The following is a 72,089-nucleotide window of genomic DNA, read 5'->3' as shown; positions in this document are numbered from 1 at the left end:
ACGAGGGACACGAAGAAGCCCAACACGAACGATACGGGGATGACGTTCCGGAACCTCGCACAGTGCATGACGACCATCTCGAAGCTCCTGGGAGGAATCAAAACCAAGTCTTATTTCCAGCTGACATAAGAGTGAACTTAAGTCTTATTGCCATCTTACACAAGAATGAACCTGGGTCTTATTTCTATTTTGCATAAGAGTGTAATAGTCTTATTTCCAGCTGACATGAGAGTGAATTTGTCTTATTTCCAGGTGATATGAAAGTGAAACAGTCATATTTCCAGCTGCCATGAGAGTGAATTCGTCTTATTTCCAGCTGACATGAGAGTGAATTTGTCTTAAAGTGAAACAGTCTTATTTCCAGCTGACATGAGAGTGAATTAGTCTTAATTCCACCTGACATTAGAGTGAAATAGGCTTAATTCCATTTTACATAAGAATGAACTTGTCTTACTTCCATCTTATGTGAAAGAGATCTACTTGTATAACCGTCAACTACAGACATTGAGGAACACAGTGAACGCAAAAACTGACAAAGCTATTCGAATTTACCTTTCAGAATCACAATAGTTCCCCAGAGGAGGGAATTAACTTACGTCCTCTGCGTTTCGTTGAGAGCGAAGCGATAGGTTAGCGACAGAATCAGGAAGAGGATGGTATACACCAACATGTCCTGCCACACCATCTTGTAGACGCTCCCACGCCATCTGTTGAGAGCAATTGTTTGTGGTCAGTATTGAGGTCTTCTCTGTTGATTGCTGGTAATAACCAGGATTATTATCCTCTTATCATTGTCATCATTATTCAGAAGATGAACCCTATTCATATGGACATCCTCAGTATGTATGATCTTTTGACGCGCAAACGTGAAAGTACTTGCATGCTTGAATGCAGAAGTAATATATATATATATATATATATATATATACTATATATAGATATATATATGGGGATACAATCCACAATGAAGTAAAATCCTCTTGTAGTTTAAAATATATATAACTTGTACAGGATTAAAGCTTTCGACCATCAACTGTGGTCTTGTTCACATTTTAGTGAACAAGACCACAGTTGATGGTCGAAAGCTTTAATCCTGTACAAGTTATATATATTTTAAACTACAAGAGGATTTTACTTCATTGTGGATTGTATCCCCATTTACTTAGAGGTACGACATAGTACCTGGCTTCTGCATATATATATATAATAATATATTAATAATATATATACATATATATACACACACACACATATATATATATATATAATATATATATATATATATATATATATAAGTGTGCTGAGGTTTTGGCAATATGAAAAATGGCCAAAAAATTGTGATACGTGATAGACAATAAACTACGTATGTGTAGACAAACAGGCACATGCTCAAATTTACAGACATATATGAGTGTGTAAGTATTTATGTGTGTGTGGGCATCAAACTTACCTAGCCAACAGCCTCCAGAATGAGCCAAAGTTGCCCTGGCTGGCCATTATATCTGCGTAGACCACCGTCATCTTGCCTTATTTTCCTCTGACCACAATTTACTGGAAAAGTAAAAAAAAAAATGAACAAGTTCAAAACCATATTTTGGCGAGTAGTACACAATGGATTTATTTGTATTTAATCCTTCTATATCCTTATTTTTCTAGCTTAGAATAGAATACAGTATAGAACTGAGCCCAAGGGCGAAGCGATGGGATCCTACGGGGTCATTCAGCTCTGAGGAAAGTGGCACTCAGGCAAAAAATATGAAATGAATGAGGCATTCTTCTGTCACAAAGTTTAATCTCGACATTAGGGAACATGGACCTGTAAATGTATCGAGTAATGGAAGTCTGGTTACTGTAGAAGACGCTGGCACAGTTCCAGAGATGAACATCTTCCAGTACTACGAGGAACTGCTGGCACTGTGCCAGAGTATCATAGATGCTAAGGGCCAGTACCGTCATGCAAGTTTCCCTTGTACGGGGATTTTATGTATTTTTCCCCACAAGATTTTCACTCACATCTCTCCCAGAATCTCATCAATTGTCGGCAATAACGAGATACACTCTTGGTCGAAATGTCGTGGTGAGAATTCGACTTCGTAATATTATCACATTTAATATATTTGTGTAAGTTTTAGATTTCTGCTATCAAATATCTTTACTGTCAACATTCTCTCTCTATCTCTGTCTTTCACTGCATGACTGTGGTTTTCATGATCTACTTTATACTGACATAAAGAGAGAGATAGATAGAGAGAGAGAGAGAGAGAGAGAGAGAGAGAGAGAGAGAGAGAGAGAGAGAGAGAGAGAGAGGTGTCAGGTATATCGACTCCAATTCTGCAATGCAGTGTTTAACAACGTTAAGCCTTCATCATTATCGGCCTGTTGGATCTTTGGAGTTACTTCTCCCTCTCTCTCTCTCTCTCTACACACACACACACACACATATGGAAAGGTCAGTGCTATAGAACCGGTTCGAGCTGGTTCTAAATAACACCCTGGTTCTAGGGACAAAAAAGAAATAATTCACGATGGTTGCACATTACGAAATCTATCAATACTGGAACTCTTTAACGTCCTATGTGGGTTATCAACCTCCCAAGTCTCCGCTTCTGATTTTACTTTTAGTATTAAATATTTTGCACCATTATATATGATATATATATATATATATATATATATTATATATATATATATATATATATATGTATATATATTAATAAAAAATTCTCCTAAATATCTTCCAGGCTGCATATATGAAATTCCTTGCAAAAAGTGTGATAAAGTCTATTACGGACAAACCGGTAAATCTCTTTCACAACGTCTCAAACAGCACCAATGTTCTGTGAGAACTGGGCAAATATCGAATGCATCATTCGTACATATGAGAGATTTAGATCATCCTATTAACTGAAGTCAAGCAAGAGCCTTAATCCCATGTAATGAAAGGAATATCATTGAATCTTGTTTCATCAAGTCAAATAATGGCAATGTTCTGAATCTAAGTCTTGGTTTATTTAAACTTGATGCCCTCATAATGAAAAAGTTGCAGATGAATATAAGCAACAAAATTAATACATTCAGTTTTTACATGTTTTGGACTATACGGATACTTTGTAGTTTCTGTTAGGGTTAAATCTATGTTCGGGTTTGTGACCGCGTGATATCCGATAATCCTGGATTATCTCTTTAACTTTTACCCTTTTGACAATTAACCATCTGGTATTTTTGATCTTGTTGTTTACCTGATAACTTTCTCTCCAATTGTATTTCATTCGTTCCTTGACAATGTCTTAGTAAAGACGAAAGCGCTTGGATTTCTGACTATAATTTTCCTTTGGTATTTGCTTATTTAATGAAGTCATGCGCATCTGTAATTTTTTAATCATTATATATATATATATATATATATTATATATATATATATATATAATATATATCTATCTATATATATATATATATATATATATTATATATATATATATATATATATATTGTGGTATGTGGGGACCAATTACCCACCTTTGGTTGGTGTAGTCAGCACCATGGCTGAGTGGAACAGAACTTGGGTCACTTTCGCTAAACTTCCCTATTGCCTACAAGTCCACTTTACTGTACCTGGATTTGATTTTCCACAGGACTTAAAGGACTACAAAAAGGAGTTTTAATTTATTTACCATTGGTCTTTTCCTTCTCGAAACGATACTGCACTATATTGATCAGGCTACTGAGCTGTACGCATGGTATCCTAGATACTAGATATAAACATATAATCAGTGGCTACGGAGTTGATAGGCAATCTCTGCTATTGTATCATCAGGTGACAGGCCTATATAGGGAACCGCGAATGACCCCATACCTCCCATGCAAACCACGAGCCAGGGTCGATCTTGAAGGTCACCTCAAGGTGAAATACAGGGAAAAATCACTGAGAAAGGAATATAAGTTCACTAAAGATATTAACGAGTGGTCTGTGTTGTGAAGTAGCTGGGGAAATTGTGATAAGTATCATTATCAAAGCATAGTTAGGGATTATTACAGTTTAGAAGTATGTCCTAAAAAGCGACTGCAAATGTCAGCTAGTCATATGCGCCAAGAAACATTGAAGGACATACATCCTGTCTCGCTGTTTCTACAACTGCAACAAAGCTTTGAAGTATGAACACCCTCCTAATACATACATGCATAGAAATATTCTTGCATTCCTTAATTTTCCAGTGGCACTTTGACCCACAATGCAATTGGATGCTATTTCCAATTGACTTAACCTAATTTTTCTTTCTGCGTGTTCCACTGCATCATAGAGACAGAAATACGCCTTATATAGCTGGCTGTCACGAAACTCATTGCCTTATTGATTAGACAGTGGCCCACTAACTCCCCTCTGAGTGGGCTTCGGTTTTTGGTGGGGCGGGGACGGGGGAGTGGTTCCAGTTTGACTGGGAGAGGGAGTTACGATTCCAGGTATACCTTCTTTGTACCCCCACGCAGAGAGACTTGTTGGTGTGTATGTGTGTTGGGTTTTCTCTCATTTTCAATTGTACACTTTGTCTCTTTATGTTGTAATGACAAATACGCACCATTACAGATAACTAACTGAAAAATATTATATAAAAATATATATAAATTTATCAAATATACCACATCAACAATACTACAGGTAGCCTACAGGTGTACAATCGATAGACCGATACCTGTATAATATATCTAAATCTTGCACTAGTCTCAAGTAAGCTGGAGGGTGGTTCACCCCTTGTTATGGTGAATTCTGTGTTGCCGTGACTACTTAGCGGCACTTAGCGGTTATTGATAACGCGTGTAATTCAACCGTAATTGGTTTTTATAAGTCGGGTATGGAAGGAATTATTATTATTATTATTATTATTATTATTAATTTTATTATTATATTATTATTAGATTATTATGATTATTATTATTATTATTATTATTATTATTATTATTATTATTATTATTATTATTATTATTATTATTATTATTATCTAAAGGGACTATTATAATCGATGTGAAGACTATGACCAATGAGCCACAGTTATCAAATGATGAAAGGTTTTTAGACCAAATTTGATGGTTTTTAGACCAAACTTTAAGGATTTTAGACTAAGTTTTAAGGTTTTTGGACCAAACCTTAAAGTTTTTAGACCATAATTTGAGGTTTTTAGACTAAAACTTAAGGTTTTTAGACCAAATCTTGTGCTTTTAGACTAAAACTGCAGGTTTTTAGACCAAACCTTAAGGGTTTTAGACCAAACCTTAAGGTTTTTTAGACTAAACCTTATAGTTTAAGACTAAAACTTTATTTTTTATACTAAAACTTAAGGTTTTTGGACTAAAAATTACGGTTTGCACCATTAGCCGTAAGATTCTTAGACTTAAACCGACGTTTTTACGATAAAACTTGAGATTTTAGACTAAAACTCGAGTTTTCTAGACTAAACCTCATGGTTTATATGTTAAAACGTACGGTTTTTAGACTAAAATGTTCGGTTTTCAGCATAAACCATAAGTTTCTTAGATTTAAACCGATTTTTAAAAAATGAATCAACTCTGACCAAAAAAATAAATAAAAAAAACAGCCTAAATAAACAGCAAAGGATTATATTAAAAACCTGAATACGTAGACATCAGTCCATTTAAAAAAGATACTGACAATGTAGACTCAATTCGTCTAAATCCGGTGCGAGTGAGCAATCTCTAATACGTACCGAGTGTCCTGCTAACTCATTCTTCTTATCAGTTTTAATTTCCTGTCCAGAGTTTCTAACCCAAGTTAAAGTTATAATAATAATGAAGAGAGAGAGAGAGAGAGAGAGAGAGAGAGATAGAGAGAGAGAGAGAGATTCTCCCGTCTTGGTCTAGGCTGATATTATTCGCCTATCTAGTCTTATGGCCGTGAGCTATTGCAGGCTTGTAGTATATAATCATCTCTCTCTCTCTCTCTATCAAGGTCACTTTGAAAGGGGAATGATCTTGCTCATTTTTTTTATCGAAATGGAGTGGATTGGAGGCGGTTGGGGGTGGCAATGTGTATATATGTGTATGGATGTGGACAGTTATGTATAGCAACACTGGAACACCCCCAACTCTTAGTTCCATCTTTCCTCTCTCCATAATTCTGGAAAATAAATATCAGATTCTCCTCCTCAGTTTTCTGGACTATTCCCACATCTACACCTTCCTTCCCTATAGGCATCTGCAGGCCTGAGGCTTCAGGTCTGGGCTATTCACGGGAGCTTTTATGACTTTTTCTCGTGACCTATAGGCCTAAGGATCGCTGCATGGAGTTTCTGTGTCTACAGAGGCTAGATTGAGGAGTCAGTATTGAGCAAATATTAGTGAAAATATTGATTAAAAAAGTAGGTATAAATTCCTAAGGATACATTAATTGATTTTGGTTGTACCCTCCAGGGGGGCGGGTTTTTTCATAGCATTCCTGTACAGAACATGACTAGCAGTTTTTTTTTGTTTTTTTTTTTTTTTTTTTACGGAGATCTTGTAGCCTTGAGAATGAACATAACAGAGTAGAGTCTATACAGCAGGATGTAATAATATTGATAATATTAATGAAGAAATTGAGAGTTTTAGTCTATTTCTTTACAGATTCTAAAGTAATCTTGAATATACCGTGCAGGACGCCATCAATGACAGGTTGCATCAAATTTGACAACAATGGAGTACTATGTGTTTGTGTTTTCCCAAACCTTAATCAAACACTGTATACATCACCAGGAACCTGTTATTTCTATGCTGCCAAACTTATCGACCAATCTTGCGAAGCATTTTATCGAAGTTTCTCGCATACTACGTAGGCCGTGTAATGCTACTTTTAAAGTGACGTGTTCCATTACCATCAAAATTTTTTTTTTTCCTAATGCTACTATCTCCAACAGTTGCTGCCGTTTATGTGTTTTGGTAGGACCGTTTGTTAAGATATTCGACAATTTCGGACGCTATAGGAACCATCCTAGTCATGCTGAAGCACGGACAAGTTGTGTATATATATATATATATATATATATATATATATATATATATATTATATATATATATATATATATACCTTCATTCACCAGTGATAGGAAAATGTTAGTCTTAGGCCTATAGGATCAGTCCACTAGAGGTAGTCTAGAAATTCGGAACAATACGCTTAGAGTAATCCAGGTTTTGGGATTAGCAGAGAGAGAGAGAGAGAGACGATGAGAAAGAGGAGAGAGAGAGAGAGAGAGAGCAGTCAAAACCAGTTGAATGTCTAGTCCAAACCGATCTCACGAAATATATAAACATTTATATACATATTAACGATTTTGTTCGTTCGCGTGTGACGTCATCTTGATCGCTCCGTCGAGTAAGCTTTGTTGCGTATATAACGAGCACCCACGAATGCGTGGAAAAACAGCGATTATATACTATATATATATATATATTATGGAATATATATATATATATAGATATATATATATATATTATATATATATATATATATATCTGTCCTGAACAAAATACTAAGTCTTGACAATCCACTGCGTCTAGTGTGACATGACAGGACGTCTAGGAAATATTATAAGTATTATCAACGGAAATCGTTGGTTTCATAGGGTTCAGATTCGCTAGAGAGTAATGTTAGAAGGGATATCGTGTGTCTGTGTGTGTGTGTGTGTGTGTGTGTGTGCGTGAGAGAGAGAGAGAGAGAGAGAGAGAGAAGAGAGAGAGAGAAACTGTTTTGTTTCTAGGAATCTGCCAAACCGATCGATGAGCCAGACTGTGTGCAACTTTTGCACGCCAGAAATGAACTCCGTCCGATAACTCGCTAATAACTCCGCTAACGACAAACATTAACGATGATCAAGACGATCAACTTGACGATCATGTGATCCTGATATTGATCACGGCGTCATTAACGATAATTCTGATCGAAATATTAAAAAATAAAGTGTTAGGTCTAATGATTAGGATGACGTGACACGTAAACAAAACAGACGTGACGTGAAATACCTAGAAAATGGATTCAATTTGGAGAGAGAGAGAGAGAGAGAGAGAGAGAGAGAGAGAGAGAGAGAGACCCGCATTCAGTTATAAGGTCCTTTAAGCTCAAATCAGTTCAATTTTCTCACATCTGGGGCATTTTGCACAGGGAATATAGCATTTCTTTATTTTATAAGACCATTCAACGTCAAAATTTGATATTTAAAATTCTCCCGATAATATTAAAAAATCTAAATCTTAATCCTTAAAGCAGAAATGATCAAAATATATAATCTTATTTATGAATTTTTTGCACATTTAAAAAATAAAATTTTTTTAATTCATTTCTCATCAAAAGCGACAAGGTAATTAGAATATTAAACATTATTTGTTATATTTATAACAATATTCAGTCTTTTATAAAATATAACCAAATACCTACTGTAGAAATAATTAGAATGTGATATATTAATATTTGTCATATTTATAACAATGTGGAATCTATTATAAAATGTAACAAAATTTCTTCCGTAGAAATATTAAAAATATAAAATAAATCATCTGTTATATTTATAACAAAATTTAAGTTATAAAATAACAAAGTGTTACGTAGAAATAATTAAAATGTAACAAATATTATTTATATTTATATTTATAAAAATGTTAAATCTCTTATAAAATATAAAAAAATGTCTACCGTAGCAATAATCAAAATAAAAATAAATTAATATCTGTTATATTTATAACTAAATTTCAAGTTATAAAATATAACTAAGCGTCTACCGTAGAAACAATAAAATATAAAACATTATTTGTATATTTATAACAATGTTAAATCTTTTATAAAATATGATAAAATATCTTCCATAGAAATAACTAAAATATAAAATATATTAATATCTGTTATATTTATAAGAAAACTTAAGTTATAAATTATAACAACGTGTCTTCAGTATAAATAATTAAAATATAAAACATTACTTTTTATATTTATATTTATAACAATGTTAAATTTTTTATAAAATATAAAATATCTTTCGTTGAAATAATTAAAATATAAAATAAATTATTATTTATTATATTTATAACAATCTTAAATCTTTTTGCATAAAATATTATATAAAATGTCTTTCGTAGAAATAATCAAAATATGAAATAAATTAATATTTGTTATATTTATAACAATATTAAACTTTTTGCAAAATATAACAAAATGCCTTCCGTAGAAATAATCAAAATATATAATCCATTAATATTTTGTTTATAGGGGGGTCATAATAACATAAGGACCTATTTTATAACTAATACAAAGGCCTCATCTTTGTTTAAATATATAATTGAGTTAAAATTTTAAAATTTAATAAGTTTATATTTACTGAAATATTTAAGTTGTTATATATAATAATAAATTAATAAAATAATTTAATAATAATAATCAAATAAATAATCCATAATAATAATAATATAAGGTGAAAAATAATAATAATAATAATAACTCTGGAAAACACTCAGGTATAGGGAGGGGTACCCAGCAAAGAGGTGAAGTTAATATTAAAGTTTCCGCTATAGCGTCCTCAGAGATGACTTCAAAACTTCGCCAACTTTTTAATCAATAATAATGGATTGTTTTTAAATGAATAAACTTCCTTTTAACATAAAAAAAACACAAACATGTCAGAAGGATCGAGATGCGGAGAGAGAAGTAACGTACATCATTATTCTCTCACTCTCAGAACGACACTGACGGAACTTGGGTGAAGAGTAGACGTGAAGTTGTAATGTAAACTCGTATAGGCGGCCCCCCAACCCCCAACCACTTCCCACCGCGAGAGTACGTGTTATTATACCAATATACATTAACCTATATCATAAGTTATAGACTTGAATTACATAGATATTTATGCACGATGAACAATTAAACTTCATTTAAACTGATTAAAACTGAATTTGTAGATACTCGTTTTCTCTAAATATCCTTTTCTCTATTCAAAGAAAACTGTTTTATGGTAAACTTAAGTAATCTGTCTTACGCTTTGATAGTGTAACATACGTCCTTATTTATCGTCAAAATTGAATTCTTGGCGACTTAGAATTAAATTCAGCGATAGAATTATTTTCTTGAAAGGTTAATTGATTATTAAATAATGTATCTTTTAGATTTATCTTTCAATAAAGCAAATAATTGCTTATTAGATACGGTAGCATCTCGTTTGATATCTATCAAGACTGAGAAAAGTAATGTGTGATACATAGGCCTATGTGTCACGCCTTTCCAAATGGCTAAAATAGAAGATACGACTGTTCGTGATAACCAGAACCTTACTGATGAATTATTCACTCAAAATGGAATTCCAAATTGCTTTGTGACCCACATATATAATAGATTTAATATATTTTTGAATGACATCAAGTTCCCACGAGTCGTCACTACAAAAAAAGAACAGCAACTGATAGTAGATAACAGCTTGATGGCTCTCTGGAGGACATATATAAGCAAGGGATAAGATACAAGAACTCTTTTTTTAGATAGTTTATCTTTAGTATCTTTAGTTTTATCTTCATTTCGGGGACACTGGCATAACAGATGCTAGAGTCTCTGTTCTGCAAAGTGGTGGTTCATCTTGTTCCTCAGTCTACGATCAGCTGGTTTATTTCGATGGTGAACCTGTCACTTTAAACTGGTCTCCAGAATTGCATGAAAATCTTCCAGACTTCATCATGGCAAGCTATAAAGGTGAGAGAGTTAGATTATAGAGCTCTTATCCTGGTATAGGCACCTTTCCCAAACTTTAATCCTTAGTTGCTATCGCCATAAGGACCCTATAGTCAAAATTCTGCCATAATCCACACACACATAACTGTTTGGCGTGATCCTGCTTCCATATTCATGGCCCCGAATTCCTTGTGCATGTTCCAGAGAAGAAGCTGTTCACTCCCGGACCCCTATGTTGCTCCAGATCTGTCAAGGAGGCCATGTTGCACGACGTGGGTTCCAGAGATGTTAATTTTGTGAACTGCGTCAGATACATCAGGAAAACTCTCCTGGAAGTGGCGCAGGTCAGAGAGGTGCCTCTCGTTTCTGCTTTACAGGCAAAAGAGTCTCCTCTTTTCAACTGTTATTTTAATACTTTTAATACTCAGACTCTAGATTTCAAACTTTCTTTTTGGTTGATATGTTCGAATATCTCCAATGCTTCAAGTTTGGTGACGAAACAACTGGAATTTGGTGACACTAGCCACAGAAATCAGCTCAGACCTGACATCCTGTCATGGATTCCAACAAGCCTTTGGTCCTTATTACCCTAAAAACGTTGCCATCCTATTACTTATCTCCTCATATGAAAAGAAAACGACTGTCCTTTAACAATAAATGATAAATTACGTGACAGATTCAGTGGATAGGTCTAAACTTTGTCGTGGAATCCTTCTTCCCTTACAGGTAAGCGCTGAGGAGTTCACAGCAGTTCCTCTGCAGGGGTCAGGAACCTATTCGGTAGAGGCTGTTATCAACACCACGTCCCCTCGTCAGGGAGCTAAGGTATGCATGGAATGGTTCCCAGTCGAAACTTACAGCTTAGAAAGTTGATAGCAAAATGTTTGTGGACATATTGAGAAATGTGCTTGATTAGTTGGTTAGTTTGGGTTGGGTTAAGCTGGAAAAATTATGCTTAACTTGCAAGTTTTAGGAATGAAATTAAAGAAGAGGGCCTCTCTAGTGCTAGGAAATGTTGCAGTGACAGGGAAAATGATAGTGAAAGTTTATGATTTTCTGAATTCACCATGAGATAGTGACTAGCATAGCACTTGTAGGAAGTACTAGTGTGACTGGGAATAAACAATCTTCTAAACTTGTGACTGGAATGTCTACAATCAGTGACTGAACTTTGACTTTTCTGTGAAAAACGCCTCTGTGTATAATGGCTGCACAAAGCCAGCCATGTTGTTATAGCTTGTCTGAAAGCCTAAAAAATTCAACTTTTTTCCAGGTACTGATCTTATCGAACGGCGCCTATGGACGTAGGATGAACAGCATCTGCTCCTGGGCTGGAATAGAGGCCATTTTCCAGGAATTTCCAGAGGACAAGAAGATAGATCTCTCAGCTGTAATTATACTTCTTCTCTGTTATACCTTTACTCTCTTGATGTGGCGTTTCCTTTGAATACTTTCTTCCCGAGTGTTAGAAGTTGTTTCTTATGTTTTCTTTGGCAAATAAGCCAAAATGCAACGAAGACCTCACTGCAGAAATCACACACATGCACTCGGCGTCTATATTAGCATAACAATTGCTCTGCAATGGCTACAATGCTGTTCAGACTTTCCAGAAGGTCGGTATTATTGATCTTGAAGACACAAGAGGGCCTTATGCTGTGGGTATGACCTTGTACAACATCTCCGTAACGTCATCTAGTGGAGGCAATACGAAAGACTCCTACCTGATCATCCCTGTTCAGACAAAAAATCTTGACTGGTGAACTGTTGAAAAAAGAAGACTGAACAAGGACTCTGTTCTCTCATACCACTATCACTCGCTAGCACAAAGGTCCCACAATCTCCTGACAGTGTGATTCTCCTGCAGGTGGAGTCTCTGGTGAAGGGCAGCGTCCAATACACCACAATCTGCGTCGTCCACAGTGAGACTTCTTCAGGAGTGGTGAACCCAATCAGGGAGATTGGACAACTCGTCAGACAGTTCCAACCAAGTGGGTATACAACAAGTGCTATTGTGGCTCTGTAATATCTTGGGGGTTTTATCTGAGATTATCTAAAATAACACCAGCATGTGTTGTAGGAATGATCGTATGTTAAGCCCAAAAGTACCATGCATATATAGAACATTATAATCTTGAATATTTACACAGATATAGCCATGGGGTCAACTCAAATAAACCCTACAGAAAACTCGATTCCAGCAAGATAATTGAGCAAGGTTTATAGCATCTTATAACTATATATTTAAAGAAATAACTCTCTATATATTTTTCCAGATGCAGCCTACGTCGTGGATGCCATGAGCAGTTTTGGAGCCGTGCCTATAGACATGAAAACCTGCCATATTGACTATCTCGTGTCTTCTGCCAATAAGTGTCTAGAAGGAGTGCCAGGATTCGCTTATGCTATCTGTAGGACACAGCACCTCCTCTCTTGTAAAGGTTAGGATGGTATTCAACTCACTCTCTCTCTCTCTCTCTCTCTCTCTCTCTCTCTCTCTCTCTCTCTCTCTCTCTCTCTCTCTCTCTCTCTCTCTCTCTCTCTCGCAATTTTACCTCCACTTGTCCCAGTCGACAATTACTTCATAAACTCATAAAGGACAAATGTATGGATTCTTCGTGAATTTATATGACTGGATGTGTGAATTATTCATACATGGAAATTGAATGTACACTTGGCTTGGAGTCATTACATGAACGCAAAGTTGATTTCTCCCACAAGTTGATCATCTTTGGACAGCCAGATAATGAATATAACTGCCTTGTTCCACCAAGTTCGGACAGCAAGTTCTTGCAATATCCTTCCAACACACACACACAAACATGTACAACTTTGCTTTCTCCCAAGCATGGGAGTTGTGATTTGGTCATTACAATTGAGTTGCCTACTTGAATTTTCATACCTCTTAACCAACTGTTGCCAGAAGTGGCATCATTCCTTTGGTCTCTTTACTCTTAGCTGTCCAGTTTTTTTATCAAGATAGCTATTTCTCATATAAACCCAAATCCTGTCAGGCCAAACCCTTGTGGGTATAGGAATGTACCTAGCACAGTGACCACACTTACACCTGTCTTTGTTTCGTGCAGGAAACTGCAGAGTTTACAGCCTGGATCTAGTGGACCAGTACCTGAATCTGGAAGCGACAGGTCAGTTCAGGTTCACGCCACCGACCCACACCATGCTGGCGTTCCAGCGAGCTCTGGAGGAGTACCAGAAGAGCGGTGGCCTGGAAGGGCGTGCTGGAAGGTATGGAAGAGGATTATCTTATTGTTTAGTGGCTTGATGTCAAAGTTTGCAAGAGGTATACGAACGCAATACCAAGTTCTCAACCGCAACCCTTCTTCCTTCAGGTACCGGACCAATCGTAGGATCTTGAAGGAGGGGATGAAGGACCTGGGCTTCAAAGAGCTGCTGGACGACTCCCACGAAGGATACATCATCACGTCCTACTTCTTCCCAAAACATCCCAAGTTCTGCTTCTCGACTTTTTACTCAAAACTTTCAGAGTTAGGTGAGTTAGAAAGGGGCTCTTGAATGGAGTATGGAGAGGCTGATGTTTGCAGATGAATCTGTTGGGTGGTGATGGTGAGGAAAAGCTCCTGAGTGGTAAAAAAAAGTTTAGAATGAACGTCTTAATACTTAGCAATATGTGGAGTAGGTTAGGTAGCGAACAGCAGAAACGGTGACCTCTGGATGGTAACAGGATCTCACTGAAAGTTTTGGAGGAGTTGAAGTGTACCTCTGATGCAACATTAGAATGTGCAGAGGGGATTGTTGAGCCACTTTTAGGTGTAAAAGTTATACATACCTATTTTATGACTAGCCATACATCTGCCATACATTCTTTTCTTTGTGTTTTCCTTGAACAGATCAGGTCATTTACCCAGGCAAGGTGACCAAGGCGGACTGCTTCAGAATAGGCAACATAGGGTACCTGTTTCCAGAGGACATGGAGCATCTGCTCAAGTGTGTACGGCAAGTCCTGGGGGACATGGGACTCCAGGTGCCTTTGGACGCCTGAGGCCTTTGGCTTGCGCGCAGGGTCCTCGAAGACGCTAGCCTTCCGGAGCCCTAAGACACTGGAGACCCAGGACAGTAGACGCGACAAGAACGACAGAGTAAAGCCATCACTTGTTGGACTGCGCGAGACTTGCAGAGACTGGTCAAGCCTCATGGAGATGGATAGGCAGACTGACAGCTAGAACAGACAACTGAACAACCTCCACTGTACAGAACTAGACCCTTTCATTTTACTACATCCTATTCCTCTACTTAACACAGGTACTTTTATACCTGAAACTTCAGCTGTAATACTTGCTGTACTAATCAGACAGTGGAAAAAAACAAGTAAAGAATTGAATGCAATTGAGACGGTCATTTCATTTAACATTCATGTAGATGCTTTTTGTGAATTTATATGATAGGACCTTTCCCTCTGGGGCAGATTTTAGAGGCATTCAGTTCTATCCAGTGTTTCTTGGGTCAAACTTTCTACAACTTCCCTTTTACAGGATACTTACTGAATAATATAAGGCAGTCCCCGGGTTACGACGGGGGTTTCAATCTTGAGAAGTGTCGTAAGCCGAAAATCGTCTTAAGCCCGAACATCGTCAAAAATCCTAAGAAAACCTTACTTTTAATGCTTTGGATGCATTGAAAACTATGTAAACTGCATTCTTATGGCATTTTTCATCAAAAAACCTTCAAATATTGATTATTTTGCATTTTTGGTGTCATATTTCATCTGTCAGATGAGCGTTGTAGGAGTCGTAACCCTGGAACATGTGTTGTTACCCTGGAAATAATGTCTGATTAATATAATTGAAAAGCGTCGTAACCTCGGAACGTCATAAGCCGAGACCGTCGTAACCCAGGGACTGCCTGTAGAATATTTCTGTACAACACAAGGTAGACACCTTTTATGACTGACCATTACAAGAAGCCTTTCAAATAAAGGTTAAAACAATGTCATTCATTGTCATTTTATTTATAAATAGCTTTCAGATTGGGGACAAGATTGCACATTCACACAGATACAAAATATTGAGTATATAAAAAATACAAAACAGTAACAATGCCTTCTGATTGTCGTGGATGGGAGACCGCTGGAAACTGGCGCCCTGCGTGGTGTTTCATGACCTCATCATCATGCAATTTCTCTCTCCTTATCCTCTGTCTTGGCGGTGGTGTGGGATTGTGGCTTTGAGCTGGTGCTGCAAGGAAGAAGTTTTTAAGTAGAGAGAGAGAGAGAGAGAGAGAGAGGAAACTTGAAGAGTCAAAGGTCACATGTATGAAATCTCAAGTGAAAAAGATAAAGGTGTCACAAATACTTAGTTTATACCCTGATGCAATAATGAGTTTTACTGTTTTGGAAGTTGGAGAGGGAGGTTGTGCTGGGTGACAGTATGCAAAAGTATGTGACACTCACTTCCTTACTATGCAATGGAAGAGTGAGGGTTAGAAGTTTGAATCTGTGCTTTTCTGTAAGTTTAGATTATTAGAAAGTGTGGTAGCATATGGAAACATTATCAATAAATACTGCAATAATGCTTTTACTTTTCTAACTAGCACTTTACAAGAATAAAAGTGAAAGAATGTTTCATCTAGATTCAATCTGTATCTGATTAAGTGTTGACAAGGAGGCAGGATGGTGGTCCTGGGTGGTTTAAATGCAAAAGAAAGGTGATAAACATTAACCATCCAATTTTCTTACAAGGCTGAAAGAAAATTAGGACATTCACTTTATAAAACATTAGTTTTAGAGGAGACCTGGTGACTGTGCCGAGTGATTTGCACGTAAAGAAAGATAAGAAACGCCATTAACCTCTTAACTTACCAACATGGTAGTGCAAACTGCGTGGTTTTGGAGAACAGTTCAGCCTGGACCAGAGTTTGGGGTAGGACCACTCCTCCAGTCTCCGGCAGTAAGAGAGTTGCCATCCCGGCTATGACTGACAAGCCACCAAACACCAGCAATGGCGCTGTACGGTGGGATTCGCCCTTTGAAAAGGAACAAGAGAAGGTACGATTAGGCATTGTGTAAGTTTATCAGACTGAAAGGAATGCTTGGCTTTAGAACAGCTGTGCTGGCTAGCCTAACAGCACACAAAGAAGCATCAGCACAGGATGTTTTGTGTATCTGAGCTCTTCTGTGAAAGCTACACGTTTGATTTTTTCCAGTTATACTTCTGTATGGCATAGTTAACCCCAGCACTTTGGCCTTGGCCTTAAACAACCATCTATCAATCCCTAGTGGGAATATTTGAAAATAATAAAAGCCAAAATCTTTCAAAAGAGAACCCCAGATGAAAGATAGAGGAAAACTCACCAGGAAAACAATAGCTGGAGATAGGAAGATAGCCACGCCCCCCAGAGTTTCTGAAAGGGCAACGCCCTGACCTCGCACCACAGTGGGGAAGACTTCAGGTCCGTACTGGAGTGTGATGTAGTATGCAGCTGTGATGCTTGCCCTACCCAGCAGCGCTGTAGCCAGGACTATCCAGGTCACATCTGTGGGAAGTGAGAGATCATTACTGCATACAGGTATGGATAAGAGGATTATACAACTTGGATATTAACAACTGAGTTGATTGTTACAGGTAACCTGACAAAAAGTGGACAGTGACACAAAGTGACAGTCTCCTAACTTGCCTTGAGGTAACACAGAGTAAAGAAGGCTGGCTATGCCAGCGATGAGGAACGCAACAATCAGCGGCTTCTTCCTCCCGAACCGGCTGATCAGCCACGGCGCAGACCAGGAGGGTATTTCGACGACAGCTCCCAGCAGGTAACTCAGGAACAAGTTGCTCCCCAAGTTGGCTGTGTTCTGACAGTGGCCGTAGTAGCACATGCAGGACAGCATCCTGTTAAATATTGAAGAAGAATCTTGACAAAGAATGAAATGAAGTTCTTGAACATGGAACATCCTCAAGAGAGTTATGAGTTACCTCAAATATCTTCCATACAAACTCTGGGCCTATGGGAGGCCCACACTTTGACATGACACATGCAAGGCCATGATGAAGACTTTGCTGTAACTTAACCTCATCACAGAACAATGTCAATATTATTTCTAACTCATCTTACCACACAAGGAGCACCATCAGAACGTTCCTCCTCAGATAAGGGTACCGGAAGACGTGGATGATGGAGCTTCTCGTAGGACTCTGCGCAGCTTCCTTGGTCGCTCGCACATCCTGGAGCGGGACGTCCTTGCTTTCACTCTCGCCTTTGGTGACCTGGCTAGTGGACGCCTGGTTCTGGTCGTCGCCTGTGTCCATGAGGAGCTGACCCAACATCTGGTACGGGACTTCCCGGCCGTTGACCTTGGCCACTCTCTCCAGCTGCTCTTGGCGGCGTCGCTTTTGCCTCTCGTGATGAGCCATGACGAAGACTCTGGGATCCATCTGGAAGAGGAAGAAGAGTCACTGGCGTTACTTGCAGTGTAAATGGTATCTTACTTTCTCAGGTGAAGGTAAACTCTGACTCCACTGACACCAGAATCTATATTTACATGGGAAAATTGCGATTTATCTCCTTTCTAGACTTTGCCAAATCAACTCTGAGGCTCCCACAACAAGCGACATCGCTTAAAGAAGAGTATCTGGGCATTGTAGTGACAAACCGCTATAGCTTCATCGCTGACAAACAAGAACTGATAGAGAGATTTCAGCCAAAATTGGGGAGGAGCACGACGCACCTGTAGAGCAGGACAAACAGAAGAGCAGGGATTGATGTGATGAGGGCCAGCTGCCTCCAGTCCCAGAGCAGCCAGGCGAGCAGAGGAGTCAGAATAGAAGCCAGTGTGTAGGTGGCCATCACAGTCAACAGGGGAACTGTTCTACTTTTCAGTCCACAGTACTCCACCACTGAAATCGACAGTTTTCTTCACTTTCATGATAGATTTGTCACTCAGAACCATACATACACACAGAGACATCTATATATGATGAATTTCTTAACCTATTCTTGCTCCTTGTCAACTGAAATCATAAATATGAAGAATTTTCAGAACACTTTTAGGGTCCAGTTTGGAATTCACAACCTGCCTGTCTTAGTACTCCCACACTCACAAACGGCTGAGATGATCAGTCATTATTATATCATTATAACAAGAACCAAAGGCTCAAAGGACTCCATCTTACCCAGAACGAAAGGCAGGTGCGTGACGGTGTGATGGGAGAATCCCACCATCGTCCTAAGGAACAGGAACCCGTAGAAGTCGCTGACGAACACAGAGGCCACTCCGGCCACCCCATATATCAGGTGACTTAAGAGCAGTGTGGGGCGTCTTCCGTACCTGCAGGAGTTAGAAGGAGTTAGTCTCACATTAAGTTCTGTCTGAAGAATTGCAGATGAAAACAGTGTATAAAAAAAAAACTTTTATGTAGATTCTACGGTGCATTGTGGGTAGTAGAAATTGAGCATTGTTTTGTCCCGCTTGCCAGAAGGAAGATGGAAAGAAGATTGTAAGAACATGACAGACACAGGTATAAGAAGGAAACTTCGCCAGAGGAAATCAGGGCAAAGAATTTATTGGTGAATAGGCCTACACAGGCTTTAGATAATTTTTTTTTTAGAAGGAACTGATATTGCTAATTCCTTTGAATATCTTCCAATTATCGATACAAGGTCTACCTCTAATATGATGTCAAGTTTGCTGATACGAGATGGATAATAAAATTTAGCAGAAACTAAAAACAATGATTTATAAATTTATAGTGTGGGATATGATGTAGCTGACATTTAAAAAAAAAAAAACACTATTTTCTACAGTTATATGCAGTCCCCAATGTAAAGGTGATTTAAACTGTAGTACAGAGAAGAACAGACAGACTGTATACATTCCCTGTATAGGTTCTAGCCTACAGAGATACAAATTGCTCAAAGGCTATATGGTACTATGGTACTAACACTTACATATCAGAGATGAACCCGAAGACCCAAGAACCTATGGTATTCCCAACCCAAAAGAGGGTGGCCACAAGGTACGGTCGCCATGCATCTTCGCAGACGTAGTCTTGCTGTGGAGAGGAATAAAAATGAACACAGATTAACAGATATTGTACAGTTATAGTTGAGTCACCTTTTCGCTCTCTCTGCAAGCTGGTTTCCCTTTGGAACTCTCTTGGGTTCATATACAAGTCTGTTAACACACACACACTCTCTCTCTCTCTCTCTCTCTCTCTCCACACACACACACACACACACACACAAAACGAGAGAGAGAGAGAGAGAGAGAGAGAGAGAGAGAGAGAGAGAGAGAGAGAGAGAAAGTTTCATAAACCAGGCTCTAAAACGCTAGACTCATTGTGTATGGATTCGTACAACACACATAGTCCCCCAAACACTTGAAGATTCTGCCTAATTTATCTCTATTTAGATGATTAAACCATCATCTCTTGCGATAAAAACACCCTCAACATCATCTTGGATGACAAAAGGGTCTTTGTTATCACAACTTAGCCAGTAACTTGTTGTTATAACTTGTAATCTAAAAAAAGAAAGATGTTTGTCTCGGGAGCTGAAGGTCAGACTGTATAATATGATTCCTCTCTCTCTCTCTCTCTCTCTCTCTCTCTCTCTCTCTCTCTCTCTCTCTCTCTCTCTCTCTCTCTCTCTCTCTCTCTCTCTCTCTCGTGTCGTTATCTAAGGCATTTACGTAAATATAATAAAGATAGTGAGTAAGATAACGAGATATTTCGTAACATTTTTCGAGTTGTTTTGAAGGTGTCGTGAAAATGGAATGATTAAAGTTGTGTATAAATTTTTGCTTTTGTGTGTGTATGTGTGTATTGTTTGAGTGCATATGTGTGTGCGTATACCTTCTCTTAAATCAAGAAAAGAAGCAGAAAAAGGAACAAATGAATAAAATACAATAACAAGAACACGGAAGAACACCAGTCACTCCACTTCCAGACCTTAAGCTCGAGAGATTATATATATAGTATTGAGTTACTACTGGTTTTCTTAACTCTTTTTCTTAATATATCTTAACGTCTATATACTATCTTAGTGTATCTTTATATTGATATATGTTACTTCGATAGGTCTGTCTTTCGAAATATTATAGATAATTATAGTCCTTCGTATAGGCCTATATATATATCTTACAAGATATACGTTCTTAAAGATAGTACTAAGTATGGTTCACATCTATCAGTTTTTATAGAGAAATAAAGCACTGAGAGAGAGAGAGAGAGAGAGAGAGAGAGAGAGAGAGAGAGAGAGAGAGAGAGAGAGTCAATTCACTAGACGCAAAAACCAAGTTTTCTTGATTTGGGGCGTCTATAGGGGGGCATATCCGTGCCCCCTTCCCCTCTAACCTAGCCTCACCCCAAACGACGTCCTTTAGCAACCAGGGCACGTCGATCGACGTACCTCGGATGTGTAGGTCGAGAACATACGTTCGTTGTCGTAGGCCCAACCGTTGACGCAGGCCTCCGTAGGGGTTGGGACCAGGTCAAGCGAGGTCAGGTTCGTGACCCAGTCTGCATCGCGCCCTTGCCAGGTCAGGGGCGACCGGAGGTCGTACTGGTGGCAGGAGTAAGCCTGGCGGGCTTCGGATTCCTGTTGAGAGAGAGAGAGAGAGAGAGAGAGAAAAGAAGAAGAGAAAGAAGAAGAAGAAGGAGGGAGAGAGAGTGAGAGAGAGAGAGTAAGAAAAGAAGAAGCAAGAGAGAAGAGAGAGAGAGAGAGAGAGAGAGAGAGAGATTCTCAGGTTATAAAACGATTATATCCAATTTTATCATCATTTTCTTTTTATAACAATCTGTAACGTTTAAGGAAACACTAGGCCTATATACTCACGACATCCGTAGCGTTCAGTAGACCGGACACCTTCGCCAGAAATTCCTCCTGAAGGGGGGACAGAGGCCCGCCCTGTTCGTTACCCTGCGAGGGGCGTAGCCGGCAGGTGTGGAAGGGCGCCGTTAGGACGAATATCTGGGTATAGAAGGTCAGGGCGACTATACCCGTCGTAAAGGGAATCAAGATGAAGGACATGAGCTTCTGGTAGCGCCCGAAGGAGCCGATCTCCTCCAGAGGTCTTCGAAGTGCATCTTTAAGTCGTCCTAGAGTCGTCCAAAAGTCGTTCTCGGTCCTGTATACAAGCAGGTATAGCAGGGAAGCAGGTATAGAAGGTATAGCAGGGAGATATAGTCCCACCCTGCTTAGACCAGACTAAAAACCGGTTAACTCTCTCTCTCTCTCTCTCTCTCTGCTGCTGGATAATCCCAGAAAAATTCGCCTATAAGTCGTCCAAAAGTCGTTCTCTGCCCTGTATATTACAGCAGGTATAGGAGGGATGGAGGAAGCAGGTATGGCAGGGAAGCAGGTATAGCAGGGAGATAGCTAGTCCTACCCTGCTTAGATCAGACTAAAAACTGATTAGATGTCTGACTTTTATATCCAAGAGACGTATCTGAACCGCCATATGTAATGCACTGCCTCTGCTGTGTATGTACGTTACACAATGTATACACGGTATACACGGTACACTGTACTACACAGTACACTTGAGATAAGACTGACGTATAGCGTCCTTCAGTGTATATTACGTCATTGTTGTATATCTTACATATCAATCAGCTGTTTATATTCACATAAACTTTCTTATTATAAAGTTTCCCAAAGCGAGATTCGGCCTTGGGCTGAGATAGGCCTAGAAAAGAAAAAAATTAAAAAAGATATTACATTTTAAAAGATAAGACAACGAGAGAGAGAGAGAGAGAGAGAGAGAGAGAGAGAGAGAGAGAGAGAGAGAGAGAGAGAGAGAGTGAAAATGGTCACAATTGCCGCTAATTGCATCTTACACCGCCAAGTTGTTAAGTCCAATAACAGAGGCGCCTGTCTAAGGAATTCGACTGGGCTTAAACTCCTCCTTACCCCCTTCTTCTTCTTTTTCTTCTTCTACTTAATAACAATGTCCTGAGTCCTCTACGACCCATAACCACTTGTCGAGACATCCCATAATTGACCATTCGAGGAGGGAGAAGACTATTATGGGTCTAGAGATAACGTCTTCATTAGAGATCACATTTCAACACTCTCTCTCTCTCTCTCTCTCTCTCTCTCTCTCTCTCTCTCTCTCTCTCTCTCTCTCTCTCCGCCATTGAGGTCATGAAGTCTATCTCTTTCTGCTTTATCTGAACCTCAGAGGGTATCTGAACTGACCTTTGTCAATACCGAAATAGCCCGATGACCTACAAAAGTGTAATGACCAATTCTGCAATCATGGAAGAAGTATAGGCCTCATATTTCCAGGAATATTTCCAGGGAAGACCAACCATTGCTATACCTCATTCAAGACTAATTCATTTCTTCCATAAAAATGAGTGAAAAATGAAGTTTAATGTGGATTTATGTATATGGAAAGACGTAGATATCCCTTCTCCAAATGAGCAAATAGACTCTCAGAGTCATAACCAAACTATAACCGAACTACAATCACTTATATGACGTACAAACAATTACTTAAAACAATAAAAAAGTACAAGTATGCAAACACACACAAAATAAGACCAAATTACTGATAAATCACTTAACAGAACCTCTTATATATAACTGATAACAGCCACTTTCTTTGACAAGTGAGAGAGAGAGAGAGAGAGAGAGAGAGAGAGAGAGAGAGAGAGAGAGAGAGAGAGAGAAAATCTATATCCCCTTTAATCTCTTAAGGTATTCCTTATGTAAATAGTTTTTGGCTAAATACTGAATTCAAACGTAATATATTCACATGATACACTCAAGAACAAACAGATAATAAATATATAAGTAGCAACACTGTTTACAAAATCTACATATATAACAGTTAAATAGTTCATTCAATAGATCTGTAAACAGTAGGCCTATATAATAGTCAAACAGTTCACATAGATATTCATTCGTAATCCGTTCAATCAATAGATCGTGACCACTATAGGCCTATAGACACTATAATAGGCCTTTAGCCATACAAATTATTATTGTTGTCCTAGTTTTTATATATATATCTTTTAACGTAAATATACTTTTCTGGTTCTTTAATCTATATCAGACAACAAAAACGCCATTGCCATTGCTACAGTATACTTATATACGTCATTTCAACCAAACCAACTTAATTGACACTTTTAATCTTTTAATACCACATTATTTCCTTTACTAGTATTCTGTAAAGTGTCCTTATTAGGCCTATTACTTCAATCTATAGGCCTAGAAATGTACAATACTTATATACGTCATTAAAACCAAACTTACTTATATGACACTTTTAATCTTTTAATACTACATCATTTCCTCTATTAGTATTCCGTAAAGTATCTTAGGCCTATAAATCTGTAAATGCACAATTTTTTTCACTATATATTCCAGCCTCTTTGCCTGGAACTGTCTCATTATAATGTTTTAAGCGCACCTATATAATAAAATTGCTGGTTCACCAATCATCACAATTTCAAAAAAAAAAAAAGTTGTTAGTTTTATATTTCTATAATTATAACACTCGATCACAATTCCTTTTCCCGTTCAGTAATATTCACAATCAAACTTTCTTCTTGGTCTTCCAGTCATTGAGTTTCATTTTCCAGACTTCGTAGAGTTCCAGTAGATTGAGTACACTTTCCAGTAACTGCTAACATTACGATAAACATTGAAACGAGTAAAATCATTACTCAGTATCTTTAATAACGATTCGTTCCAGTTTTCACATCACGATTCCAGTTTCCAGACTTCCTTTGGACAGTTCCAGTACCAATTCTTTCCCCTTTCTGTAGATCGAGTATACTTTCCAGTGACATTACGATAAACACATTGAAAACGCGTAAAATCATTACTCAATAGCTTTAATAACCATTCGTTCCAGTTTCACATAAATTCCAGTTTCCAAACAGATTGGAATGGGAATAAATAATATACTTCGAGTATAGGCCTAGTACCAGCCGAGAATGTTCCGTCTCTATAGAAATATGATCTGATTAATCAACACTTCTAGAGTTAATAACCGAATCAATATACATGAATTGTGGTCAATATACATCACCAGTCTTCCTTTAATCAACCCCGTATCTCAGAACAGGCCCAAAGGTGGTCCATTTTGCCCAAAAATGGTCCCGATCGTTCCCACCCTTCTACAGAGCGACTCAAGGCGTCCACGTTCGTCGCTCGTTTGTAGAGCGACTGTGTAGCTGTAATAACGACGTTACCGACGTACAGCACAAACAGCAGCTGCTCTACTGGATGTATGATAACTGCCGAGCGGCGTCATTTTTTAATAATAATCTTTATCTTTTAAACTTATTTTATTTCGACCATCCGCCATTGTGATTTACGCGACCTTCGAACTTTTTTTTTTTTTTTTTTTCGTCGTAAGCAGATATGTTACTTCCCGCTTTCCGTTCGTTTTGAAGGCACGGTTATGTCACCGAGAGAGAGAGAAGAGAGAGAAGAGAGAGAGAGAGAGAGAGAGAGAGAGAGAGAGAGAGAGAGAGAGAGAGAGAGTTTTAAAGCTGATGTAGTCTTACTCTGAAGCAGCAACGTTTCACCTACGTTGTTGCTACGGTATCTCTTGTCAGCATCTCCTCCTCAGGGTATTAGGCCTAGTAATAATAATAATAATAATAATAATAATAATAATAATAATAATAATAGGCCTAACAATTATCATGGAGAAGCTTTTTGAAGACTATTTTAAAAACTAATATTCCCTCAAACCAAAAAGTTAAAAAGTGGTCATTCATTTCCCAGGCTCGCATTTCAGGTTCTTTTTCTCCAAGCCCTTCAAACTAGAGAGAGAGAGAGAGAGAGAGAGAGAGAGAGAGAGAGAGAGAGAGAGAGAGAGAGAGAGAGAGAGAGAGAGAGATACTTTAGACCAAACCAGATTTCTCTGCTCCCTCCACCAACCAAAACCAAAAGACCTTCACAAGTTACAAGGGACGAAACGTGACCCAGAATATCTTCTTTCGATTAGGAATGGCACAGCATTTCACTCACATGTCCTATAAACAAGACACGTGACGCCTCATGTCCATCAGAAGCAAGACACGGAATGTCAACACAATATGTCATTCATTCTGTACAATGTTTGGTGGGGTATGTCCTTCGTGGTAGCGCAAGAATTACTTGGAGAATAATGGACCCCTTCTCTTATTCTCCCTGGATTTAAAAATTCTTGTAACTATCTGTATATACACAAGGAATGAGAATAGACCTAGGTTGTCACCCGGGAAGTCCACAGATACCATCGCCCGAACTCGAGTGCGGCTAAAGAAGCGAGGTCGAGAACTAAGATTAGGAACATTAAATGTTGGTACAATGACAGGAAGAGGGCGGGCAATAGCTGACCTTATGAAAACAAGACGAGTAGATATTCTCTGTGTACAGGAGACAAGATGGAAAGGTAACAAAGCGAGGGAACTGAGGGAGGGGTATAAGATGTTCTATAGCGGAGCAAATAAAGAAGGCAGAATGGTGTTGGAGTAATTCTGTCAAGTGGAATGAAGAAGAAAATCTTTAAAGTAAATAGAAGAAATGATAGGATTATCTGGGTCAGGCTGATGGTTGCAAATTGCACTGTTAACATCTTCAGTGCATATGCACCCCAGATAGGATGCTCAGATGATGAGAAAGATCGCTTCTGGTGGGACTTAGAGGAGGAAATGGAAAAGGTACCAGCAGATGAAAGATGCCTAGTCGGCGGAGATCTGAATGGGCACGTAGGCCAGAATAACCATGTGATCAGCCTATACATGGTGGGTATGGCTATGATGGAAGAAATGCAGAGGGTGGAAGAATTGTTGACTTTGCTATGATGATATGGTACTGGTGAACACTTTTTTCACCAAGCAGCAAGAACGTCTAATTAAGTACAAAAGCGGCGGAAGGTCCAGCCAGATAGATTACTTGATGTATCAGAGGAAAGATTTACGCGAGGTAAAAGATTGTAAGGTCATACCAGGAGATTACGTGTGTGCAACATCGTTTGGTAGTGATGGACTTGGTTATGGAAACTGAACAAATAGGGAAGGAAAAAATCCAGGGGCCAAAAAGGATTAAATGGTTTAAACTGCCTTGTAGGCAGTTTAAAGAAAAAGTTTTAGAGGAACTAACTGATGAAATTGAAGATGTTGATGAATGGTGGAACAGAACGATGGGTTGCTAGAGAAATATTGGGTGAAAGTAGTGGCGAGATGTTCGAAAATAAGGAAACGTGGTGGTTCAGTGAAGAAGTGAAGGATGCAACGAAGCAAGAGATGCAAAGAAAGGCCAAATGGAAGAGGAGACTGGATGGCCTATAAGGAAGCAAATAAATTAGCAAATAAAACTGTAGCAATTGCTAAGGATAGAGCATATGATCAGCTATACAAAGAGCTAGATACCAAGGAAGAGCAAGGAAAGATCTTTAAACTAGCACACATGAGAAATAAGAATACCAAGGATATAACACAAACAAGACAGATTAAGGATAAGGATGGAAATGTACTGAGAAATGAGAGACATAATGAGATGGGAAGAATATTTTGAGGCCTTATTGAATGAAGAAAATGAAAGATTTTTAAGAGGAGATGGACACACAAATTGTGGACCAGTCACAGAAATAACAAAAGCTGGGAAAGATGAAAAATAGTCAAGCGGTGTGACCGGATGGCATACCTGCAGAACCCTGGAAGGCTCTTGATGAGGAAGGAATTGAGATATTGTGGCAGTTAATGAAAAAGATTATGGAAAGTGAGACGATACCCCGAAAAATGGAGAGAAGGTATATTAATCCCAATATTCAAAGAGGGAGGGGACATTCTGTGTTGTGAAAATTACCGAGGAATAAAGCTCATGTGCGTATGTCACATACACTGAAGGTATTTGAAAGAATTATGGATGAATTATCGGTAGACAGCAACTAGGATTCATGAAGGGGCTAAGCACTGTGGATGGTATTTTCGCTCTGAGACAATTATGGAAAAGTACAGAGAGAAGCAAAATGTCTTGCATATGGCCTTTATAGACCTTGAGAAGGCATATGACAGAGTACCACGTCAAGAAATATGGAGACGTCTCAGGGAGAGAGGAGTGATGGAGAAGTATGTCAGAATGATCAGGGAGATGTATAGAAATGTAAAGACCAGCGTCAGAACTACAGTTGGAAGAACAGAAAATTTCCAAGTTGGAGTAGGGGATCTGCTCTGAGCCCACTTCTGTTTAATATCGTCTTGGATGTGTTAACAGAGGATGTCGGGGAGGAGCCACCATGGTGTCTCCTCTATGCAGATTAACATAGTCTTGGTAGCCGAGAACTGGGAAGAACTGGAGGATAAGCTTGTAAGATGGAGATATGCCTTGGAGAGTAGAGATTCAAGAATAAGCAGGAAAAAGACAGAATATATGACAACTGAACTGGATGGCGACCAGCAAACAACAATCAAATTAGGCGGAGGAAACATCAAAAGGGTCCATAAATTCAAGTGCCTTGGCTCAGTGATTGACAATGAGGGGAACATGGAAGAGGAAATTAACAACCAGATTTCGTGAGGTTGGAACAACTGGAGGAAGGTGTCTGGTGTCATATGCGATAGGAAAGTCCCTATAAGATTAAAGGGCATAGTGCACAAGGCAGTGGTCAGACCAGCAATGACATATGGATTGGAAGCAGCACCTCTAAAGAAAACAGAGGGCAGAAAGTTGAACGTAACCGAGATGAGGATGCTTAGATGGATGAGTGGAGTAACCAAAATGGACAGGGTTAGAAATGAACATATTAGGGGTACAGTAAAAGTCACTGAAGCATCAAAGAAAGTGCAAGAGGCAAGGTTAAGATGGCATGGCCACCTGATGAGAAGAGAAGAGCAACATATGGCAAGAGAAGTGATGGACGTGGAGGAACACGAAGGAGAGGAAGACCTAAGACCAGGTGAAAAGATTGCATTAGAGATGATATGGGGGAGAAGGGAGTATGGGAGGAAAAGACACAGGACAGAGGTAGATGGAAGAGGCTCATTAAAAACGGCGACCCCGAATAGAGATACAGCTGGGAAGAAGAAGGTACTTCAGATAAGTCGAGACATTTTACCAAGGTTTTAAGTACGGGCAGTCGCCAGTTTACGACGGGGGTTCCGTTCTTGCAAAGCGTCGTAAGCCGAAATTTGTCGTACGCTGTAAATCGTCATCAACTGAAATATTGTCGAAAATCCTAAGAAAACATTACTTTTAATGCTATGAGTCGATTAAAAACTATGTAAACTGCATTTTTATTGAGTTTCTCATGGAAAAAAACTCCAAATATTGATTATTTTTCCTTTTCAGTTGTAAACTGCGAAATAATTTCTGATGAATATATTAAAAAATGCCGTAATCTTGTAACGTCGTAAACCAAACCATGGAATGAGAGAAAAATACATTTGATTTACAAACTTTATTATTTTTACTCCTGTTACAGTTAAAACCAATAGTTGTTAGGATAAGAGTTTTGAAGCAGTTTTAAGTCATTCTTTAGTCAGAATTGGTGATGATCGGTAGCGTCGGCTGCGGAATTGTTAGTGTTGAAGGCATTGAAAGTCAGTTGAGTTTTGTGTTTTGTTGATTTGTTGTTGTTAATGTTGTTGCTTAGAGTTGTTGTACCTGTGCTGTTGGGTTTGTTGTGCTTGCGAGTTTCTGTTGGGTTATATGAGTTGCTGTGGTTGAGGGTTGTTGTTGTTAGAGGCTGTTGTGGTTTTTTGGTGTGGTTGTGAGTTGTTGAGGGTTGTTGTTGTTAGAGGCTGTTGTGGTTTTTTGGTGTGGTTGTGAGTTGTTGAGGGTTGTTGTTGGTGAGCTGCTGTGATTCCTTGGTGTTGCCTTTTTGTATGTGATTGTTTGTGCAGTGGTCTTTTGTTGTGGTTGTGTTCCTTTGCTGTTAAGTTGTGGTCCTTGGATGTTGTTGAGTAGTGGTTGTATTCCTTGTTTGTTGTTGTGTTGTGGTCGTTGGGTGTTGTGTTGTGTTGTGGTTCTTGTTGTTGGTATCTCCGTGATCTCGACTGGCAGACAGCACAGTCCTGAGTATCTGGAGTTGGGTGAGTAGTACAAGTTTTTTTTTTTTTTGTTCTGTGTAGGTAAGTCAATTGTCCTGCGTGTATTCCGTAAAGAGGAAAGTGTGACTGAAGGTGAGTTTGGTAGATGGATTGATTAAGTTTATGTGGGGGGGGGACTTTGCCCGCTTGTTTTTAAGATTGTAATCCAACCACATTATTTTTTGGATTATGCCCACTCTCTCTCAAATATTGATTATTTTGCCTTTTCAGTCATATTTCTTCCAACGGATTGGTGGCATAAGCGTCGTAAACTGCGAAATAATTTCTGATGAATATATTAGAAAATGTCGTAACCTTGTAACGCTGTAAGCCAGAACAGTCTTGGACATTTTAGCCTGGTTTTAAGTCGGTCGTTCCGCCTTTTAATCCAGTGTCAGAGGGTTTAGAAAGGCACTTGATAAGAGGAGAATAGGTCATATACAGCCTATACCCTCTTTGTACCCTTCTTTTTAGGAAGAGAGAATACCCAATACATCAGATTTAGATTTGCCCAAACCATGGAATGAGAGAAAAATACATTTGATTTACAAACTTTATTACTTTTACTCCTATGTTACAGTTAAAACTAATAGCACAGGGAAAACTAAACAAAAAAGAAAAAGAAAAATTCTAGATATAATAACCAAAATTAAAAGGAACTCAAAAAACCAACTAAACTAAAAAAAGAAAATTGTTGACATTCGTGACATCAACTTGACAAAACAGAAAGCAAAAGACTTCCACTTTCTGTGAGCACACAAGTCAAGATCATCCTTTGCGAGTTTTTGCTATTCAACTCGACAATCGCAGTCATTTGAAGTCCCACTTCAAACGCTTAACTAATTTGCTAATTAAGCTCCACCTCTTGCCAAAATGGAGTTCCATCCACTTTTCAAACTGTGATGATAAAGGATTACAAAGACATTTGACTACAATCCTATACTTCTCATCATTATTTTTCATTTCTCTTGTGGAGAAGTGACATTAATATACTAAATTGTGTAAAACTGACATTAATGTAGTCAGTTCTTGAAGCATCTGACACAGCTGTAACAAGTCCAACCTCAAACAATGCTTTGTAAACTACTATCCAGAAAAGGCAGCCATCTCCAATGTTGTATTGTAAACTCACATAACTTAGGTTAAAGGACTTTTAATCCCTTCAAATACTGATAACCATCACATTTAAAATGTGGAAACATTTGTTTTATTTTTCAATTCTAAACCTTGATATGAAACTGCCTAAATCTGCATGAGATATTTGAGTACTACTATGCATCACAACTTCCTTTCAATGTACCCATTTCAATGTTCTCTATGTCATCCATTATTTACTGTAACAAAATTCAACAATGGGAATGGAACAAATACTTGCTAAATCTTACAGTTCTTAAAAGTGAAATACAGTATGAAGTCAACAGCTGATGAAGTCAACAACCGTGCAGAAATAAAGACCAAAATAAAAGCTCAGGATGTAGTTGAAGGCCAAAACGAATATGCTTTTTACAGCCTTGAAAATACTATGCATGAACCACTCACACACACTATAATTAAAACTATGGATAATGAGATCTCCTCACTTTGTCCTATTTCAGAAACTTAAATAAAGGGCACACCCAATCGTGACCATGTGGCTTCATTACTCTTACATTCTTCGACACAGAGCACACGAGATCTTACGCCGAGATCTTCGCCAAGTACAGCGAATAAATAAATCTTCCTCACAGTCCTGCCAAAAAACGACTCTCACAATGACACCCATTCAGTCTCATTCTCAAGCCGGCCACTGACTGGTGAGAGAAAAAAAAAAAAAAGATTCAACAAGTCAACAAGTTCTGGTACGGATCTACTCTATCGTCTATTTCAGTTAAATACTGTCCACGCAAGACCATGCACATTAGCACGTTAAAATGGTGTTAATATATCAAACAGACCCTAAAATAACGATAGATTAGAGTGATGAGTTAGATTAATTGTTAATCCTTCAAAGTCACTGGGACTTTTCGTTAAATGTTGTTCGTAGCACCTGTCTATATGTATTATAAAGACCAAATCTTAATTGAAACTACATATATAAATAATTGGTAATAGTACATACTGTAAACACATTTATCCAACCTACAAGTAACTCTCTTGGTAACTGATTCTTACGCAACAAAACTATTATAATTTTTCTGATACATGAAATACTTTACAATAAGCTGAAGGACAACACAGCTCCTCGAGTAAATTGAGACTTCTGAAACTGAGGTACATAAAAAAAACCAGGAACAAAGTCTGATTCTCAAATAACTGAAGTCTTCTGTGGATGATGAGTGGTACTTTGAAGTCCTTTTCATTATACACTCTGGCTACAATGCATATATTTCATGTTAAATCATACTTTATTTGAAATAAAAGAACCAAACAAAAAACCTCCCAATTTGTCATTAGCAACCTATGTCATCACTTAATTTCACGACAAAAAATTGTTAATGACCCATTGACAAATTGTACATACATCTAGAGATTCAAACAGAAAAAAAACTCAGTTTCTAAAGAAGTTAAAAGAACATTCCAAAAAAAAAATGACAAACATTTCTCAAATGTCATTCACAAAATTCCCCAGCAAAGAGGATTTCTTAACCTACAAAAAAAAAAAAAAAAAAAAAAAAAAAAAAAAAAAAAAAGGAGCTTTGAATGTCGATAGATATCTTCATTTTTGGGGAATGAGATCATCTTTGCACTCTGTGTAAACGCTGGAGATGACACTAGCATCAGCAGTCCACATCTCTGACCACGTGTCAGAGACATGACACTGAGTCAAAGCTTGAAGCAGTGTTTTAAATGATGGTGGGCTAGGTATAATTAGAAACTCTTGCTTGTTCTGTTAAATGTGGTGTAATGACGCCTTATCTTTGCTGTCGATATTGGCTCCTTGGTTGAAAGGCTAAGCAGAAAGGCTCCCAAGGACACCAGAAGATGTCAAGTAACACTGCCTTCAAGCACAAATGTAACGTGGGCCATCAAAGCACTTATGTTATATACAACATCAGCTGGTAATATCTTTGTTCTGTGCCGGGTTTCTCTAGCAGCAACGAACAATTCAAGGAAGAAAACAGTAGTCTGATAATAATTGTGAAACTACAGAACCCATTAGAATAACAAAAACAATTAAAATACATCATCAAGGCCAAGTTAGATGGAAACTTACTGCACCAGCTTTGCCAAGCGCTTTGAATCAGAATAACTTTCACAAGCTTATTCAACTTTGTTTATCAAGTTGTACTTTCACTCAAGCGACCCTTTTAAATGTTGCTGGTGATATCTGCTTTCACACAAGAAACAAGCAATCATATATAAAAGCATAAATCACATTCATTGGTGTGACCCTGAAAGATGCAAAGTGCATGACTCGAAACAGCGACATCTCAAGACAGTCCTGCACGCTGGATTCGTCGAAATTATGTGTCGTACACTCCAAAAATATAACGTATTTGCTCTACTTGAAATGGACTATTATTGTCATGTGGTAACAGACTGCAAGGTTTGAAAATTCAAAGTAGTAGTAATGCGCTATACCTCTGTTTTGACCGTAATCCACAACAGATTCGAAAAATGCCCGGTACATTTAGGTACTGTGAATCATTATCAGTATAATTCCCTGCATGTTAATTATGCTAATCATACTTGTGACCATAACCTCTTAATTAATTTATATTTATCAATTCAGGTTTCAAAGTTTTATTAAAGTGTTATTATAATGTAACTAATGGAGGAATCTAGTCTAACAAAGAGCCCATTTTGTTAAAGTTAAAGAAAAGAGATTACTGGCGAGTATCTGTAAAACACAGAAAAAAAAAAACTTTCATTTGACTCACGATAATCAGAGGGACGCTGGAAATTATGACTTACTAAGTGGATGGTTCAAATAAATTCAAATTTATTCTACTGCAGAACACAGAAAAAAAACTTTCATTTGACTCATGATAATCAGAGGGACGCTGAAAATTAAGACCTACTAAAGTTTTGACTCAATGAACTTTTCTAATGTTGATACATCCGTCCCTTTAAGAGGAGAATTTCTTATACCAAATACGAGTATATGTACTGGTAACTATTCAAGCAGTGACCATGTTCATGAACAATTACTATAACAGAAGATGTTCGTTATCTCACTCTAATGGGGAAAACTTACTGCAATTATCCCTTCACAAAAAAAAATAATACAGTACCAATTTTACAAAGAATACAGCACATGAAATACATAAAACTGCATAGACAGCCAAGTTAACAAAAACATTTACAATTATCTTTAGCTTCAAGAAATAAAAGCCTCTGCTTGTACTAACACCTCAACAACCGAAAGGAGTCGATTATCAAAGCCACAATTACCTCCTTTAACATAACAACATAAAGTTTAATAGTAGGAGGAACCTCCTTTGCACGAGGTAGCCCCTCGTGTCACCTGTGGCGTACACACTTTCAGCATCTATATTTGGACCAGAAGTGTGTATTGTACTTATCAGAAAGGCTAGGAAGTGGGAACTTCCACTTAAACATGTGGTTTTGTTACCAACAAACAAAAATTAACAGAAATTCTAACTTAAAATGCACTGACCTTGGTGAGAGGGCAGTCTATCTTTGCAAACAAAGCAAAAATGTGCTGGAGATTCTAGTATGGGAAGCATTGAGACGTGCAAATTCTACGACCGGGTCTACATAATCTCATCCACTTCTGGCACCGTCAGAAAACTCTTGTGTACGAAGAAGCGACCGCGTGATTCTCTGCCATTGGGGCAAATCAGTACAGGGACTGTAAATGTTTTCGATAAGTTGTCATTCAAGCCTGAAGTTCAGTTCCTGCCATCTAAACACTACTGAACAATAAATAACTAAAGGTGCAAGTACTGTGGATAAGGCACTCTCCAGGATCAGGGGAAAGATCTCCTCCATAGCTAATGACTGCCTCACTCATTTTAAGAAGGTAATGGTCACCTGGCATTATAGCATAAGTTACAGACTGTAGATGACTCGTTAGTTCGTCAAAATTTTCATTTCATAACTGCAAACCTTTAAACTTAAACAGGTTGGACATACTTCTTGAGCTCAATGGTCAACATACAGTTCAAATAAGTGAATTATAATGTTTTTCCAAAATCAGAGTTCTAATAATGAATACTGACATAGGATATGTTCAATCCTGGCTCCAAACGCATGGTATGTGGAACACATCTTTCATTACAAAATACACAAACTTAATCATCAGCCTTCTCAATACAACCATATACATTTTTATAATCAAATCTAGATATCTCCCTACTCTTGAAGATGGCTTACATCTCCTCGCCAACTGGCGCAAAGATGCAGGCAATCTTCAACTGCAGGGAAGATTCACCATCAATGAATATGACTACTGATTCTTCTGCTTAGAAGAATGTTAAAAAGAAGTTTAACCAGACCACTGATGGAAGATGAAACTCACAACTTATCCTTTAAAATAATAATAATATTTAGATTAACTTACTACTCGAACCTGAGGCCTTACCTAACCTAATAAATACTGATCAACTTAACACTAGAAATACCAAACCTGAACAGATTCAAGTATATCTTCAAAAGTCAGTAGACACGAAATGATGTGTACTTATGTTCCACAGAAAACTCTGCTGGTCAGTAAGTCCGCGAATAGTGGCGATCAACTGTATGTAATTCCTAAGCCTTGCATAATCACTGCAGAGATTCCTTGCTAAGCCTTTCTTGAGCCAAAAATAGTCTTTTGAACTTCGACACCTCGACCGTCCTCTCGAGCCTATACCAAACTCCTTCAATTTCCTCTCTCTCTAATTTCTGTTCCTCCTTCCCCTCTGAACTCACAACATTTTAAGGCTGATTTTTCAAAACGATGAACCCCTTGACCAGCACTGTGAGAGTCAAAACCTGATTTGGTGGTCTGGTTAAAACGCTTGACAATAAATGACTAGCTTTACGTGCAAACGTACACTCTTACTTCTAATCAACCTACATAAAATATTTGAATGTCTCAACAGAAACCTAACATATTATTTAAACGATTCATATCTATACCTCATAACACCGAACATCTCCACTTACTTGAGAAATATTACTCAAGACTTATGAATATCAGTGCTGAATTAGGCCTAAGCTCAGCCATGAGAGAGGCTCTTGCTAGTTGCAATGAAGCATCACTAATGTGAAAATAGAAATTTCACAGCTTTGTTGTACCAAATTACATTTACAGTGAGTAAATCAAGTTGTTTGTTTTCAGCAACAGAATATTACCTCTGAAAATGATCAATTGAAATTTACAAATAATACAGCCACAATTAAATTGAATTTACATGAAAAATTGCAGTGAAGAACTACATTCTTATTCAGTTGAAAAAATAAATAGTATTAAATAGTACAGTACTATATCAGAGACGTACATCTTTTTTAGTCTGCTTTAAACAACAAAATAACAAGTCAGTTCTTTACACAACAAAAGAAAACTCACTTTCATTCTGTATGCAAGGCAATGCATATAAAAACAAAGCAATATAAAGTTGACCGAATCCATCTCAGACAACTTCTATAAGTATAACGACTGGATCAGGCTCCGGCAATGACTCTTAACGAAAACATCATTCAGCTTCTGAAATGCCATTTTCAAAGGTCAACGAACTGACTAGAATAGTCTTACACATTCCTTCACAGCCCTCTTTATGTCTTTTTACTTTGAGTATGCACAGTGGTCCCTCCGTATTCGGGGGGATGCGTATCAGACCCCCCGGGTGAATAGTTAGAACCCACGAATAGTTGGATCCCCTATAAAAATGCTCAAACTTTTATTTTGTTAGTTAAAACTCAAGAAAAACCCACTAAAAATTCTAATACCTGGATTTTTTTAATAGTTTTATCACAAAAAGTGTATTTTACAATGAAATTGATAAAAGAAAAAAAAAGGAATTTGTGGAAATTTCTCATAAAAAATACAGCAAACAGGCGAATTTTCCGTGAATAATGAGGGGAAATGTCCCAGAGGGAAATCAACGAATGTGTGAGTCCGCGAATCCGAAGAACACGAATATGGGGGGTCCACTGTTTTACGTTCTACAGCAAAGTTACGGTTTTATCAAAGGGTTACAGATTTACTTAGTTTCGTTCTCTGACATATTTGGAGCAGTGGGAATTCAACCTAGAAACTAGCGCACAAAATAACTGCCATTTTGGAACCACGAGGCTAAGTCCATGATGTGATAATTTCAGAACCTCAAAGTTAAGCCCACGATGTGATAGTTCCCATACTTATAATAACTAAGATGACAATAGAAACAGGTTTACCACCTCTAAAACTCGCTGGCACGCACTATCCTGATTCCATCTTTGCTTATAAAACCTCTGGACGAGGAAAATATAACGATTAAGTGGTGGCGTAATTAAGAATAAACCTTTAGTCTGCGCTAGATGAGTAATGGTAAACAGAAAAATATCTTTACTAATAAATATTCACAAATGCCAATTTCGGCACTCCTTATATAAAGGAGGCGCAGTAAACTTTAAATGACCTTCTTCAAGCCACACACTATAAGCTAACTTCAAGAAATCCCGTTAACGAAGTCCACGAGTCAAATTAAGAGACGCAAGTAAATATGTAAACCCTTTTGCAAAAGCAAAATTCAGAGCATTTCAGAATGACAGCCAATAAATTCTGCTTATTGTCTTTAAGTAACGTAAGTACAAGACTGAACACGAAATATGAAGCAACGTTTCAATATATATGGCCACTGATAAGGTGCACTTTAGCTATACATCTCGTAACACCATCTCTATACACCCTTCTACTACAACCTACAAAGAACGTACCACTACTGTCTTTTTCTCAGGAACTGGAAAACAAAGTGAGCATTGTCTACAGCTCTTGTGAGAGCCTAGTAGAGTATCAGGGTGGACTCACAGAGCATAACCACAACACTTTATACAAATGTGGCAAAGGTAACAATGGAGAAAGAATTGGAGAGAAAAAAAATTACAGTGTACAGTTCCTCAACATTCATAAGGTAACAACAGAGTATCATGGGACTTTTAGTATGTATCGCCTCAGTCCTCTGACGAGGGTTTAATAAGTTAAACTTATGAAGCTCAGCAGCTTCCTAAGAGAAATACTGTCACAGTATCGAGAATGAAAAGTAAGGATAATAGTATTCAATATTCACTCGTGATGTGCAAAAATTCCACTACTACCGCGGTTAAGGCAAATTTTAATATACTCTTACTACAAAAATCAGTTGGCTGTCACAGCTACGATTTTGCGATAGCACATTACGCTAGGAAATCCTGAGTATTTATATTCCACTATGACTAAAATAAATCGATATATCAAGAAATATAGTACTTGAAAGAAAAATAAAACAATAGGATCAACTCATAAAATTAAAAGATTAAATATCACATAGTTACAAATAGACTAAATGCTATAAAACAACTTTGGTGTCCCACTGACAAGGACTTTGCAAATAATAGTAGCGTAGAAACACGCAGTATGCAGTGCCATAATTCAACAAGTGTCAGCTGGTTAGAACTACTAATCTACAATACAGCATCAAGATTAAGCAAATCTGGGAATTACTGACAACTATCTTGAAAGTAACTTTGTTTATAGAAACTGAAGCCAAAATGGAGGCTCATCTTCATTGTCTATGAATACGGTACTTCTTTACCCTCCAAGTAATACAATGAAATAGGCACCGGTGATCTAACATCTACATAAGCATTAGCTACTTTTCAAATAACGTATTATAAGTCTGATAACCTTCGACTTGCGTTTACTTAAAGGCACTTTGCTCTAAAGAAAACTGCAGAGATTACTTGTTAGCCTGAGCTATTTTCCATCCAACCTCACTACGCAGCGACTGTTTATGAACACAAATGGAAAACTGCATCACTGAAGGAAAACAGGCACAATACTGTACAATTTTATTTATATATAAGAATCTCTGGTTCTTTTTGAAAAACCAAGCTGATCTAGACAAGCAGAAGACTCCACACTCTCACCTGAGCTTAGGAGAACATTGCACAGCAAGTCTGCGCCACAGGATGAGCAGGGTAAAGGTTTTGCATAAACTTTCAGGAGACACAGCACTAATAAAACAATGAGGTTCACTCAGTAAAGTTATAGCGCTGACTTCAAAGATGAAATGATCCCAAAGCATGGCTAATTACAGTCTTTTTCAGGCTAGCATAAGTCCTTGACAACTCAATATTGAAACAATCAACGGGCTACTTTCTCAACCAATTGCATAAAATGTAAAGAGGTTCAAAGTTGTTCTAATATCTCTCATCAAACGAGACTTGCTTGCTGACTCCTGAATTCCAGTAGAGCCCTTTTTAAAATCAACTGTCAAGTTTTTACTAAAGTTACAAATAACTCTTTACCACAAAAGTAACATGAACTTCCACCACAACTTTCTCCTCACGTCTGTCATGAGAAATATATCTGGATAAAAAAACAATTCCTACTGATGACAAGGAAAGATCTATGACATTGCAACAGTAAGAATGATTTTCTCATGATGAAGTGCTGTAATATTCAAAAGGCAGACAAACCATACCACCCACTATACTCCAATAAAAAAAGCACTTCAACTGCAGGAAAGCAGGGGTTTACATTTTGCATACATGAAACAACTGGTAACAGACTTAAATCATCAAATACTATGAGCAAGATGATTTAACAGATCCTAAAAATGGCTCTGTATCACTGACTGTTGCCACCAGGATCCAGACCTCCTTACTAGAAGAGCTACAGTATCCAAGCCATCTGGCACATTAAGAAATGCAGCATAAACTTTCATTCTTTTACAGTCCTTTACAGCTGCCTTATAATCAAATTCAACATTTCTGGACAATCTTCAGTATGTCAGAGAAATTTCTAACTATTTTTACCTAATCTTTCAATCAAATCACTGCTGATAGTTTTAATTATCGTGACTACAAAGCCTAGTCCCTGAGCTGACTATAGCACCAACTTAGCTGCGCTGAGAAGCAAACTTCAAACGGATTTCTTTGTCTTTCGGAACATCACATTTTCATTCCATGGAAATGTAAATTACTTTGAAATTAATTTCTGACTACTGCAAAGATTGCAGAATAAGTTGCATAATTCAATGGGAAGCTGCCTTTCATCAGTGCTCTGTCATCAGTAATTCTAGAAGACAGATCAATTTGTATTGCATACGACACATTTCCATACCAACACCTTAATCATATTTAGCTTTCGCGGTCCACAGTATCCCGCATACGCACATTTTCTTACAGCTCACATCACCTGACTCCAATTAAGAAACAGTGCTTTATGCTGTAAAAATATAAACTATTCCATCATAAAAGCCTCACACGAAATGAGTTCAGGCAGTTCCCGGCTTATGACGGGGTTCTGTTCTTGAGATGTGTCGTAAGCCGAAAATTGTCGTAAGTCGGAAAATCGTCAAAAACCCAAGAAAACCTTACTTTTAATGCTTTGGCTGTACTGACAACTATGCAAACTGCAGCTTTACTGCATTTTTCATTAAAAAAACCCATCAAATATTGATTATTTTGCATTTTTGGGTCATATGTCTTCCGTCAGATGGGCTGCGCAAGCAGCGTAACCCTGCAACATGCGTCGTGAGCCTGGAAATAATTTCTGACGAGTATAATTGATAAGCGTTGTAACCTTGGAACGTCGTAAGCCGAACCCGTTGTAAGCCGGGAACTGCCTGTACAAATAGATATCTACAAGGGAAGTAAGAAATTTGAAGGCCCATGACTTCTTTGCAGGAGTCTGATGGAAGCAGGAGGCCCTTGAAGACTCAGTGAGTTCTCGTAGCATATTTGAGTAGAGGTGCTACACAGCACGTGAAGGCCTGTCTCCAGCGGGGACATAAAGACAGCAGACTCTCCCACAAAGACCCTGACACTTTTCCAGAGGCACACTTCCAAAGACAATGAACATAAGGACATAAAGCACAAGCACAACTTACAAAATACTTAATAACAACTTACAAAATACTTAATGATAATAATAATATTATTCAGGAACAAGACAAAGCTCACAAAACATTGCTATCATAAGGCAGTGACATTTAAACAAAAGTAGCGACAAATCTATAACATTGTTCAATAGTAATTAAAAATGGAAAAAGTAACTTAAAATGATAATTATGTACAATGGACTAAGATGAAGACAAATAAATTAGTGAAAAAATTAGCTATGAAAACCAAAGACTTGATTTGAAACTTTGCCATGCCAAGAACTGGGCAAAACCTTGCAGATCTGTCTTAACATCACAAAATGTTAAATACTATGTGGAAAACTGTTGGTTCCTACCAATGGATTCATGGCACATGCTTAAATAGTCCATCCCGGCTCTGCTTTTCTTTTGTCTACAGGATTTAGAGGAGTATGTGTTTGGGGACATTACGGACTTTGGTTAAGAATCAATATGATGAAACAATATGTTTTGAGCGTTTAGCAAGAAAGTATATACATAGTACTAACAGCCTATATTTGAGCACACAAATGTGTGAGACAAACAGCCATCAATCATCCCAAACACACTGAACGAATAACATTCTGTGTCGAATGTAATGGATACTAGTTGAATTATTGTTTAATGCTATCAATCACCAGAGGGAGCTTTCACCCCCCCCCCCTTAGAAGCCAGGCCATGGATCCCTAACTTAATCTTGTTGCATTCTCATTAGAAACTACCTTTTGTTTCTGTTGCACCCACAACAGACACCTCTTCCATCCAAATACTACTTCAAACTGCTCAAACCCATTGTGACAATTGGTAAAATCACTGTTGCCTTTGGAATCGCAATCCAGACATCATTTGCTAGAAACGTTGTTTCCAATGTTGTCCCAGAGAGTGTCTAATACCTCAACAGACATCATTCTTACAGCCTTTAATAGGACAACAAATCACTGGAGATGTATGTTCTTATTATGTTTGTGCTGCATACACTTAGTATATTACAACTGATAGGTGATAGCATCTTCTTCTTAATCATAGCTCTCAGAAATCATTTCAGTCCTGGCACAGATGAGACATAACTGGACGAGTTCTACAAGTCAAGGACAGCCTTTGTACGGATCATTTCGTCGATAACCTTCGTAATAAAGGTACACCAACCAAAGACAGAAAAAAACTGGAGATCTCCGATATCATTATAAATGGTAAAATGCCTAGTTCCTGCTGAATATACCAATGGAGGTTTGCAGGCCAAATGAAATTTGAGAATGAGCACCTTTCATAGGCCCGCCAAGGTTTGATGCATAACGATTGTTGCTATAATTTTCTAAGCGTTTAAAATCTACCTGAGAACTAAACAACAGTATAGCTCTTACAACACACATTCCTGAATGTCCGAAACAGAAGCAGCTCAACAAGATGATAAAGAAAAGGCACTGTAACAAAAGTTATACACAATGATGTTCATACGTGGTAATTATCAACTGACAACCTGAATGAAAAAAAAGGCATGAATTGTAACTACCCAAAAGACTCTGTTACAACAAGATTAAAATATTTGTTAAAATCCTTAAATTCATTGCATACTCACTGCATGAGTGCGAACGGCAATCACTACGAAAGATCGTGTGGGTAAAATAAATTAGCACATACTACAATCTACAAGAGATCTGAATACTGAGAGGTTACAAATTTAATCTCAAGCAAGACTTTCAGACTGTTCCGTCAGTTTCACCGAGTCTAACTTGGTAATACGACTTATAATGAGCAAAAAACCACTTCATCGAGAGGAATGAGACGATACATTTTGTCTTTCGGAAAACATGAAGTTTATACATCAACACTTAAAACCTAAAACATAACTAGTGTACCCCTAAGACAGTACTGCGCATGAACAGTACTAAGTATTGTCAGTTAAAATATCTGTCGCACAGGGATAAACAGTTCCGATTCATTTCCGCAGTTGAAAAAATATATACGACTAAATCAGTAACTTCTGAAGCAGAGTGAAACTGTTCATCTCTGTGGAAACAGACCAACAGCGTTTTCTATCAAAACTACATTTATACTGGGTAAGAATCACTTAGTTTTGTGAGAATCATGACCAAAGGCAGGTGCAGGTTTTCATTGTAGTGGGACTCCATAGCACTCTGAAAGATCCAAAAATGTTTGTATTAAGAACAAGCAAAATTCTTCTCAGTTTTCCTCAACTTATTACCATTGCAATACTCACTTTGTAGAAATTACAGTACACTGAAAAAAAATAACATCAACAGCATAAATAAAGTAGGAGATAAGCATGAATGAACTTACATCAATTCAAGAGCAAAAGTACCTTTAAAAAATACATCTCAGATTAAGGTTTTTTATTGCAGCCCTGGACAAAAAAGATCAGTCGCTGCATCCAAAGAATCTTGGTTATGATAACCAATCATTCTGGAGAATTATACTATACTGCAGAGAAGAATATCCACTTCTTAGTTGCTAACCATGACAGAAATGACAGGAAGTTTACAAAAAAATAACTTTCAAAATAAATCAGATTACAGGCAGTTCCCGGTTATTGGTGATCTCGGTTAATGGCGATCCGGTTTCGTGGCGCTTGTCTGGTGGCATAAAATCAACAATTTATGGTTCCAAAAAAGGTCAAGTTTTGGTTATCCCTAACAGAGAAACTTGGCGCCATAAATCGCCAAGTTTCGGTTAAGGGCGGTTTTTGCTCATCAGCACTCAGCCAATAGCCGGGGACTGCCTGTGTATACGTCATTTCACTCCATTACTTACTTTTCGAATGTACTGTTCAATCACGCAGTCATACTTTTCTAAAACGGCAACAAGAAAGTGTGGGCGGCACATGGCGGCAAACAGCTGGAAGGTTCCGGAGCGGGCGGGAGCGACAACGATTGCCGTGCCACCGGGGCGTAGCACGGCAAGAAGGCTACACAGGAGGCTCTCTCTTCCCTCGTCAAAAAACAAACTGGAAGTTTGAAAAGTGAGATTACTGATGTAGGCATCGAATGGAATATGAAATTCTGGCCAAAGGCCAAGTTTGCTCAGAGCTGTGATGAGGTTATTCAGTGCTGGACGGGGAAATTAGAGCAGCAAGGTTTTAACAGCGTTACAGGAGGAAAAATGAGAGCAGCAAGGTTTTAACAGCGTTACAGGAGGAAAAATGAGAGCAGCAAGGTTTTAACAGCGTTACAGGAGGAAAAATGAGAGCAGCAAGGTTTTAACAGCGTTACAGGAGGAAAAATTAGAGCAGCAAGGTTTTAACAGCGTTACAGGAGGAAAAATGAGAGCAGCAAGGTTTTAACAGCGTTACAGGAGGAAAAATTACAGCAGCAAGGTTTCAACAGCGTTACAGGAGGAAAAATTAGAGCAGCAGGTAACAGGGTTAGGAACAAAAGGGGTTGTGGCAACCAGGGGCCAAAGGGACGCTGCAAAGAACCTTCAGTGATGCCTACAGTATACCGCGTGAGGTGCACAGACAGTTCTAACCCCATACAGGGACTACTGATATAAAATCACAGTATCAAAATCCAATTATGACTGAAATTTGCAACAAAATATGTACAAGAGCTCTGAGAATTCAAGTCAAGTTGTAAGGTTCTTCAGTGATTAAAATACAACATAGTACTTTACAACAGTGTTGGTTACTCTCCTGATAATCAAAAATGAAAAAAAACTCAGAATTTTCTAAATGAAGACCCCAACTTTTATAGTTTATGAAATGTACCTTTATGAGGACCAAAGATGGTTGTTTTATGCACTTGTTTCAAACAACATTGACAAATTATACTTGAAAACAACATACGTACCAGTCAGCACACATGGCAATGTCGAATTTTCCGTGGTGCATCAATAATTCATCGTGTGAACCCCAACGAAGAACTCTGCCAAGAAAAATAATATAGAAGTATCATGAAAACAAATTAGAAAGCACAACATTTTTGTGATTTAATCATTTCTAAACTACTGACCTGATGTCCTTACAGCTACAGTATATATATATAATCACCTGAAGTATTCTGAAGTCATTACATATATTTTATGTTCCTGCAATAACAAGACTCTATTCTGTAGCTATGCAACAGGATAAACAAGAAATGCCTTTTTATTTAGATTTTGTTATAAATCACCATTTGATTTAGTGTCATAAATTACCAACACAACAATTATATTCACAGAGGGAAATACAGGCAGTCCTCGGTTATCGGCAGACTCGGTTAATGGCGATCCAGTTTTATGGCACTTGCCTAGTGCTAAAAAATCAGTGATTTATATTGCCGTAATGGGCCAAGTTTCAGTTATCGGAGCCATAAGGTTCTGATAAACCCAAAAACTGACGTACCTAGTTGATACATCTGTAGGCAGAGTGTTCTTCTCTAAGGACACTTTGACGTTTGTAATGGATAAAGCGTTCCCGTCTGTCAGCACCATTTTTGACGGCGCTCCACTGGCTGCGACCTAGAAAGTGCAATGAATGAGTACAACAAAGTCAAGAGGAAAACCTCTCTCATACTCATTCACCCAAAACATTTAAACAGTTTCTCTGGCAAAAGAATGTATGTATCAGAAAAGACATAGTTACAAAAACATGAGCAAAATGTATGAGGAGCTCGAATTAAACAAAGGGATGACAATGGAACATCAAACAGATGACATTTGACCCAAGTAATACCTAACAGGGGTGTTATAAAAAAATTCACACTACAAATTTAGCAAAATAAAAGTGCACGTGACTATCTTTTAAAAGATAATGAATGCTAATGCGTTTCTGCCACACTCCTTAAAATCTTAATATACTAGCATAGAATAAAAACAAGAATAACAGCTCTTTGTGAAAGATACTATAGCTGGTTCACTTAAGGTAGATTCTTGGATGAGCCCTGTGCTTACGAGGCGTTTGTTTGGAGGCCGCTGATTGGCTGGTACTGGGAGGTAGGCAGCTCCCAGCCAATCAGCGGCCGCCAAACCAAAGTCTCGTAGGCACAGGGCTCACCTAAGAATCTACCTTAAGTGAACCAGCTATACAATCTTTTTGATATGACCACCTCATGAAAAGTTAGAACCTTACTTTCGTTTACTCAAGAATTGCAGAAAAGAACCTACAGTATTTCTTTGTACACTACTGCATGATATGATAAATAGAAAAAGTATGGTAAGTAATTACATAAAGTGCAAAAATAAAATGACTATATTAGAGTCTTGCAAAAGCAGACAACTCATTGGCACTTAACCTGACCTAATTAACTCACATACTACAAAAGGTTTGAGAAAAAATAAAAACTTCAAATTCTGTACATTTGCAGCATGAATTATAAAGTGACTGGTATTACTGTACACAATTGTCACCGAATACCCTCTAAGAAGTCTTGAAGTAAAGGAAGTATCGTTGACAACCTGTCACATAGATATACAAAGCTATAACGGCTAGAAATAGTCTGAAGATATGCAAAGTCGTACACTAATGTAAAAATATATGCTAACGGTATCTATGAAAAAAGTTTCTTGTTCCAGTCACCTCAAAATGAGTGTAAAACTGTAGAAGAAAAAGCTTCGCATTTATGGAAAAAACCTTAGTACGTGTAATCACAAAAACACATCCCTTTTCATTCATGTCGTCAACAAATGAACAGGATATACTACAAGCAATACTGTACAGGTAAGAAGGAATATACTCTAATTAGGCATTTACACTTAAGGGATGTTTCCCCACTCATTCCAAGCCGCCACAAACATCCACCCGGAGGTTCTTCATGTTGCAATGAAAATTAAATCAGCCATTTTAGATGCAATGCTCAATATAGTCACACGTCAACATATCTTTGCCACTAGCTGCAACAACTATGGAAAAGTTCAATTAGCCAGCGGACCACTGGCAACACACTGAATGATCGTTTCTAATTTCTGCAACACTGACTATGAAGAATATAGACCATTTTTATGAGCACACGAGTCAGTTTTATGAATGACAAGGGTCAACATTTGACTAGAGGAAATTTTGAAGGCAAATCACTTTCAATGATACTGTAACTAAACATACACTGCTTCAAGAGTACTGCATTCAGAAAGTAAAATTTGACAAAGCAGACACCTCAAAAGATTTCCTATTTGTGAATTTCCAAAGCAGTACGGCTACCTGTTAATATTCACATTTTTAGTACTATTTGGATGAAATTCTGTACCAAATAATGACAATGGAGAACAGCAATGACAATCAGATAGTACAACATTGTTGAAGGTTCAAAACATCTGTGACAAAGAAAAACAGATTCTACTCACCAGCAACCCTGCTAGGCATGTCATTCCACCTCCCAGTTCTAATACTGATTTTCCAGAGAAAAGCTGGAGATTATTAAGGCAGTAATAAGTCAGGATTTCTTCTGAAGGCCATATACCTATGGTGAGAAAGCATTCATTACCATTATCGAGAATGTTACAGAACAGCTTCAGGAAACATCAATTTCGGAATGATATCCCGTGGCATAAATTATACACCTTATCGTTCCACTTGTGCTTAATGCAAGGAAAGGCAGTCTAAAAGAGTTCTCCAGTGAAGAAAAGAATCACGAGTCATTCTCACAACTGGGCCTTTCTCCTGCCACTATGAAGGAGCGACCTTGCCAACTGTCATTATGTGATACGCAAACATGGCGAGGACACCGCTGCGCAAACCAAATGCATCAACTGGGAGAGGAAGGGTACCCTTAATAAAATAATGATGGGTGTATTTACAGGATAAAAATGACTTCTTCAAAGTACTGTTAAGGGACCTGAATAGATCAACAAATAAAGCAGTCTATGGAGGATGAGGCTGAAGACTTGCATGATTGATGCTTTGCTGGTCAGCTGATCATATATAGTACTGCTCTTTTACAAGAGAACAAATACCTGAGGATACTCTGTGATACATTCTGCTACAAACTTTGTTTATTACAGCATGGAAATTCATAACGTCTACTCATCATTACCATTTCTAAGTTAGAAAGAAATGGCACCCTTCTTTTGTTTTGTACACAATTCCTAACTTATCATGTCATCCAGGTCTTCATCAATATCCTTCTAACTAGGTTTTTTTGGCTGTCCAACCATACTTCGTCCATCTATACTTTACTTCACATCTAACTCGCTGTGTCTGCCTAGCTGCGTGTTTGAGCCACATCTTGATCCTCTACATCTCAGTCTCGACCACTAGACACAATCTTACAATGTCAAAAAAATGACAAATTTCTAACCCATTTGTATATTTTTCATAACTAACAAACCTGAGGTCTTAACGTTTAGATAAGTCTTCTAGTACCAGCTAGACACAATCTTACAATGTCAAAAAAATGACAAATTTCTAACCCATTTGTATATTTTTCATAACTAACAAACCTGAGGTCTTAACGTTTAGATAAGTCTTCTAGTACCAGCTGGAAACTAGCAAAGTTACCAAGATTGTATATACAAGGAGCTCTTGGCACCTGTGCTTGATCACGAGTTAAGTGCGACCACCCATATCCCTCTCGAAATTTGGTTCTAACAGGATTGGAAAACTGTTGTAAGATATCCTGACTATCAAATTGTCCGCAAACTCTATCTATGCAGCAAACTTTGTATGGAATGATAAATACTTGACCCCAAACAAGTACCAGCATTCATCTTGCATTACACAGGAGCAGGTCTTTCAAAAGCTCTACTATTAAGTTATCAAATTATCCTTCTGATCTTTGGACGAGTGACGACTTACAAGAATATCTACCAGACGGGGAGCTGCTCAGTTGAGAGAATGACTCGTGTACTTTTCCTCCTGAAACGCTTATTGTTAGTGCAGTCTGTCTGTCCCAGTGGCAGAAGTATGACAGGAATTATTCTGTAGCTTATCTATGCTATGATGCCCATTCTAGAGTCAATTTAAACCAGATACTTGTATCTTTTTTTAGTGGTATGTTCAGAAAAAGCTAAAACCAAGATAAAAGGTCTAAATAGGGACTTGAAAGTTTCCAAAAGTGACGTATGAAAGCAACGTAAATGACTCTGGTTGGGTCCTGGAGTCAATGAGTCAACATGGGATCCTAAGGATTAACCCAAGGTCGTTTAACTGTCTCTATAAGTCTTTAGATCGACTCAAACGACTTGTTTTTATAAGAAGAGAGAAAACTGAAGCAAGAAAACATTGAAGAAGTTGTCACGCTGTAACGGATAAGAATAAAGGGAACAACTATGAAGTAAATGAAAGGATACATGCAGATGGGGCCAAATAAAAAAAAAACCTTTAGTACCAATTACAGCGCCCTGCAAAAAGCATACTGGTAAAACAGTAAACCTGTACAGGAAGCACTTGTAATAAAACCACCCTTCAGAGCATTAAGCATAAATTTCCGAGCAAGAACTTTGTACGTGGTATATGCACAGCTATATCTAGAAAACACTTAAACTGGTTAAACAATCAATACAAAATAACCATGCACAGAGAGGGAGTTTTGTCTCCACAATTAATAACAAGTTCTGTGCACCTGAACACATTTCACATCATCCAGTGCCAACGTGTATTCCACAAGACACATACGGGTATTGTACAAACAAGACACGACAAACTCCTCTTCATTCTACGTGACGCTCCTTCAGGTCCAAACGTTCAAGAGATTGTCTCTGAACTCACTGACAATCTATTGACAATCTATACACGTCAATGGATGGAACGAAGGAACTCATAAGAACAATGTATGTTCAATTATGAATACCCGTACAAAGCACTTACCAAAAAGGGACAGTTCAGCATACAAACTCTACATTTTCAAGTGACGTAACTTATCGGGTCCAATCAATTTATCAAGCACATGTAAAAGCATTTCACTGGTAGAAAAACAGAAGGTAAACAGCTATCACGTACCAGCTGGTCAACACTTGAAACATGTCTAACTCCCCGTACTCTAGGAGTGGAAAGGTCAAGATAATGAGATACTGGGTTTCACAAATAACTGGGTTTAACTCTGCATAACTCTGCATGAATCTACAAGTATCTAATCTCTAGCAAATAAGTAGCATATGAGAAGGTATAATATTAAGTCGCAATAAGGTACTTCCACAGCGTGGCATAAGATAGTTCTCAACTAAAGGCATAAGGTTCCTACAACACTGCAATATCATTAATGTAATGTAACATTAACCTTTAATCTTACTAATAACTCGAATGCAAATTACAACAATATCATGTTTCATATACACAAAACACTGTCTCTTACACAGACCACTCACTGATTAACACAGAACCAGAGAGGGAGTGAGATTTTGTAGACTCATAATTGAGCATTCTACCTGATAAACTACAAAGCTCCGGAGACTATACTGGATGTTCTTCAGAGCCACTCACTGGCCACCAGCTTCACAGTTGTGCTTTGTATTTCTTAAACTTTATCCTGCTTGAATTTTCACTAATTATTCAAGAACTTATCTTCTGGAAGAGTTCTAAGAGTGTAAAGTGTGATTTACTGTCTTGCCCAAGTGCAGTAGTACAAGTAAGTATTCAGCGAACCCTACTATTCGTAAGGGATGCATTCCTATTGGCAGTATTTTTCACTGAGAAATATTCACTAAATAATGTATTTTCATATCGATTTCATGACTACAGGCAGTCCCCGGGTTACGACGGGGGTTCTGTTCTTGAGACGCGTTGTAACCCGAAAATCGTCGTAAGCCAGAACATCATCAAAATTCCTAGAAAACCTTACTTTTAATGCTTTGGGTGCATTGAAAACTATGTAAACTGCATTCTTATTGCATTTTTCATCACAAAAACCTTCAAATATTGATTATTTTGCATTTCTGGTGTCATATTTCTTGTGCCAGATCAGCATTGGAGGCGTCGTAACCCTGGAAATAATTTCTGAGGAATATAATTGAAAAGCGCCTTAACTTCGGAACGTCGTAAGCCGAACCCGTCGTAACCCAGGGACTGCCTGTAAATGCACTTTTTGTGACGAGACTATGAAAACATTCAGTTACAAGCATTTTTAGAGGGTTTTTCTCGAGTTTGAACGATCAAAATAGGCAGTTCTTCTAAGCATTTCTGAGGGGCTTCAAGTCTTCTCCTCCAAGGAGTCTGGAATGCATCCCCAGTGAATACAAGGGGTACCCTTCAAAGATCCACAGTACCTTAGAAGATACTACTCTCTTCTTAGGCAGTAAAATGCTGATGTACTTAGGGAAATAGAAAATTCCTCATCACTTAAAGACTACCAAAAGAATCAAAATTAGGTTACAAACAGGAGTTCAAAATTCAGAAAGATGTACCATGAAAAGTGCGTTTGTGAGTTGGTGATGTGGATGGAGTCCTTAAGGTAAATTAGAATAGACAGTTTTGTGGATATCTGTTAGGGGAGACACTTACATTGTTTTAAATACAGTAGTAGAGGGTACAGTCCCTGGTTACTGGTTTTGATACACACCTAAAGGTGGGTACACACGTCAGAGCCGAACCTTGTATGCGTAACTGAGTTACGCATATACGGTTACAAGGTGTCAAAATGTAGAGGACGAACTGTAACCACGTTAAGCACGTAACTTCATTTCAATCCACTGCGATCACCAGTCTGTCTCTGTCCGGGTTGTTTACCGACGATGGCCACCATGCAAGTAGCAGCTGATGGCCACCATGCAAGTAGCAGCTGCCGCGTACATTTATACACATTATTTAACGAAGATAAAGCGAAATAAAAGAAGATGGTGGCAATCAAGGTTATATACTAGAAGGGTAGAATACAGTGGTCGGGAATTACTCGCTGACTTGAGATTCCAAGAAGTCTTTTCTTCGTAATAGCTAATAAATTGAAGGACCTCTTCGTCACTTCAATCAGCCATGGTAGACATATACGTACTGACTGACCAAAACAAGGGACTCTACTATGGACTGTCTTGTTCATAGTCGGTGTTAACAAGTTCAGCAACCTCTGTTGTTACGCGTGTAATACAGGTCCCGTCCACACATGGCGTAACGTTCAAAGAGACCTCCCTTTGATGCGGGGCCCAAAAACCGACAATTGGCGGGACGGAGGGCGAACCGAGCCTCGAACCTCGCGGGTTCGGGGTTCGGGTTCGAGGAACCGTCCACACTTGCGTTTTTGTTACAAGAATCGGTTACAATACAAGGTTCGGTTCGCACGTGTGTACCCACCTTTACAGAGGCCTCATTAACCGGTTATCGGAGCCATAAGCACTGAAAATAGCAGATTTTCAGTTATCAGCAATTGTCACATATCAAGCCGTCGGAGCGTTACCCCCGACAATAAAACATAGCCTAGGGTGTCTGTGGTCAAGAGGAAAGAAGAGGGGGATAGAGATACCAGTCATCCATTTATCTACTTTGCGACTACCACTTTTGAACAACGGCCAAGATGTTTCTCATTCACTGGCACTCGGGCAATTATACAATGTACTGGGTCGTCAAGATTCCACGAAAATGTCTGAAGGCCTGTGGGCGACATCCCTCGCATGGAAGTTCCTTCTCAGAATGTGGGTCAGTAGTACTTTGTTCCTCTCGCAAGATGACTGTTTTACTGCTCGATTACCCGACAAAGCCAGAGGGAAATGGTGTTTTTGGACACCCCATTCTGCGTGCAAGAGCTAATGAACAAGCATTAACACAGGCTATTAACACAGCACGAACTACCCTTGTACAATGGATGTGGATGCTATGGAGGTTTTTGCAAAAGCTATTCCTCCTTCATTGCAGTTTAAAGACTTGAAGTGGGACCATTACTAGCAGACCTCTCTTAGAAAAGAAGACTAGGCTGCTTTTTGCATTGACTTTTAAATCGAAATACTAAATGCATGGCGCCACACTCAACTTCATCACTGAGTAACTCACTACATTACAGGCAGTCCCTGGTTATCGGTGGGTGTCCCATTCCCGGGGGTGTGCCGATAAGCAAAATCCGCCATTGACCGAAAATTGGCAATTTACGGTGCCATAATGGTGCGCTGATATGCGCTAGACAACCTCCATAAAACCGGATTGCCGATAACTGGGGACTGCCTGTGTACAAGGTTACAAATTTGTGGGTTGGTTGGTAGTATTAGTATATACACAGATAGTTTTCGGTGAAAAACCTTGGCCTGTATTCTTATTAAGTGTAAAATCAGTCATCCATGATTGTGCATAACCAGAACTTCATCATTCTTGATGAAAATCACTATTGGTACTTTAAATTCTCAAAAAAAAAAAAAAAAAAAATTTACTTACAAATGCACTACTTCGACATACCTGTTTGATTTTCATAACAACTCTGCTTCTCCAACAAACACAAAGTTTACATCATCATTACCACTGGGTTGACATATCAAAGTCAATAGTGTAATGCAAGGGTTTGACAGGAATCAATGCCAAACTCAGCATTGGCACTGCATTTGCAAAAGAATATTACACCTAACATAAGCTATTTTATAATTATCAATCACCTAGGCATTAAAAATTCACCTGATTAGCACAACATGACAGAGGAGCTGAACAATTTTGACGCAAGGATGCTGTACTTGAAAGGAGAATGCAGTAAAGTCCGAGCAATGCCGTAGTACATCATGCAACAAAACAAATACGTCAAGGTACGTCAATTCAAAACATTCAAAACATCATACAGTTATGCTATGCAAGCCCCAGCATTTTTCTACAGCACCAAGATGCAGCAGCAATGCCTTTTTGTTACTGTAAACAGATTTACCAAAAGCAAGCAAAACAAACAATATGCTTGGCAAAGCACACTTAACAAGCCGAGTGAGGTCGCTTACCAATGCAGTATTTTGTCACAATGTTTTTTACAAGTTACTCCAAAACAAAAGAAAATGAGACATTACACGCAATAGTAAGACTGCCTCGTGAGTTTCAAGGGGAAAATCCAACGATTTTCCTTTTTCCTGGTGACACGACTTGACGGAAAGGTTGAGAGACGTGGAATATTTGAAATTTGACTTGCAAATGAAGCACATCTGTGCTAATTGACCTGTATTACCAAAAGAAATCTGAAATATGTGAAGAATGATCTGTGAATTTACACCACCATACTAGGAAAAAATTACAAATGGAGTGACGTAAAGTACTCTTTATATGATCCATCTACAGAAACAAGGCTTTAAAACTGTCGAAGCTCTTACTATTGCGCCAGTAATTCCAACCAAAAGTGTCACAATACTCAGAAGAGAATGAGATAAGAGACTGAAAACAACGCTCTCGCTAACGTTCCTAGTTCCTCCGAGAGAAGAAGAACAAGTGCAGAGGGATTCCTAATAACCTTTCGTGGTAATAGGATAGATTAGGGCGACTCGTCTTTTGCTATATGAAAAGATAAAAAAAAAAAAGCACACACACAGTTCATGTGACAAAGGTGTTTGACAAACATGCTTCCAGTCCTTCCTCCAAAGTCTCGAAACATGGCATATCAGAGAGGTGTCTCGTCAAACAAAACTAGGAAGGTACCTTTAATCAAATGCTAAGACAGTATGTCTGTCCACATTATTTCAAAAGGCCAAAATGTCACTCAGGGAAAACTCTCATGGTGTGGTCCCTGTCTGAAGTACTACACTGTAACTAATATATAACATCTCCCCTCTTGACATTGTATTTCTGTTCAAGTTTTGTTCAAATACCTAATTACTATTCTCTTCCCCAGCTATCTAATCTTCCGCTCATAATAAAATTATCATCTCGTGTTATTATAGACACAAAATGCTGAGCTACCTTCTGTTTTTACATATACTATCCTTATCACCTCTTATATTTCACTTCCTTGGGATACTAACTCATTCTCATACCTCCAGCAACTTACAGGTAAGATATCCACTGTTTAGCCTACAGCCACTGTTTTGGGTGCTGCAATTCTACACCTATCTCTGATCACTTTACATACGCTGTAAGTGTCGATAAACTTTATCCGCTTCATTGTTCTCAAGAACATTTACCTAGCAGAAAAGCCAAAGCCCCTTTGTACAGATTATATCACCCTAATTACTCGCTAATTTCAAGACACCTTTATGCCACTGTGTATCTATTTCTGACTTGTATCGCTGCCCACTTTCCTACAGAATACTGACTCATCTGAAGCAAAATCCGCTGCTTTATACATTTCCATGACCTTTGCACTTGCAAAACTTTACCCAATGTGTATCTTGTATGATTAATCCTCCTTTCAGACCTGTCATCCTTAAATGCCACTTTCCTATTAGTTTTAGCCTTTCCCTTGCCGATTCTTGCTTCATTCAAAAATTTCCCAGCTTTAGAACCTTCTGAAGACCATTTAATTTATCCCTTATAGTTCCTAAGATTTGTATTTAATCCCCAGCAAACAGTAGGTAAATATTTGTAAAAGGTTGCTCGCTTGAAGAACCAAACTCATTCATTCTACAGATAATTTAAGTCTGGGTAGGGTACAAGTAATAGTAAACTTTAGTATCTATCGGATTGTATAGTTACAGTGCTGCAATACGATCATCAAACTATAAAGACACTCATGGTCCTAAGATCTGTATTTACCTTATACTTTCTAAGATCTATATTTAACCCACAGCAAACACTCATTAAATATTTGTAAATGGCTTCTCGCTTGAAAAACCAAACTCCTTCATTCTACAGATAATTTAAGTCTGGGTAGGGTACAAGTAATAGTAAACTTTAGTATCTATCGGAGTGCATAGTTACAGTGCTGCAATACGATCAAACTATAAAGACACTCGTGGCCCAACCACCTCCCTTCTGTAATATTTCTGGCTAAAGTTATTCTATCAACTTCTCTGCAACTTGCATCTCTAAATAATCCTATTGAGAGTCTTTTTACTTTAACCTAATTTCCTAGTATACTACTCCTCCAGCTTCTAACTGTTGGATTCTCCATCGTTCGTACCTCCTGCACACTGAAATTTCAGGGGTTCCACGTGCTTTGTCACATTTCTACGTGTTAGTCCTTTCTAACGAACGATAGGCGTTCCACACAGTACCTTCCACTTGATTCTGTACAATACCGTTCAGCAGGTATATGTCTGTACCTATATATAATTTGTATCCTTCCATAACTTTACCCTACTGCTTGTAACACCAGCACTATTGTGGCAGTTGTGCTATCTGTAAAATGCTACTGTGAACAATAAAGAAACGTCATTACAAAAGAACAGAATTAACTTACAAATGTTGCCTGTATTGTTGAAACCCGTCAGCTCACTGGGGCTGAAGTCTCGACGTAATAGCCTAAGAGACATGCACAATATGTTAGCATGCTCAAAAGAAGTCGTCCCCCAGGGAGGCATTACCGGCCGACCATCAGATACTCTTAAATTGAGAGACCGTTCGAGGGAATGATCGATCGCGAGGCTTTCGAGAATCTTAAGGCGGGATGCTGCTTGGTAATATTGAGGAATACAAGAATGCTGTAGTAGTCATTTCAACTTAGTTCTTATAGTTCATACTCTACTCCAGAAGTGCCATTACCTACGCAACCACAAGACATTATACTGGAAATACATGATTTACTAATATACAACTTTTTATTACATATTTTGTAAGGGCATTCAGTGAAATTTTAAGAAAGCAAGATTTCATGCTCAGTCTAAGATCGTTTGATTTTGCAGAAAATGTAACAGGGGCAAGAACTTGAGCGCACATCAAATCCAATGCATTTTATTTACGTTATGCTACATCGGCGCTGGAAAAGCGTCGTAAGATCGAATCTGCCGTAAGTTAGTGACACACTGTAACATGAATATATGTATTTTGTAAATGCAGGTCTTAAGTGCACAGTGTTTCTTAATTTAAAATTTTGACACTACAATTCTGTAACTTTGAATAATATGTAATGGATGTGATGAGATTTTATGTTCTTACTCCTGTTAGTCTTCTTAAAGATTTCCCTATATCCGACATCAAAAAATCAATATAAATCAGTACACAAGAAGAAATTGCGAGACCTATGAGGTAAAAATAAATCTACCATGCACAAAGCATTGGATGACCAGATAACGGTTAAAGAAATTACATAATGAGGTAGTGAAACTATGTATGAAAAAAAGGGAAAATACTGCTCGTTTTACATTTTCAATCATTTTGCTACTGTACAGCCTTTATACTCAGCTAGGGGGATAATCTGCATGCCAAATCACTACATACAATCGTTGAAATGTAATTTACAAACTGCATGACAGCAAGAGGTCTATTTCACTTTACCAAAACCTCAATCTTATCTCAGTCTGGCAACCTTAAGTCTGTGCCAATCAAAATGGTTGAGAGGAACTCGTAGTAAAAGTACGTAATGTACTATGCTTATCTGTACGAAAATTATGAACATTCGGAAACTCAGCCCCTGGCCTTCATTCTTTTTTCCATCCATATTCATTGAAGTAAAAAACACTATGAAGTTGATATATTTGGTACACAAAGCTAATATGAGATTCATGACTCTTGTTTGAATGATTTCTTGCTCAATTTCTGTTGATGAGTCAAAAATCTTTCTTAAAAGTTCAAAAACTGTAAGACACCACCAAGGTCTGTATGTAGTGTCCAAAATTTAATTTGCCGACTGAAAGTTTGTAAACCAAATGCTAAGGAGTATCAAGAAGCCTAAAATGATCATCAAAAACTGAAAAAATCGTGTCCACCGTGTGTGAAAAACAGGTACAAAATGAACTCTAAAATTGCAGGAAACAAATAGCGAAAAGACTGCCTGCATAGCTCGTTCTCTCGGTTTAAGTCGGATGATGGTATAGCCACAGATTGTAGCCTATTCAAGGATAATGCTCCAGCAATGAAGAACACAACCATCAATGAATCAAGATGCAAGATATATGAAGAAATGAAGTGGCTTCTTTCCCTTCAGGCTTGCAAACCTCAACAAGAAATTTCCTAATGAAAAACACACAACTCGAAAGAAGTATGAATAGCATTTGGAAGACACCGTCGTACCAATCTGTTTACGATTGCAAGCAATTTGCCCAGGTAGATACAAACAGAGCGTTGGTGATGATGAACATCGAGCTAAAACCGGAGGATCTCATCTCGTTGTTTGAAGCCGACAAGACGCCACTGATGAACAAAGAGTTAATTGGGGCTTCACAAACAGTAGTGCCACGAAGAAAAAAGAGCAGCAGATACCAGAGGCTAAACCAAGAAGCTTCACCATCGACAAGATGCAGCAGGCCTTTGCGAAAGCTGACAAAAAACCTCGTGCTTCCCAACACAGAATGGTTTGCTGGGGCAGTGCATGACTCGACTGTTTGTCATAGGTTGACTCTGGATGAAAAGAAGAGCCCAGGGGACTCTTGACTGGTTCTTGCAGCATACAAATCCTAATGAAAAGGAAACTCAACCTTCAATGTCATCAAAGTAGGAGTGTGTGTGTCATTTCCCAAGAGGCTAATTCAACTCAGATAATTTTTTAAAACTTTTTGTCATGAGTCACAGAACAAATTAAGTAATGACGTACAGTGAGGTGTTGCTGCATATGATTAACGGTGTACAAAACGATACTGAACAAAATATCTAACAAAGTGAAGACATTTTGAACAACTGACTGAAATGCGCAAATTTTGAGGTGAAATATTCCAGCCACTGAACTAGACTTTCTTGTTGAGACGGAATAATGTAGTATCAATTTTTTTTTATTCCAGTTTCTGGTTATTGCATATATTTAGAATAGTAACATATGGCTATTTTCACTTCCTTTTATATCAATTATATAGCAAATCTCAGAAGGGAACACTAATAGTGAGAGTAAAATGTATACGTACTTTAGTTTTGGGTTGACGCCCCCATTTTGTAATGACAAATCATAAATCCTTTTCAAAGAACAATAAATAAGTTATTTTCCACAACTTCAAAACTCTACAAGCCCCTGTACCAATATTTTCAAAGCATACACTGCACTTTATAATCCTTATAACACACGAAAGATCTGAAATAACTGGGAGAATATATAAACAAACACAACTGACATTTAAGCAGAAGTAAGGAGGGCCCACAATGACAAACATTCAGACACTAAAATAAAACTAGAGAACACTGGACTACCTATCCACGACTGCAGTTTGAAACCTTGCTTCCAAATGTTAAAATAGTCAGGAAACCACATTACGTGAAACTTACATATCCGTTAAACTATGACAGAAAACAATTAAATCCACACTTTTAAACTTTTCGCTGGCATAAAATTTTTATATAAAATTCCGTACACATATCTTTCTTAATAGCAGTATATGCTTTCACGCTAATCATCAAAGCCATATCAATGGGACTACATATATCACTTCTTTTCCGTTACTTTAATACCACAACAGTGTATTCTGCGAGATACTTCTTTCTCTGCAAGAGTATCTGACCGTCACACCGTAATCCCACAGAAAAAAAAAATACTGTTCCGAGCCCTTCACAGAAGCTTTTGTAATCTATACAACACTTAAGAATCTCAATTTAGTCAGAGTTAACCATGGATCAGTCACATACCAAAAACTAGTCAAATTACAGAATCACGGACAGATTTATATAAAGCAGAGTAATACCTCTGAATCGATAGCAGACAGTAAATTACACGGACAAGTTCTTTGGAATTTCATTTCTAAAAACATGAACCGAAATACTGAGACTGAAAACTGATATTTCAGGAACATTTTTAAAAGGAGCTTTTTAACATATAACGTTTAATAAAGCATTTACGTATGAAAATGATGAGGAGATGAGGGAAGTCATTCTTAAACCTAAATATGTATAGTACATTTAAAAAAGAAGCTGCAATTGAAGGGAGTCATATTGCATGAAATATGGTCACTCACTGACATACAGTTGCAATATCTTTGGTGGTTCCTATGAGTGAATTTTTCTTGTACCGATTAACATTCCATTTATGATCCAGCTGGGAAGAAGGATCCCATTGAAGAGACAATTCAAAGCTAACCTGGTGGCTTACTCTCAAAAGTACATAGCTAAATATGACTTTCAAAAGCTTAGCGCAGCTACTAAAATAAACATAAATATCCAACCATATGAGAGGCAGACACTTGGTACATATATCAAACTCTGGTATACATACTCTATCATGATAGTCCACCTCTACCTTGTGAACTTTCTTGTACTTCCCAAGAAATTAAGGACCCACCAAACCTTCCTAGGTCTTCTCCTCTAGCTCTTGAAATATACACTCTTTTCACCAAGCAATCATGCTCCAGTGTTTCCAAGTGACTGACATTCTCAAAATGCTGTTCTATCCTTTCACCTGACCTCAACATTTTATCACATACATGTTTACAATTCTATCCCTGTCAAATCTCATACTCAGCAAATAAACAGCAAATAGTGCATCTTGATAGGTTTAATCCTTTTCTTTAATTTGCGTTCAGCATTCACACTTCACTTTCTCAGCGTACAACCTCGATACATATACGAAGAAGACGAAAAATGCTCTTATTTCAGATACACTCTTCAACATGTCCTCCAGCCACTCTTGATTCTCAGCTGATCCTTTTGCCCAGTTTAAAACATCAGAAAACATGCATCTATCAAGAACTAGACAAGTTGAGACAATTACCTCATACAAAAGCCTAACTCCTGCACCTTGGATAGTTTGAATCTAGATCATTATACAAAGCTAATCCTCATCCAATGGCCACAAGACTTCAAACTGAATTCAGTTACCCTGGAAAGGAGCAAACTAATATTTCTTGTAAAATGAACAATTAAATGAGAAAAACTTAAGGAAAAAAAAACTAAATAAAATTATTAACTCATAAAAATCTACCTTTTCAGAAATTATTTTCTACATCCATCATTTATGATGAGCCCGTACTCAGGGTCTCCAAATGCCATAGAAATTTCCATCCATAGTGATAGCTCCTTACAGTTATTTGCCTCGCTTTTCATCCCGTTGAGACTGTTAGCCAAGAGAAATTGGTCTAACTGGCTGGTGGAAATTTGTAAGTAATTTATATGAGAAAATGAGAAGATTACATTGCAATTCAGTTTTCATCTCTAAAGCTGTGTGCAAAGTAGCATTTTACTTTGATAATCATGAATGCAACTGAAAATTTAAATACACTGCAATGAAGCAATGATCCTTCCTGCAAAACTCAGTAGCACCACTTAATCTGAAAAGCTAAATGATAACCTTCATTGACATTGGTACACAAAATACAAAGCTATCTGAGCAATGAACAAAGCTCACTTGAGAAAATTACTAAACTTTGAAACAAACTGGAAAAGGGGAAATCAACTTGACTGACATATGTCAAACTGCCGTCTCAAATAAGCGAGAAATATAAGATATACACGTAATCATTTCTTGCGAACATCGAGAAAAACGGATAAAAATCCTGTGCCTTATGAAGATGTGTATAAACCTTGGCAAAGAATCATATCTCTTTCATCAAGCTAATAGTATAGGCATAGGAAAGAATATAATTGACTTAAGCAGCGAGTACGGTGTGAAATCAATACAGATTTGGGGAATTGTGTCAAGCTGCCTACAGTGCTGCAGACACACAAAAAGTGAGGCAATTAACTGTGGGGGGGACCTAGGCATCTATCAGCCCATTGGCAAGTTACCCATAAATTCTTTTCGTCTGCTGAACTACAGATGGAAATGCCTGGGACACCTCAAGGCCACGGACCGTGGTGAAACATATTAGAAGATCTACATGCATATACAGCAAGAGAAAAGTTCAGGTTAAAAAGCTAGAGCAACTTAAATGACAAAATCAAGAAATGTAACTCATCGTCGTCTTGAAATGCAAATAACCAAAGGTAAAATAGAAAGGAACTGATAACTGGAGAAATATGAGCAGCAGAAAGGTGGAAAATGAAAAGCAAGAGAACAGCACAAAAAGGGTAAATAAAAAAAAAGAAGGATTCCCAGTATGAAGGCAAAGATCACAGAAAACAGAGCCTACAATAAAAAAAATAAAAAATAATAATATGTAAGCCAATTTGTAGCAGGCACCTGAAAGCAATGCGACACCTACACAAAACATGGAACTGAAAGGAAATTCAAAAGAGACTAACGCTAATTGCCTTTCTTTACAATTTCTAAGTATCACAGCAAATCACCGATGACAGGCATTCTACTGCCTGAATCAAGACTAGAAAGTTATCTGAGCATGATTTCCAACAGAATCCTTATTCCCAGACACTGAATGCAATTAGGTATTTGCGATATTTTAATAGCCAGTACTTTTGCACAAACAAGTGTTACGTACATAAAATGGGAGTACGTATATACCTATGACAATGAGCACTTTAATTGTGTTTAACACAATAACATTACTCAATGTGATATGGAAACTGTAAAACGAAACTTGACGGAAACCTTGAACAGTAAAAATGAATCACAAAGCAGAAATTATGACGCTTCGAGATTGTGCAAAATGATTATTTTCGTGAACGAGGATAATGCGGTGACGGCCGATGCGAAAGGAAGCTCGTGCAGGGCTCGGCACAGAGAGACTTACTTAACGAGACCATTCAAGACCCTAATGATTCATTCACTAGAATTTGAAACTCGGACATAATGATAATATAAACTTAGAGAAAAATGAAGCTGTTCTATACAGGGGGTTAATGGCAGATCAAGAAACTATGGAGTTAAAAGTAATTCGTCAATATCCAATACAAGTGTGCATTGCGACTAAATAGTATGAGTAAGCAGGCATCGTCATCCAATGGCATAAACAAACACATTGCTCCTTAGGTCCAAGACCTAACAAGCCATTACCGCTTAAAACAAAGAAATAAATAAACTGAAAACATACAAATCAAATATCTGATAAATCAGGCAGTAAGAACAATCTACTGTCGTGAACTTACGCCATTCACGGATGTGACAGGAGCGTATTTCTAGAAGGAACTCTGCCTACTTGAAGTCTCTTGAGGGAAATTTTAAAGTACGTACTGGACACACGACTCTTGCTTACAAAGATGTATCAATTGTGCTACTAGATATTAGGGGTTACAGAATATAAAAATACGTAGGAGTGAAATCGTGAAAAAATGTGACTGATAACAGAACTGAATAAACTCTTATCACTTCCCAACAAACTTGACAAGAAGAAGCATAAGCACAGGCTGTGTTTACTATGAATGACTAAGCTCATTCAAGCAAAAATAACACAGTATTCATAAACAAGGAACCAAATCAAACTATTGTAACAGCTATCTAAAAAAAATCTATAGTAACAGTGAAAAAACTGACATGAAAAACTACGATACAAAATGTACATAACTCAGAAATCATTAAACTACCATTTCCAATCTGTGAGATTTTTGTTGGTGTAGAACAATAATCCTTTAAACGTAAACCACCAAAGAGTCAGGCAAGGTGGAACATTCAAACACTACATGATGCTTTATTATCCATAAGCTTCAATTTATATATCAGAAACTAAATACCCAGTAAAGATATGGAAGAGCTAGGTACCAAAATACGTTGTGAAAGTGCCTGTCTTCAAATGTACAATGTCAAGATATCCCATGTCGAATAAAGCAAGTCCTTTTCGAAAGTCAGTCAGAGCTATCGTAATAGGTTAAGAGTGTCGCTGCCCATGATAGTTTTAACAGTTTATACTATAATATAGTCAACTAAGCATATTTTTGAAGCTAATGAAGGTCAGAACTGGCAAAATTCTTATCTGGGATCTGTTACCCTTTATGAGATCACCATTTTATAAAATGTTCCCTAAATAATCACCAAATAGACCCTGACTGGAATTTAAACCAAGCTATCAATTTCTCCATCACAGAAAAAGGGAGAGAAATGCTTAATCTGATAATAATACACGGCCATCAACAGAGGTTGCTGACTTCCCACACTCATAAACATCACATTTTGTGCTGTTAAGGCTCTAATTTCTGTTTCAAAACTAGAAGTCATATATACATCACAATGCTGTGATAATCTACCTAGCATCATCTGATGAACTACATAACTGCTAAGGAACTGGCAAGGCATCCTCATAACTATCCCTAACATACATATTTAATTCAAAATAAAGGGCCTTTCATTTAGTTGCCCAAACATACTCTGACTTTTATAATATTCATACACTTTTTTTGAACAAGAAAGCATGAACGACTACATCGAAGGGCCTGTGCTCTCATGGCTGGCTTATAACTAATGCAAAGAATAAGGAATGAGCGCTTAATGTGCACCACATTAACTAGACTTTTATCAAAACTGATAGGTCAATCACTCATGACATTGTCGTCTGTAAAATTTAAGCCAGCAACCTAACCAAAAAATTTCAGAAATGATAAAACAAATTATGACAAACAAACTATCTTATACTCCAAGGAGTAACAAAGGAAAATCTCTTGAAGACATTATAGAGGAGTACTTAAAACAAACTCAAAATGCATGGAGCCCTAATCTCGATTATAATAAATGTAAAATTTTACAAATCACCGATCTTACAAATACAAATGTAACACTAATATCTTTAGCAACTTCTGATTACTATTGCAAAAAATAGTTATACATATTTGATGTTGCCATTTTTTCTAAATTACAGATATTGGCTACAATTTGTAAACTGAACTTCTGGGATGTCTTGTAAGCAATAACAGGTTTATCCAGTTCTGAACAATGTATATCCTACTGTTTAAACCCAACGTAAAAAAAAAAAAAAAAATTACTGCAACAATCATCTACAGTTTAAAAAATTTTAAAAGTTCAGCAAGATAATCATTACCATGAAAAGTTGAGTAACCCACTACCATAACTACGTCTTACCTTACGGTGACTTTCAGCTCGGAGTTGACGCATTTGACGGAAAAAAAATCTTGGCCCAAAGGTTCAAATGTCAAGAGCCCAAAGGACTGAAACTTCCGCGTGGAGGCACTGTCAGGCGAGGCATCTCTTGAATTTGATCTCTGAAGGGCCTACAAAAGAAAAGATAAATTATAAATTACTTATCTGGTTTCCAATGTCAAGTAGTCTACATCACAATGTCCTACTTTGATAGAATTGCAGTCTTCAATGAAAATGACACAAATTGAATCATTCAAAGTACAAAATGTTAGTTAGATAAGTGATATTTGCACCTTTAGCCTTATCTGGCTGTAAGAATCCAACATCCTCGCCTAGAGTTGAGCTTGGATACCACTTGGCATGAGCCAACCCTAGGGGGTAAGCTTTTGATTTTTCCCGTTTTAAGGCTAACTTAATCAGATCTTTTCTGAATAGTGACTCCAAGGGTTCTAACATGGTACGTATCCCTCTCTGTGGCATGTTTAGTAGAAGCCTGTTGGGGATGACCATATAAAACATACACAAAAGACTGTAAATACCACAAAAACAATGACCCCTGAACTTTGCTGCCTAATCTTGTCAGGCTCCTACACAAGTCTAGGCCAGAATGGCCCAGGATATGGGAGTTGCATGCGGAGCTGATGTCGACAGAAGTCGTGTGGTCTGGCCTGGACTACCCATTAACTGTAGAATGCAATTCAGAGTGAACATGCACTTACCAGATAAATGGAACTACCTACTACCTTGAACTGACCTAACATCAGACACTGTGCCCTTTCGTACCTAGCTGAATGGGAGGGGGGGTGGCTTCACACGTCCAAGAACCCCATCATTAGTCGTGACCCCTACATCTACACACTACCTAGATCTACCCACGCCTTTATCTGACCTAACCTAAGATGCCATGCCCTTACCAGGCTGGAGCATGGGGAGGGGAGGGGGATTCAGCCGCCAAGGACCCCATAGAAAGTGAGTTGTGACCAATAATTCTGCATGCGAGGTACCTGGAATACTACCTACATTATACCTGACTTAATCGAGAATGCTAGGATGCTAAGCCCTTACCTGGCTGGGGTATGGGGTATAGCTAGTAGGGGAGGGGGTAGTGTGGGATTCACCCTCCAGAGGCCCCCGAAAGTAAGCTGAACCCTTCTTTGGAAAACTACCTGGAAAATACGACCTACGGACCTAATTCAGGATGTTAGGATGACGTGCCCTTACCTGGCTGGGGTAGGGGTATCGAGGGTAAGGGGGGGTTATCAGGTCCCCGGTATCCCGCAAAAGTAAATCGCAACCCTTCCGTCTGCCCCCTAGGGAAGAATTCTCGTCCCTTTTAGCCTTAATATATAAAAAATAAAGCGAAAATAACAGAAGGTTATAGCTACATTAAGGAGTTAAACTAAAGGAAGGAGCCTTAAGAGTATCCTTAAGGATAAAGTACCTAGGTAAGTATCCTTCTCGCATTTATAATCCTACCTCAGCCAGTATCTTCCACCGCCGCCGAGCAACCGTGCTTTTATTGCTGATTCCTTTCATGTTTTATGGCGCCTCATCAAATATATATTAAAAAATACCGGCAAATCAAGTCGGCCAAGTTACGAATTCAGGTCTTGAAGGCTCTTAGTATAAGTTGTGCTGTCCGACCAATGGACGGTCGGCGGGGGACGGAAATGTAAACAAAACGACGGCTAACGAAGCGATGCGCCGGGGGTACGGGATCACAGTACAAGGCAATTATTCGTTATGCTGCGTTTGTTAGACGTTTAAAGACACATTTTAAATTATATTTGAATGTATTTATGATAAAATTCTTATAATTATTACATTTACATCTAATATTAACTGCGTTTCTGGGACTGGCAGAGCGACGATACGCCAAGAGTACGGGATCACATTACAGCGCAATTCTCCGTCTGCTGCGTTTGTTGGGCATTTCAAACACCTTATAAATTAAATTTAAATATATTTATAATCAAATTCTTATAATTATTAGAGTTCCGTCTAATATTAGCGGTGTTTTAGCGGCTGACGGCGCGACGATGCGTCGGGGGTACGGGATCACATTGCAACGCAAAATATCGTCTGCTGCATTGACTAGATTTTTTCAAAATGACCTTATCAACATTTCACCTTCATAAAAGTTATATGAAAATTCTTGCAATTACTAGAATTCCGTCTCATATTGACTGCGTTTTCGGACAACCAAGTACAATCAACACGACGTAGTAGAGAAGTTATATGGTGCCAAGAACACTGTACTGGCGAAAAAAAGAAAAAAAATGGGGCACGGAATTTTAGCTAAGGGGATGAATAGGGTTCGACCGGCTCCTTTTTGCAGATGTATTTCGGGTGTAATTGGATAGCCTAGCGTATTTCCATTTTCGTAAACATGAACAAAGATAATTTGCTTCATTTAACGGGTGAAGAAAATACGGCCCAAAACCGAACGCTGAACAAAGAAAAGCATAAAATAATTCTACCACAATGTACCCTCCTACCCTCGCGAGAATGTAGTACCATGAATAGCCAGTTTTTCTGCTCCTCTTTTGTTTCTTTCGATAACTTTAAATTACGCCTCTAGAAATGTTTCAATTCACCCACCGAGGCCTCCCCCCTTTTTTAAATGGAATTCGTGTCGATGTATCTGATCGGAATGACAGCGTTTTTGGCAATAGAACACGGTCATAAACACTCCTTTACACACGCTGATAGCATGGCTGGTATGGCCATAATGACCGAGGGGGAGGGGAGCCTCTCTCTCTCTCTCTCTCTCTCTCTCTCTCTCTCACTACTTTGCTTTTTATGGGGGAGGGGGGTGTTAAGATAGGGAAATTGAGCCTAAAAATGCCTAAAAATGTCTGAAAAAGATTTTTCACTTAGAATAAAAGACGTAAAAAATAATATTCTGCAAGTTAAACCATATACAGAACAATGATTTCTAGTGCAAATATAGAGTAAGCTGGAGGTTGGATCACGCCATGTCTATATACGGTTACAGTACGCGTTTCTTCTACTGAATATACACCTTAGGCCTATATGTTCTTAAGTTTCTCGTATAAAATAAACTATTTCCAACTAAAGTTTTTTTATCGAATGTCTGTAAAAAGTCTAATTGTCAATCTTCATTAAAGTCTAAATATTATTCTTTGTAGACTGTAGACTCAATACTTCGTTCATTGTAGACTCAAGACTTGATATTTTTGATATTTTAACCTGTTTAGACTTAAGACTTCATCCATTGTCGACTCAAGATTTGATAATTTTTAATATTTTATCCTGTTTAGGCTTCAGACTTCATTCATTGTAGACTCAAGACTTGATATTTTTTAATATTTTATCCTGTTTAGACTTTAGACTTCATTTATTGTAGACTCAAGACTTGGTATTTTTGATATTTTATCTTGTAGACGCAAGACAACAGGTTCATCTAGGCTAACTCTAGTCCACGAACCTGTTGCTGATACTATATATAAGACTCTCTCTGTTATACACACAGGAAGAATAGGATATATATATATATAGTATATATATATATATATATATATATATATATATATATATATATAACACACACACACACACACACACACACACACACACATATAATATATATATTATAATATATTAGTACATAATATATATAATATTATATATAACATATATAAATATATATAATATATAGACAGAATGTTTCTGGCATTACAGGCTTAACAGTACGATATAGGCCCACGCTGTCGTAGTATATAGGCCTATATGTTGTAAATATTTGTTTATAGGCCTACTTTTCGAGTTATTCTCTCTTTTTCTGTTACAAATCATGAATATTTCCCCTCTTTTGATAATTAACGTAAGAATAACCTCTCTCTCTCTCTCTCTCTCTCTCTCTCTCGTCATCCTCATCTCTCTCATCGTCTCCTCTCCTTCTCTCTCTCTTCTCTCAAGGGAGAGAGAGAGAGAGAGAGAGAGAGAATCGTGTGGCTAGCGCACACTTATACTATACCAGATGTTCTATTTCCAGAGAGCATCAGGTGCTTTTGGCAAAGGTTTCCTTGTCTGTGATCTTAGCTCTTTTTATATATATCCTCTCTTTCTTCTTCTCCTTCTACTTCTTCTTCTTCTCTTTCTTCTTTTTCGTCTTCTTCTTCTTCTTCTTCTTCTCAGGCAATGGGGGACTTGTGTAATTAAGGACTAAAATATACGAAAAAGAATTAAACTTAAACCAAAATGGTACTAATAATTTTTCAAAAATTATTTTTAGAGATATCTGTCGTTTCCGACCGTTTTTTTTATCATAATTATCAATTATTATTATTATTATTACTATTATTACTATTATTTATTATTATTGTTATTATTATCTATGACAGAATCATTTACATAGAAAAATTATTATATATATATATATATATATATATATATAAATATATATAGATATATTATATATATATAAAGTAGATAAGTATACATATATGTATTTATGCATATGTACGAGAGGATGAGAAAAAGAGTGGGCTGTAGAGAGGAGAGAGACGAAGAGAGAGAGAGAGAGAGAGAGAGAGAGAGAGAGATTGTGTGTAATTTGCCTAATTGACAACACACAATTTCATTATCTCTCTCTCTCTCTCTCTCTCTCTCTCTCTCTCTCTCTCTCTCTCTCTCTCATTACCATAGCCTCCGAGGAAGGAGCTGACTAACGAGAGAGAGAGAGAGAGAGAGAGAGAGAGAGAGAGAGAGAGAGAGAGAGAGAGAGAGAGAGAGAGTATAAAGACGATTCTACGGGGAATGAATAAAGAAAGAAAGAGCGGTCAAAGTTAATATTGCGACGGAAGGGAGAGTAAACATCATCTTACTTCTAGAAGCCTGCTCTCTCTCTCTCTCTCTCTCTCTCTCTCTCTCTCTCTCTCTCTCTCTCTCTCTCTCCCACCCCCGACACGAGCCTGCGCACCTAAATAAATCGATGGTGGGTCCCTCTGACGCGTCGTCGTCGGCTGCTCGGCAATCATGGCGTCTTCCATTCACAAAAACAGATACATATTTCTCGCGATTTTCCCACTTTACCTTCATCCTGCCGCCTTCCTTTGGTATGGATTTGGTACAGGGAACATGTAAGGATTGGCAGACGTCCGGGGAATCCTTCTGAAAGGGAAGGAGGACGAGGAAGATCCTATGCTTTTGGCGATTATCCTAACGTATACGGGAGGGATCCTTAAATGCTTACGTCATCTTGCGATATTGAACAAACGAGCACAAGCTGTTTGTTCCCGTTTGTTCATGGGACATAAACTGATTATGTATGTCTATAAGTGAGTGGGGGTTCTCTCTCTCTCTCTCTCTCTCTCTCTCTCTCTCTCTCTCTCTCTCTCTCTCTCACCATCTAACCTGTTGAACTCAGCTTCAGAGCCAAACGCATTCCGTGAAATGAATTATCAGATGAATTCCATGAATAATCGTGAATAATTCACTAATTAAAGTTACCCAGCGAGTGATTCTGTCAATTTCATGCAGTTTAATTCATGTATAATACATTACGACACGGTGCAATATCTCAGGATAGGATGTATTACAGAAATGTATGAATACATTCCGACTGTATGTCCTGAAAGCTTGAATCACTGAGAAGATGTTCTATAATTTATTCAAAACAATTAGACAATTCAAGACGTTAATTAACAGTTTTTGAATTCTAGATAAAATTATTATTAACCTATTGATATTTCAGTCAATCAAGGTGAATACAGCTGTAAATCTTAGCTGAAATAAGTCTTTATATATATATATTATATATATAATATATATAGGATATATATATATATATATATATACCATATATATATATATGGCTAAATAGAACCACGTTCCAGAATTTATCAGAGTTGATTTGTACACAAACGTGATGAAGTTGGGTGTATGTATGCTTGCTTATATGCATGTATTTATGCATGCTTGTATGTATATATACGGAAGAGCACCTCAGAACACGAATTAGCAAGCTGAAATTAAAAACCACTTCAAGGAATCTGTATAGAAACGCCGACCAAAATTCCAAACCTTTTCCAGAATCAATCTAACGAGAAATCAAGATCAGCTGGATCACCTGACGTATAGTAGGCTGTACCAACTTAGGCCTAAATGTAATCGACGAAAAGAGGCCTTAATACCCTGACATTTGAGGAACAGATTAGACGACACTGTAGCCTCATACAGCTGAAGCTCATACATCATACAGGAGAGACGAAACTGTAGGAAATAGATCAGTGTGTCAAGAGCAAATGTGAGAAAGATTTTTTTTCATTTTGTGTACGAGCATTAGACTTGCGCGCGTGAAGGGCAGCAATGTATGGAGGTATATATGTATGTGTGTGTGTGCCTGATGAGAGAGAGAGAGAGAGAGCGCTGCTTCTTCTTCCAGCGATCCATTCCTCCCCCCAGTAAGGCCTGGACCTTCGTCCGAGCTACTGCTTATAGTGAGGAAGCAGATTGGAGGACTTCTACCCCCTTCGAAACCAACCTTTTAAAAAAAAAAAAAGGGGTGTTAAACCCCTGCGGTGTCTTGTGTAGTGTGTCTGTGTATCCCCCAACGTTACGCCATGCCATCGACACGTCCCCAGTGACGTGCCGTGTCGGGGTGACGTGTCCCACGGACGTGTATACCTGCGAAATGAAAGCCGTGGGTCTACCTGGAGGGGTGAAATACTTCGACGGGGGGAACGAGATGACGATGTTTTAGGGCGTCGCTTTCGGTAGAGCTGCCTTTGGGTGTCTACCGCCGCCCCCGCCCCTGACGAAGAAGGCTAATGCGGCCCAAGGGCGTTCGTCTTCTCTTCCTGCAGCAGGTGGTTCTCCCGAGGGCGTGAAGGGAAAATAAAGGTGGTTTACCTTCAGGTAGGTGTTGGTAGGATTAATTTGGTGTATACAGCCTTCGTGTTCTGTAATAATAATAATAATAATAATAATAATCCAGACTGTAAGGATTGTATCTGGGGACATCAGGATGGAGTTTGGAATAGAAAAATGCGCCTTAGTCAACATACAAAAAAGGCAAAGTAACGAGAACTGAAGGGATAAAGCTACCAGATGGGAGCAACATCAAACACATAGATGAGACAGGATACAAATACCTGGGAATAATGGAAGGAGGAGATATAAAACACCAAGAGATGAAGGACACGATCAGGAAAGAATATATGCAGAGACTCAAGGCGATACTCAAGTCAAAACTCAACGCCGGAAATATGATAAAAGCCATAAACACATGGGCAGTGCAGTAATCAGATACAGCGCAGGAATAGTGGAATGGACGAAGGCAGAACTCCGCAGCATAGATCAGAAAACCAGGAAACATATGACAATACACAGCACTACACCCAAGAGCAAATACGGACAGACTATACATAACACGAAAGGAAGGAGGGAGAGGACTACTCAGTATAGAGGACTGCGTCAACTCGAAAACAGAGCACTGGGGCAATATCTGAAAAACCAGTGAAGACGAGTGGCTAAGAGTGCATGGGAAGAAGGACTATAAAAGCAGACGAAGACCCAGAAAATATACAGAGACAGGAGAAAGACAGAAAGAACAGAGGACTGGCACAACAAACCAATGCACGGACAATACATGAGACAGACTAAAGAACTAGCTAGCGATGACAATTGGCAA

At 38.0% G+C, this 72,089-nt stretch overlaps 3 protein-coding genes, 1 long non-coding RNA gene and 1 pseudogene across 4 annotated transcripts in view; 2 read left to right on the top strand and 3 right to left on the bottom strand.

Annotated features, from left to right (window-relative positions):
• LOC135204785 (bestrophin-2-like) overlaps nucleotides 1–1,578 on the bottom strand; it is a 7,106-nt gene extending 5,528 nt beyond the window's left edge. The window contains exons 1-3 of the mRNA XM_064234962.1: nucleotides 1,451–1,578; nucleotides 597–707; nucleotides 1–87 (exon numbers count right to left, since the gene is read on the bottom strand). The exon at nucleotides 1–87 is cut by the window's left edge and continues 85 nt beyond it. Of these exons, the coding sequence (XP_064091032.1) occupies nucleotides 1–87; nucleotides 597–707; nucleotides 1,451–1,521 (269 nt within the window). The 5' untranslated portion in view covers nucleotides 1,522–1,578. The remainder of the gene's footprint in view (nucleotides 88–596; nucleotides 708–1,450) is intronic.
• An 8,962-nt stretch (nucleotides 1,579–10,540) lies between these two features.
• On the top strand, nucleotides 10,541–15,053 carry LOC135204784 (2-aminoethylphosphonate--pyruvate transaminase-like). The gene is made up of 9 exons (XM_064234961.1): nucleotides 10,541–10,708; nucleotides 10,892–11,031; nucleotides 11,414–11,512; nucleotides 11,961–12,077; nucleotides 12,552–12,675; nucleotides 12,961–13,125; nucleotides 13,771–13,930; nucleotides 14,035–14,195; nucleotides 14,554–15,053. Exons 1-9 carry the CDS (start codon nucleotides 10,693–10,695, stop codon nucleotides 14,703–14,705), a joined length of 1,134 nt encoding a protein of 377 aa, XP_064091031.1. The 5' UTR covers nucleotides 10,541–10,692; the 3' UTR covers nucleotides 14,706–15,053.
• A 587-nt stretch (nucleotides 15,054–15,640) lies between these two features.
• Nucleotides 15,641–24,840, bottom strand: LOC135204783 (organic cation transporter protein-like; annotated as a pseudogene).
• A 5,393-nt stretch (nucleotides 24,841–30,233) lies between these two features.
• LOC135204782 (calmodulin-lysine N-methyltransferase-like) lies at nucleotides 30,234–66,352 on the bottom strand. The gene is made up of 8 exons (XM_064234960.1): nucleotides 65,909–66,352; nucleotides 64,415–64,563; nucleotides 55,841–55,902; nucleotides 46,974–47,089; nucleotides 45,040–45,155; nucleotides 44,507–44,581; nucleotides 43,473–43,665; nucleotides 30,234–42,838 (listed from the first exon to the last, which is right to left on the bottom strand). Exons 1-8 carry the CDS (start codon nucleotides 65,966–65,968, stop codon nucleotides 42,752–42,754), a joined length of 858 nt encoding a protein of 285 aa, XP_064091030.1. The 5' UTR covers nucleotides 65,969–66,352; the 3' UTR covers nucleotides 30,234–42,751.
• Nucleotides 66,353–70,808: 4,456 nt separating this feature from the next.
• The window catches only part of LOC135204781 (uncharacterized), a 17,561-nt gene continuing 16,280 nt past the window's right edge, over nucleotides 70,809–72,089 (top strand). Inside the window, exon 1 of the long non-coding RNA XR_010312342.1 lies at nucleotides 70,809–71,314. This is a non-coding gene — a long non-coding RNA (uncharacterized LOC135204781). The remainder of the gene's footprint in view (nucleotides 71,315–72,089) is intronic.

The sequence above is a fragment of the Macrobrachium nipponense genome, chromosome 47, assembly GCF_015104395.2.
Source record: "Macrobrachium nipponense isolate FS-2020 chromosome 47, ASM1510439v2, whole genome shotgun sequence".
NCBI lineage: Eukaryota > Metazoa > Arthropoda > Malacostraca > Decapoda > Palaemonidae > Macrobrachium > Macrobrachium nipponense.
This window is presented reverse-complemented; position numbering and strand designations above follow the sequence as displayed.

Bases quoted from the DNA above. Each gene is read 5' to 3' on its own strand.
- LOC135204784 (XM_064234961.1), top strand. The intron at 11,513-11,960 runs GTATGCATGGAA...ACTTTTTTCCAG, and splicing joins CCCCTCGTCAGGGAGCTAAG to GTACTGATCTTATCGAACGG. The intron at 13,126-13,770 runs GTTAGGATGGTA...TGTTTCGTGCAG, and splicing joins GCACCTCCTCTCTTGTAAAG to GAAACTGCAGAGTTTACAGC.
- LOC135204782 (XM_064234960.1), bottom strand. From the start codon at position 65,968: ATGAAAGGAATCAGCAATAAAAGCACGGTTGCTCGGCGGCGGTGGAAG. The intron at 55,903-64,414 runs GTAAGACGTAGT...CATGTCTCTTAG, and splicing joins GAGCTGAAAGTCACCGTAAG to GCTATTACGTCGAGACTTCA. The intron at 47,090-55,840 runs GTAAGTTAATTC...TTCTCACCATAG, and splicing joins CAACAATACAGGCAACATTT to GTATATGGCCTTCAGAAGAA.